This window comes from Thamnophis sirtalis, unplaced genomic scaffold (genome assembly GCF_051295495.1).
Source record: "Thamnophis sirtalis isolate CommonGarterSnake01/CBP01778 unplaced genomic scaffold, rThaSir2_p1.2 scaffold_4, whole genome shotgun sequence".
Classification (NCBI taxonomy): domain Eukaryota; kingdom Metazoa; phylum Chordata; class Lepidosauria; order Squamata; family Natricidae; genus Thamnophis; species Thamnophis sirtalis.
This window is the reverse complement of record NW_028261384.1, coordinates 3,573,014-3,644,923: the sequence shown is the minus strand read 5'-3', so window position 1 is coordinate 3,644,923 and position 71,910 is coordinate 3,573,014. Positions and strand designations below refer to the sequence as shown.

The 71,910-nt window shown below is 43.6% G+C and overlaps 1 protein-coding gene across 1 annotated transcript; it reads right to left on the bottom strand.

Annotated features, from left to right (window-relative positions):
- Positions 1 to 16,546: 16,546 nt before the first annotated feature.
- AQP1 (aquaporin 1 (Colton blood group)) lies at positions 16,547 to 53,830 on the bottom strand. Its single transcript, XM_014067036.2, has 4 exons — positions 53,242 to 53,830; positions 28,845 to 29,009; positions 18,771 to 18,851; positions 16,547 to 17,043 (listed from the first exon to the last, which is right to left on the bottom strand). The coding sequence occupies exons 1-4, from the start codon at positions 53,629 to 53,631 to the stop codon at positions 16,870 to 16,872; spliced, it is 810 nt and encodes a 269-aa protein (XP_013922511.1). The 5' UTR covers positions 53,632 to 53,830; the 3' UTR covers positions 16,547 to 16,869.
- Positions 53,831 to 71,910: the final 18,080 nt, after the last annotated feature.

The window sequence follows — 71,910 nt, the reverse complement described above, 5'->3', positions numbered from 1 at the left end:
TCCCTTCTTTCTTCCCTCCTTCCCTTCTCTCTCATGGCTTCCCCTTTTATTGCCCTCCCACCATTCTGTTCTTCTACCTCTTTCATTCATTCCCTTCTTTCCTTCTCTCCTTTCCTTCCCTCTTGTCTTTCCTTTCTTCCTCCCTCCCTTCTCTCTTTCTCCTTCCCTTCCATTTCTTTCCCTTTCTTTACTTCTCTCTTTCCTTCCATCTCTCCTTTCTTTCATCTGTCTCTTTCCTTCTTTCCCCTTGTTTCACCTCCCTTGCTCTTTTCCTTCCTTCCTTGATGGAAATGCCAATCCGAGCTGTCCACCCCTGTCACAAATGTGGAGCTCCTCTGAGTGTGACTGAACCCACAACCAATAACACAAAATCTTTCTGCCTATATTGACACATGGGCTGAAACCAGCTGTGTGTGTCTCCCGTTACACAATTGGCGAATGCTGGCAATTTAATCCTACCTAAAGAAAATCTGCTCAAAGTAAGAAAATCCTTTACCGACACAAACTCACCAAGGGAAGCTCTCAACACCCAAAATTCAACACTTGGATACACGAGGCAACTATACCCTGCAGAGTGAGAAAACTGCATTTCACACATACAGAGACTGGAACCTCTATGTTTCCTGAGGCAAACGCACATCAGACACGTCCACAAGCCTCACAAGCAAACAACAAACTTCCACCTATATGTTATCTTCAACTTGTGTCGACTTTGGATAGCTATATACTGCCTGTAACATTGTCCAATAAACCGAACTCCCTTTCAAGCCATTTGACTTGGGAGCTCATCGGAACCCAGCACAGAACAAACCAAGATGTTTCTTCTCCTTCTTCCCTCCCTCCTTCCTTCATTCCTTCTTCCCTCTCTCCGTCCCTTCCTTCTTCTCTCCCCTCCCCCTTTTTTCTTTCCTTCCTTCCTTTCATTTCCCCATCCTTTCCCTCTCCCTCTGTCTTCCTTCCTCCCTTCCTTCCATTTCCCCCGTGCCTTCCCTTCTCCTTCCCTCCCTCCCTCTTTCCTCACTCCTTTTTCCTTCCTTCCTTTCCTATTTCCATCCCTTTCTCCTTTTCCTTCTTCCCTTCCTTCCTCTCTCCCCCTCCTCTCTTCTTTTTCTTTCTTTCCATCCATTTCCCCATCCGTTCCCTATCCTTTCTCCCTCCCAGCTTCCTTCTTTCCTTCCTTCCTTCCTCCCTCTCCCCTTCCCTCCTTTCTCCCTCCTTCTCTCCTCCCTCCTTCTCTCCCTCCCTCCCTCCTCTCTTCTTCCCCATCCATTTCCTATCCTTCCTCCTCCCTCCCTCCTTCCCTTTCTCCCTCCTTCTCTCCTCCTTCCTTCCCTCCCTCTCTCCTCTCTTCTTCCCCATCCCTTTCCTACCCTTTTTCCTCCATCCTTTCCCTCCCTTCTTTTTCCTTCCTTCCTCCCTCCCTCCTCCCCCCCTTCCCTTTGTACCTTTGGACAAATTTCAGTCCAGTCCAGAAAGATGGCAGAAAAAGTCATCGTTAACATTTTGAAGAACAACTTCCATTAGAGAATGTTTTGTGAGAAGCAAAATTTGCTGTCTTAAAACATTGATAGGCAGTTTATTCCAGCATGGGAATCTTTGGGACATTGGGAAACAGTGAATATTTTAAAAAGTTCCCTTTATGAAAAATACATGACTCAACACTGCCTGACTAAAAATGCTAAATATATTGTATATGACCCTTTCCCACCACCTTAATTTATTCGTTTATTCCTCCAGATTGGGGCTTAAATCCTCCTCACTAAAATCTCCATGGTTGGAGAAGACATTGGGGCTTTCTAGCGGTTAGGATCTTAGCATTTTATTGGCCCTAGAAAGCAGCAGATGGTTAGCAGCAGTGAGTAATTGAATCTGGCTAGGAAGGTGAGATAATTTGAATTCTCACCAATTTGTAAATCAATTCCCCCCCCCTCTAGAAATTCTTACATCACTTGCAAGCTTGCTCATGCCTTGAATGTAGCATGAGGCCCCATTTCAATAATAATAATAATAATAATAATAATAATAATAATAATAATAATAATAATATTTCATTCATGTTGTTTGTGTAGAATTATCAGGGGGGAAAAAACCCCAATTTGCATCGGCCACCTTTAGATCCAAAAATCAGAGTAGATGAATTAACATTGACTTTGATTTTCAATATCACACTAAAATTTGTGGCCGGGAAGGAAATGAACACCTGGTTATACAGGGGAGATCGGTTTCATTCAACATGGCCACCAGGGGGATTCCAGGTTGGGCAAAAAAGTCAAGATGGCACCAACAAGTTCTGTTCCTTTTTTTAAAATATACCTGCCTCATTGCTGGTTTTTTTGCAAATCAATTTCCAACAAGGGAATTGAAGGATTAAAATTTTATCCTGATTTTAATGGTCTTTAGACAATTTCTCTGGGACGCAGTAGCCCAATGGCTAAGACGCTAAACTTGTTGATCAGAAGGTCGGCAGTTCGGCGGTTCGAATCCCTAGCGCCGTATAAAGGAGTGAGCTCCCGTGACTTGTCCCAGCTTCTGCCAACCTAGCAGTTCAAAATCACGTGAAAAAAGGTCATGCCGGTCACATGACCACGGAGACGTCTTCGGACAGCGCTGGCTCTTCCGCTTTGAAACAGAGGTGAGCAGCGCCCCCTAGAGTCAATGACGAATAGCACATATGTGCGTGGGGAACCTTTACCTTAAACAATTTCTGGTAGGCAAGCTAAAATACAGTTAGTTCTCGACTTGCAACCACCCATTTTGTGACCGTTCAAAGTAACGACGTCGCTGAAAAAAGTGACTTAGGAACGTTTTCCACACTTATGACCATTTTAGCATCCACATGGTCATGTGATCAAGATTCCAATGCTTGGCAACTGGTTCAATATTTATGACTGTAGCTGCATCACATGGGGCCATGTGATCCATTTTGCGACCTTCTTGCAAGCAAGCGCTGGAGGATTCACTTCACAACTGTGTTACTAGCTTAACAACTGCAAGGATTCGCTTAACGACCGTGGCAAGTAAGGCCGTGAAGAGGGGCAAAACTCACTGTCTCACTTCGCAACAGAAATTTGCCTACAATTCAAGAATGGACATTGGAAGTCACAAATTTAGCCGAGATGGCTAAAATATCTGCATATCTTAAGGACCATTCAAACGAGAGATATAAACGAGGCTGGGAAAAAATATATACAAAATAAATATGGGACTAAGAAACTCCAGATAGCTTATGATTAAGATCAGGAATGATATAAATTGTTTAAAGTTAGCCTAGCAAGGAGGAGCTAAGTTCAATATAAAGATGTTATCAATTTTCGATTCTTTTTTCAATAAATTTTAGACTGTTTTTGTTAAAGGTTTATACCGTGTATGGGTTCTGGTAACTCGGGGAAGGCTGGGGAGGGGGTTGGGGGGGATGGGGGGAGGGAGGGATGTATATTAGGCTTGACGAGGGGTGTTAGATTTTAAAGTAATATGATTGCACATGTATACTGTCTTCTCTTATTCTTTTTTTAAAAACTAACATATGTTAAGTATATTGATATGGAAGCATAAATACCATCAACATAGAATGGAGTTTGCTCAGAAGCTGAAATACACCAAGTGAAGGAGAGGAAGAGTGGGAAACAGAGGAGAGAAGAAAGTTAGGAAGAGAGGGATAGGAGAGAGGGTGAGGGGGGAAGATGAGGAGGACAAGGAGGAGTGGAATGAAAAGAGAGGAGAAGGAGAAAGGAAGGGGAAGTAGAGTAGGAAAGGATGATGGAGGGAAGAAAGGAGGTAGGAGAGAGGCAGAAGAAAGAGGTGTATGGAGAGCAGAAGAGCTAATAATGGGTCTTTATCTTTCTGGGCATTGATGACAAGAGGAACTGATGTAATTACTACTTAATACAATAGGATATTGGCTATGTAACAGTATACATGTGATTTATATGTTATGAAAATGGAGAATAAATCATAATTGACTGAGTTAAAAAAAAAAAAGAAATTTGGAGCTCAATTGTGGTCGTAAATCGAGGATTACACTGAGAGGTAGGCATTTATCCACAATTTTCTGCCAACAAGAAAGATTTATGAGAGAACAAACACATCCTTAGCCTCTAAATCCCTTATTATTTGAGGAGCTCCTTGGAAATGTAAAGCTTCGAAAAGTAACCCCCAAAAGTGCTTTTTCAAGAGGCAAGTGGGTTTTTCTTGGTTTTTTTTTCTTTGAAGAGGTTTCACTTCTCATCCAAGAAGCTTCTTCGGCTCTGACTGGATAGTGGGGGGAAAACATAGGAGAACAAACTCATCAGGAAAAAAGATTCAGCAGTCCACCTGCATTTGAAAGATAAAGGCCACTGTTTTGACAAAGTCAAAGATAAAGGCCACATTTTTGGACAAAAAGCAGAGGTGGTATTCAGCCGCTTAGCACTGGTTCACCCTGACGGATAGTGGACATCGCGGGTGGCCCCGCCCAGGAAGAGGTGGGTTCGGTCGAACCGGTAGTGGAAATGGCGACTGGGTCACTGAACAAGTAGGGATGGCATGCTGGCCACGCCCCTGAACTGGTTCCCTGTTCGCCGCGACATTTTTTTAATGTTTCAAAAGTTTTATTTCTTTTAAGGCAAACATTTCATCATTCCTCAATCAGTAAGACATCGAAGTACAATTTTTTGTATGTCAAAATAATTCTAGTTTACCACCAAATTCTTGTCTAGCCTAATATATACCCCTCCCTCCCTCCACCCTCTCCCCCAACCCCCCTCCACCTTCCCCCCCCCCGACTTCCCAGAACCCGTACACGGTAGGGATTTCTAACAAACACAGTCTAAAATCTGTTGAGAAAAAAAAAGAAATAAAAAAAATTAATAACATTCTACATTGACCTTAGCTTCTTCTTGCTGAACCAACTTCAAACAATTTAAATCATCTCTGATCTTAAGCATAGGCTAACTGGAATTTCTTGGTCCCATATTTATTTTGTATATAGTCAACCCATTTTTTCCAGTCTCGTTTATATCTCTCATTTGAGTGATCTTTAAGATATGCCGATATTTTAGCCATCTCGGCTAAGTTTGTAACTTTCAATGTCGCCGCGACATTTTTTTGACCTTTTAAAATGTTCTGCGCAAGCGCGGGCCTATTTACAAGCCAGTGCGGGTGTGCGCGGAGCACACACGCAAAATCGTGCACACAGAGAATCGGCAGTAATGCCAACAGAAACCCACCCCTGCGTCCAGAGGTGGATTCAGCATGTTCTGACCAGTTTTGGAGAACCGATAGAGGAAATTTTGAGTATTCAGAGAAACGGTAAATACCAACTCTGACTGGTCCCGCCCCCATCTATTTGCTGCCTCCCGAGTCCCAGATGATAGGGAGGGAATGGAGATTTTGCAATGTCCTTCCCCTGGAGTGGGGAGGGAATGGTGATTTTGCAGTATCCTCCCCTGGAGTGGGGAGGGAATGGAGATTTTGCAGTATTCTTTCCCCTGGAGTGGGGAGGGAAAGGAAATTTTGCAGTATTCTTTCCCCTGGAGTGGGGAGGGAAAGGAAATTTTGCAGTATCCTTCCCCTAGAGTAGGGAGGGAATGGAGATTTTGCAGTATTCTTTCCCCTGGAGTGGGGAGGGAATGGAAATTTTGCAGTATTCTTTCCCCTGGAGTGTGGAGGGAAAGGAAATTTTGCAGTATTCTTTCCCCTGGAGTGGGGAGGGAATGGAGATTTTGCAGTATTCTTTCCCCTGGAGTAGGGAGGGAATGGAGATTTTGCAGTATTCTTTCCCCTGGAGTGTGGAGGGAAAGGAAATTTTGCAGTATTCTTTCCCCTAGAGTAGGGAGGGAATGGAGATTTTGCAGTATTCTTTCCCCTGGAGTAGGGAAGGGATGGAAATTTTGCAGTATTCTTTCCCCTGGAGTGTGGAGGGAAAGGAAATTTTGCAGTATTCTTTCCCCTGGAGTGGGGAGGGAATGGAGATTTTGCAGTATTCTTTCCCCTGGAGTGTGGAGGGAAAGGAAATTTTGCAGTATCCTTCCCCTAGAGTAGGGAGGGAATGGAGATTTTGCAGTATTCTTTCCCCTGGAGTGGGGAGGGAATGGAAATTTTGCAGTATTCTTTCCCCTGGAGTGGGGAGGGAAAGGAAATTTTGCAGTATCCTTCCCCTAGAGTAGGGAGGGAATGGAGATTTTGCAGTATTCTTTCCCCTGGAGTGTGGAGGGAATGGACATTTTGCAGTATTCTTTCCCCTGGAGTGCGGTGTGAATGGCCCACTAAGCCAGTAGTAAAAAAGTTTGAATCCCACCACTGGACCCACCCATCCGCTCATCCTCCCTATGCCTTCGTATTTAGGCACATTTTTTAGGCCAGGTGCATGCGTGGAAGGTGTGAACAAAGCGATGCATGGAAGGGCCATGCGTTCCTGTGAAGCAGACATGAGCATGGAGAACCGGTGGTAACAAAAAGTGAAACCCCCCCACTGACAGAGAGGGCCACTGGTTTGAAAGAGGGGTCCAGGATTGATCAGCCCTGCTTCAACAGAGTGGGAGGGATACGACATCACCTGTCTCCCATCTACAACCCAGTCCTTTCAACAGTTCCAAGAAGGATCCACACCCCATTTGCACCACTCGGGTGACTATGAAGACACAGATAAACCTCCAAGTGGCCTCCAGGACTCTCTGAAACGATGCAAATGACCAGCTGTCTGCAAGGAGTATCAATCCTTCCGTTCCCCTCCATCCAATCAGAGCTGAAGAAGCTTCCTGGATGAGTAGTGAAATGACTTCAAGGAAAAACCAAAAAGTCCGGTTGCCTTTTGGGGAAAAAACAACAACTTTGGGACAAATGTGACCTGGATGGCTGAGAATCCCCAATTGATTTCAAAAAGTAAGGATAGCAACTTCTACCTTGAGCTGCTAACCGAAAATAAATCCATCTGAGCATCTTCACACAACGCAAACCTTTGAAGGGTTTTTTTTTTCTTTTTCTGGAGTACCCTAAGAGATTTGCAGAGGCTTGTACAATCTTCTAGGAGAGGAAAACCCCATTTCTCTCTGAGCTGCTGCAGAATATTCCCTCCTGCAAACTTCTGCAGTTACGACAAAGGCTTGGGCGGAAATTAAAACAACAACAACAACAATAACAAAACGGTGAATACGTTTTGCCTCTTCTTACTTCGAACAACAACGGAAGGCACAAAGGCAACAATGATGTTACGGTGGGGAGGTGGGGTGGCGAGTAAATAACTGACGATAAATTTCTAGGGTTAATTGCGTTGAGGGCCTCTGGGTGAGGATTGTAATTTTTCTCGTAAAGCACTCAGTTTGTGTGTCTTTGTGTGTATCTCTCTCATGGCGTCTCTTTTTCTCTCTATATATACAATACTGTACATTATCTCTATCTAGATCTATCTTGATATCTACTATCAAGCTAGCTAATGATCATTATCTTTATCCTTACTTATGTATATCTCTGTCTGTCTGTCTCTCTCTCTCTCTCTCTCTCTCTCTCTCCATTTATCTATCTGTACCAGTTATCTATGTATCTTCTATGTATCCATCATCTATGTCTGTCTGTCTGTCTGTCTGTCTGTCTGTCTGTCTGTCTGTCTGTCTGTCTGTCTGCCTGTCAATCCAGGGGTGGGTTCCAGCTGCTGCTACTGTCGATTCGCTCAAAGATGCGCCCCATGTGCAGTGCAACAAAAATTGCTCTGCAGTTGCGCAGAAGGCAAAAACAAGATGGCGCTACCGAGAGAACCAGTTCGGGTGTGTGGCAAGGCCTGGGTTGCTACCAGTTCCAATGACCCATGCTGCCATGTTACTACTGGTTCGCCTGAACCGGTCCAAACTGGTAGGAACCCACTTCTGTCTCTATCTTATCCAGTAGGGGGTTTCCAAATTTTTTACTACTGGTTCACTCACACGCTCTCTCTCTCTCTCACGCGGGAGACACTTCTGCACATGCGCAGAAGCATCTGGGCAGGTGGGCGGACCCTCCTGCCGCCACTACTTCAGCCGATCCAGGCCAAACCAAGAGCAAGCCACCTCTAATCTAATCTCTCTCTCTTGCTACCTAATCTATCGATATCTATTGATGTACAGGTAGCCCTGGGACTGTTGCAGAAAATGACAGGCGTTAGACTTCTCAGGATACAGGAGAAGTTTATTTGGCAGCCAGGTTCAGGAAGCTAGCAAAATGGCTAACATTGCAAATTCTGAACAACCTTCACCATCAAAGCACGCGTTCTTATACATTCACAGAAGCCTTGCAACACGGAAATACTTAACTCATTTCTTGTTGATTATTTTTGGGGGAAAGCCTTATAAGTAGATGAGGATCTTACTTCTCCTTTTGTTACAGGTATGGCCCACGTGTCATTAACGAACTTTATCTGAACCTTGTGGTTTGGACTTTTGACATAGGGACATTGGCTAGAACAGTGTTTCTCAACCTTGGCAACTTGAAGATGTCCGGACTTCAACTCCCAGAATTCTCCAGCCAGCGAATGCTGGCTGGGGAATTCTGGGAGTTGAAGTCCGGACATCTTCAAGTTGCCAAGGTTGAGAAACACTGGGCTAGAACATCTTTGTGTTTAGAGGCTGATGACATTTCCTTTAAGCGAACTTCTAACTGTCCCTTTTATGCCATGTCTTCATTCTTATATTTTTAATCCATATTTTATTCTACTTTAAGACCGCAGTTCCCAACATTGTGAAAGGCAGTTTTTCAGTGAGTCCAGCCCAATTTTATGCCCTTTTTTGCCACACCTGTTAAGCAAAGCACTTCAGTTGTTAAGTGAATCATGAGGTCGTTAAAGAAATCTGGCTAAGTTACCAACAGATGAAGAGATAATTAAAAAAAAATATTAGATTGTGCAGAGATGATGAACAGGTTGACTTTGAAAATAAAGGATAAAGAGGAATCGGTGTACTTCAAGACATGGGGAAGATTTTATGACTGTGTTGAAAGAAATGTCCTTCTGGGTTTGGCTCCAAGTGGGGAAGAAGACACTGGAGACATGGAGGCTGCTTGGAAAGATGGTTTTAATGGTGGACAGGGCCACATGGCTTGAGCCCTGACCAGAAAAGGTGATCGCATGTTTCAATGTTGATGGAGAAGAAGAGAGGGGCTGAGGAAGGGGCTTGCTAGGCTTTTTATACCCTGTTCAGTCCCACCTCTCTGTTTCCTGTTCCTGTGTAAGAAATGTATTCTGACTGGTTGTCAGACTCCCATGGCGCCACGCAGGGGGCTACTCTCTAGGCTGTGATGAGTTCTCAGTTGCCTTGTGGTCAGTTGAGTAATATCCCTTCCCCCTACAGCTGCAGTGAGGAGAAGTCTTTATTATGTAAAGTGGGCTAGCCTGGCCATCTTAATGGCCCATTAGCTGGGGATAGGCAGAAAGCTATAGGCAACTATTCTGTCTTTTGAAACATGTTTCTTTTCACATCCAGAGAAATATTCTGCCTTTTCAATATTTCCTAGGATATTTCATTTTTCTGGGAAAGGGCTGGATGATAACTTCCCACAACTGGCTAGAGAAAGGAATCTAGAAAAGAAAGTAAGGGGAAGTTACAGAACCCAGATGAAACACTATTAAATGGGAAAGGGGGAAATCAGAAAGAATTTACTAAATATACAAGTATACAAGAGTGAGATATAAAGTGGGGGGGGGAAATAATTAGGATAGATTAGCGAAGGGGAAGGGAATAAGAAATGATACTAAACTATATTTGGGTTTGCGGAAGTACCATCCCAAGGAAACATAAATTGAGATTTGAAAGAGACACCGATAACAACAGGAAAAGAAAGGGAGAGAGGATGAGAGGAAGAGGAGGGAAGGAAGAAAGAGGTAAAGAGAGGAGGGCGGAAGGGAGAGAAATAGAAGGAAAGAAGGTAGGAAGGGGAAGAGTAGGATTAGGGGAGCGGTAATGGAAGAAGAGGGGGAAGGGAGGGAGGGGAGAGAGAAAAGAAAGGGAAAATAAGGTGGTGTAAAAACAGGCGGATGGGATGATAAATAAAGCAACCCCAGTTGTATATTATAACCTTTTAAATGGAATAATAAATGTATACGAATGACAAATATAAACAAGAATAATAACTAGGTGAATGTATACCTATAATGGTATATAAGAGAATAAAAAATAAAAAAAAACTTATTGTGACCATCACAGGACCCAGGATGCTACAACCATAGTAAATGCATGCCAAACTTTATTAGATATGTTATGTCAAAACACACACACACACACACACACACACACACACACACACACACACCGTCTGGGTCCCCTGTGTTTGGGGGAAGGCCTGTCTGCCTCTTTTTCCCAGGCACGGTGGATTTAACCCTAGCGTAAAAATTGGGGGAGGTTTAGCATTGATAGGTTTCAAAATGTGGTCCATCCAGAATTCTGCTGGAAGCAAATTTGGGCCTCTCCTTTTTACAAGATTCTCGGCGGAACAGTGGGTAGAAGAAGTACATTTTTCTTCCTAATAATAATAGCAATAATGAGGAAGAGGGGATGGGGATTGAGTTTGAGGCCGCTAGTTAGCGGAGAGGCCATATTCTCCTCAGTCCCCCGCGAAAGAGGTTGCAGCAATTACAGCTTCTTTTCAATATTTCCTGGAAGAACTAGCCAAGTAATTGCACGGGGCTTCCAGGAAAATGGGGGGAAAAAATTGATTGCTCCTGGCTCTTTAAAAACAGACTCCGACATTTCCAAGGAAATAGGAAATAGAGGACATTTCCAGGGAATGTTGGGAGGTTCTGAAATCTAACCCTGAAGCCGGAACCTATGGTGGGGAGGAGATGCCATAGGTTTATCCTGAGTGCTCTCTGAGCTTGGTGCAGAAAGAAGGAAAATCATTGTGGCTTACACACAAAAAAAAAAAAATTGGAAAGAAGAGCCAAGGTGGTGCAGTGGTTAAATGCAGCACTGCAGGCTACTGCTAGATCAGCAGGTCAGCGGTTCAAATCTCACCGGCTCAGGGTTGACTCAGCCTTCCATCCTTCCGAGGTGGGTAAAATGAAGACCCAGATTGTTGGGGGCAATATATGCTGACTCTCTGTAAACCGCTTAGAGAGGGCTGAAAGGCCTATGAAGCGGTATATAAGTCTACTACTGCTATTTTCTTGCAAATGTCTCATGACCCAACTAGGGAACATCATCAGTGCTAGGAGGAGGGGGAGTGGGGGAGGAGGAGGAGGAGGAGGACTGTGGTGCTTTCTGAACTTGGTGTATTACAGACATTTTATGACCCAACAAGGGAACATCAGCAGGGTAGGGGAGACAGGGAGGGGAGGATTGTGGGATCCTTGGTGCTCTCTGAGCTTGGTGGTTTTCTTGCAGACATTTCAGGACCCAACTAGGGAACATCATCAGTGCTAGCAGAGAAGGAGGAGGAGAAGGACTGTGGGGTCCTTCATACCCTCTGATCTTGGTGGTTTTCTTGCAGGCCTTTCGTGACCCAACTGGGTAACATCATCAGTGCTAGGAGGGAGTGAAAGTTTTCTCTCTATTTATATACTTGCCCTGTCCGTTTTGGTGGTCGCGTTTTTTACAGTTGTGCCAAACATTACTGTTGCTAAGCGAGAAACTTAAGTGAATTTTGCCCCATTTCAAAACCTTTCTTGCCACAGTCATTATGTGAATCATGCATTTATTAAATTAGTAACACTGTTGTTAAGTGAAACTGACTTCCCCATAGACTTTGCTTGTCAGAAGTTCACAAAGGTGGGTCACATGACCCCAGGATACTGCAACCGTCATAAGTTTGAGTTGCCAAGCACTTGAATTTTGATCACCTAATCTTGGAGATGGTCATAAGTGTGGAAAATGGCCACAAGTCACTTTTTTCATTGTTGTAATTTCAAACGGTCAGTAGGTGTTGTAAGTCAAGGATCTTATCACTTATTCTTTGAGCTTGTACTTTATCACCGATTCAGAAATAAAATTCTAATATTCCCAGTTTCTAAACGAAGCACCAAGGATTGGTGCTGGGGAAAAAATGACTTATAACCAATCCTCACACTTACGACTATCACAGTATTCCCATAGTCACATGGTCTAAATTCGGACAACTGGGATGTATTTATAACCATCGCATTGTGATAAGCATTTGTGACCTTCCCAGCTGTTTCCTGAGATGCAAAGCCACGGGGGGGGGGGGGGGGCTGTGATTCACTTAACAACCATGGTGATTTGCTTATCAATCATGGCATAAAAAGTCAGAAAATCAGGTGTGGCTTGCTTAACGACAGCCTTGCTTAGCCACAGAAATTCCAGTTCCAATTGTCATAACTCAAGCGTGGCACGACAAAACCGCGCTGGTCAAAAGCGCGGCGATAAAATCGCGGCGATAAAGCTGCGACGTCATCACCGCCGCGACAACAGTGCGGCAACAGAAGGGCGCTTTAAAACGGCGCCGCGGCAGAAAGCTGACTTCAATTAAGGTAAGCGTTAGGATTAGGTTTAGGGGTTTGTTTTAGGGTTAGGTTTAGGGTTAGGTTTAGGGTTAGGTTTAGGGTTAGGGTTAGGTTTAGGGTTAAGTTTAGGGTTAGGGTTAGGGTTAGGGTTAGGGTTAGGGTTAGGGTTAGGGTTAGGGTTAGGGTTAGGGTTAGGGTTAGGGTTAGGGTTAGGGTTAGGGTTAGGTTTAGGGTTAGGTTTAGCGTTAGGGTTAGGGTTAGGTTTAGGGTTAGAGTTAGGGTTAGGGTAGTGAGTGCTTGGGAATGCATGATTTTGCCCTCCGCGATTATGTCATCGCGGTAGGGTCGCGTTTTTCCCTAGCGCTTAGAACGGCACAAATTAGTCTTCGCGCTTATGTCTCCGCGCAGAAGGGCTTCGCGGATTTGTGGTGGAACCAACTCAAGGACTGCCTATAAATTAGGAAATAAACCTCTTGTGTTGTTGTTGTTGTTGTTGTTGTTGTTGTTGTTTTTGCCTTAGCAGATACCACCAAGATATCAAGCATTTCCCAATCGTTAAAACAATAAAAAATGAAAATATTTCACCAAACAATTATGTATGAAGGGGAACAGAGCTATAAAACGAACGGATTGCATTTCAAAACTTCAACTCTTCATTTGCATTTTAAGCCGTATATTTCCTTTCGTGTACACAATGCATCGGTTACAAATGTGTGTGTGTGTGTGTGTGTGTGTGTGTGTTTTATTTGTGCTGATAAATAAATAAAGGGAGACTAGTATAGATCTATTTCAAGCTATTTAGCTCTCATCAGCTAGCCATACCCTTACTGGAATGGCTAGCTGATGAGAGGGTATGGCTAGCTGATGAGAGCTAAATAGCTTGAAATAGATCTATACTAGTCTCCCTTTATTTATTTATCAGCACAAATAAAAAACACAAATATAACAAAGGCAACAGTAAAAATATTGGGTTTCTGTCGTGATGGACTCTTGTGACGAGCCGATTGACAGATGATGGAAGCAGTTGGCTTCCTCCCATAATTGGAGCTTACCAGGGGTTGTAAAAATCTAATAGATACCTTTCACCCTGGCTTCACTGATAATGGATAAGAGCCTGTGGCCTAATGGCTAAGATGTCTGCCTAGTATGTAATATAGCCCAGGTTCAAATCCCAGTAAGGTTATGGCTAGCTGATGAGAGCTAAATAGCTTGAAATAGATCTATACTAGTCTCCCTTTATTTATTTATCAGCACAAATAAAAAAACATATATTCACGAGATAAAAACACAACTTGTTTTGGCAGGTTTTTTTTTTATATGCAACAGAAATAATGGTAGATCACAATTAGGAACATATCTGAGAAGATTTACATAAAGTTTGGCTTGTCCTAACATAGTTCAGTCTTACATAATAGAAGTAGTCCTCGACTTACAACCACAATTGAGCCCAAAGTTTCAGTTGCTAAGCGAGGCAGCTGTTAAGTGAATTTCCCCGCCATTTTTACTATCCTTGCCACCATTTTTAAGTGAATCCCTGTGGTTGGTAAGCTAATATGGTTGCTAAATGAATCTCGCTTCCCCACTGAATTTACTGGTTGCAAAAGGGGAATCTCCTGGACACTGCAACCGTCATAAATATGAGCCGGTTGCCAAGAATTTTAATCACGTGACCATGGGATGCTGCAACGGTTATAAGTGTGAAAAACGGTCGTAAGTCCCATTTTTCAGAGCTGTTGCAACTTCAAACAGTCACTAAATGAAAAGTTTTAAGGCGCGGACTACTTCTATGCAAAAATTTGCAACGATTCAGAATCTCCCTTAGGTTCAGTTAAGCTGGCTGCCCACTTGTGGGAGGACACAACCCGAATTTTAATTCAGTTTGATCTCCCAGATCGATATCATATATCCAACGTGTGCCGAGTTGTAATCAAGCGATATATTTTAAAATCAGCCACCGTTTCCTATGGAGGGGGTAGGGGGGAAACCAGCAATACATTCAGATATTCCAGATATTTTTTTTACTTGGAGTTTTATTTTGGAACGTGTCTGGAAGATACACAGCGAGCAATCAATGCACTTTAGGTTCACCAGCAAGGCAACTGTGAAATTGTCAGAGTTTCAGAAGGACAGTTGGCATCCGTAGAAAATAAAGTTAGGACATAAACATATGGATGTCACCACACTTTAGGGAAGAGAGACTTTTACTGTAAGTCAGTGGTTCCCAAACTTGACAACTTTAAGACTTGTGGACTTCAACTCCCAGAATTCTCCAGCCAGCAGAGCTCTGCTGGCTGGAGAATTCTGGGAGTTGAAGTCCACAAGTCTTAAAGTTGCCAAGTTTGGGAACCACTGCTGTAAGTTATGGCGGTAGTCTCATCATATGTGCAGCTTCGTTATCAAAGTACATTTTTTTCTTCCACGGCTTGGATAACATGCTAACTGGCCCACACATATGTACATGCTAAGCAAGGACTGGTTATTAGCCAAGGGACCCTTTTTAGGGCCATGTGGGAATATAATGTATAAGTGGTCATGAGTGAGCTAGATACAGGGATGCTAAAACATATGAAGAACGGTTGCAGGAACTGGATATGTCTAATGTAATAAAAAGAAGGGGAGACATGATAGCAGTGTTCCAATGTTTGAGGGGCTGCCCCAAAGAAGAAGGGGTCAACCTATCATCCAAGGCTCCCGAAGTCAGGACAAGAAGCAACGGATGGAAACTAATCCAGGAGAGAAGCAACCTAGAACTAAGGAGGGATTTCCCGACAGGGAGAACAATTAATCAGTGGAACAAATTGCCTCCAGAAGTTATGGATGCTCCATCGATGGAGGTTTTTAAGTAGAGATCAGACAGCCATTTGTCTGAAATGGTATAGGGTTTCCTGCCTAGGCAGGGGGTTGGACTAGAAGACCTCCAAGGTCCCTTTCTGTTCTGTATTCTGTTATTGTGTTACGATATTTGATATTCTAGGGCCCCTGTTTCCAGAAGCTGGTACCAGTGAAGCTGGACCTGCTCCTGAGTGGGGAAGGACTTCATTGCCTTAAGGAATCTGATTAGTTAGTTGGTCCCGATGACGTCAGTTGAGTTCTCTCCCATGGCAAGAGACCTTCTAAAGATAAGAGGCCATCAATAGCAATAGCAATAGCAGTTAGACTTATATACCGCTTCATAGGGCTTTCAGCCCTCTCTAAGCGGTTTACAGAGTCAGCATATCGCCCCCAACAACAATCCGGGTCCTCATTTCACCCACCTCGGAAGGATGGAAGGCTGAGTCAACCTTGAGCCGGTGAGATTTGAACAGCCGAACTGCAGATAGCAGTCAGCTGAAGTGGCCTGCCGTACTGCACCCTAACCACTGCGCCACCTCGGCTCTCAACATCAACATCAACAATCAAATAGGATGCCTTAGGTGGTGATTGGATACCTGGAGGTGCTTCGACAGGAAAAGGCATCTCTCTGGAATGCCATGTTAGCGCTTCCTGCATTGGGCAGTGGGTTGGACTAGATGATCCTAGGGGATCCTCTAACATTCAGTGATTCTAGGTGTGGTATCTGCACCATCATCCTGGGGGAGGCCTACCTATTCTATGTCCGCCTTTGTCAAATTTGGTGACTTTTAAGACGAGTGGACTTCAATGAGTGGACTTCAACTCCCAGAATTCCCTCACCCCACGTGCTTTAACTGGTATGGACTTCAACTCTCAGCTGGGGAATTCTGGGAGTGGAAGTCCACCCAGCTTATAGTCGCGGAAGCTGAGGAGCACGGCTCTATAATATCGCTATTATGAGTCAACGCTCATTTGAGGGCATAGAATCAAAACATCTGTGTGTGTGTGTGTGTGTGTGTGTGTGTGTGTGTGTGTGTGTGTGTGTGTGTGTGTGTGTATTCTACTCTCTACCAATGGGGGGGGGGAAATGTTTATTTTCCTAATATCTCCAAATGGCCCAGATTCTCTAAGTAAGTATCATCTTTATTGTCATTGTACTTAAATACAACTCTACCAAATTTATTTTCTTCCATCGAATTTCTGGGTCTTAGACTAAGATCTTTTTTCTTTCTCTCTGGATGATATATTTCCATATTTATTCCCTGCTGCAGGCAAACTCTTCCTGGGCTGAAATAATACAAAAACGATCTATTTCCCCCCCCCCAAAAGGCACCTATCCCTTTGGCTCCAGAACAAAAATACCAGCCTCCAGAAACATCTCCCTTCAATTCTCCCAAAATGATCCCCACCCCCCACCCCCAGTTTAGAAATTTGGGGAGGAAATAAAAAATAAAAAACACAGAAAGAAGGAAAATCATCGTGGCTTACACACAAAAAAAAAACATTTGGAAAAATGGCAGGTTGTTTTAGAAAGAGTCTATAATACTGATCAAACAGATGCAGGTGTAAAAAAAAAAAGAGAGAGAGAGAGAGAGAGAGAGCACGTTTTCAGAAGTGGGTGCCTTCGTTTTCCCCTCTTCCCTTTATTTCGGTTTCATCTCTACTCGCGAGTCGTCGGCGTCCAGTTCGTATTCTTCCACATTTCCGGTGGTCCAAATTTTTATGCGCTCTCTGATCTCGCTGCTCCGGGGTGCCAGGATGAAGTCGTAGATGAGAGCTGCGATGACACCCCCCAAAAAGGGGCCAACCCAGAAGACCTGAAATTCAACACAGAGAGAGCACTGAGCAATACAGCTGTGCCCACTCCCCCCCCCCCGGTTGGCAGAATGCCCAGCCACCAATCCATCACTGCCCTGCGTATTTCCCTCAATGTGTCTTGGGTAGTCTTTAAAACTGGGAAGAAAATGGTAAATGAGCACCTGTGAGCAGTGTTCCGATATCTGGGGGGCTGACCCAAAGAAGGGGGAGTCAAGCTATTCTGCAAGGCACCTGAGGGCAGGACAAGAAGCAATGGGTGGAAACTAATCAAGGAGAGAAGCAACTTAGAACTGGAGAGAAATTTCCTGACAGTGAGAACAATTAACCAGTGGAACAACTTTTCTCCAAAAGTTGTGAATGCCCCAACACTGGAAGTCTTTAAGAAGATGTTGGATAGCCATTTGTCTGAAGTGGTGTAGAGTTTCCTGCCTAAGCAGGGGGTTGGACTAGAGGATCTCCAAGGCCCCTTCCAACTCTGTTATTCTATTCTACTCTCTACCCCAAATGGTGCAAGAGAATACTTGGAGCTCGAGGTTGAACTGTGGTGCCCTTGGTGCTCTCTGAGCTTGGGGGTTTTCTTGCAGAAGTTTCGTGACCCAACTAAATAACATCATCAATGCTAGAAGGGAAGGGGTTACAAGGAAGAGGGGGGAGAAGAGGAAGAGGGGGAGAAGAGGAGAAGGAGGAGAAGGAGGACTGTAGGGTTGTTGGTTCTCTCTGAGTTTGGGGGGGGGGTTTCTTGCAGGAGTTTTGTGACCCAACTAGGTAACATCATCAATGCTAGAAGGCAGGGGGATTTCTAGAGAGGAGGAGGAAGTGGTGGTGGAGGAGGAGGAGGACTGTGGGGTCCTTACTGCTCTCTGAGCTTCTTTGATTGCCTGAAAAGTTTAATGGCCCAACTAGGTAACATCATCAGTCCTAGAAGGGAGTGGGATTGTAGCTTCTAGCACTGATAATGTTACCTAGTTGGGTCACAAAACACCTTCAAGAAAAGAAGCAAGCTCAGAGGGCACCAAGGATGTCACAATTTCCTCCTCCTCCTCCTCCTCCTCCTCCTCCTCCTCCTCCTCCTCCTCCTCCTCCTCCTCCTCCCCCCTCCAAGCACTGACGACGTTACCTAGCCAAGTCACGAAATGTCTGCAAGAAAACCATTAGGGAACTTGCAAAATGGCTACACTGAAAGTCCTCGGCTTGTAACCGTTCCTTTGGCGACCTTTTCAAAGTCACAATGGTGCTGGAATAAAGGGACTGAGGACTGGTCCTCGCACTTACGACCACTGCACCATGGTCATCCGATCGAAGTTCAGCGTTCGGCAGCCGAGATGTCCCTTGCTTTTTAGAAGCAGAGAGACAAGCAGAGCCTTTTCGGGTGATGATTGCCAGCAGTGGTTGTTGTGTGCGCATACGTGGGGGGTGTGTGTGTGTGTGTGTGTGTGTGTAAACCATTGCTGGAAACCATCACCGCAAAACATTTGAAGGGAAAGCCCCTCCGTCGATTCCTTCTGCTTTTTAAACTGCTTCTCCCTGCGTTTTCCTCTGCTCATCATCCGTTTTTGCCATTCCCCCCCCCCCACACCCCGCACCCCAGTTTTATCCTGAAGTGACAGGATAAAGCAGCTCAAACGTGATTTTCACGAAACTCTTCTATCCCACCGCGGGATTCTCGGGTTAGCCCCCTTTCCGCCAGGCCCACGTCCGGCTTGGGATTCTGATGGGAAAAACCTACCCAGTGGTCGACAAAGTTAGTGGTCACCAGAGCAGAGCCGAAAGAGCGTGCTGGGTTAATGCCGCAACCGGTGTAATCAATCTGTGAGAAGCAAAGAGAGGGGAGATTCGATTAGACAGAGCCGTGCTTGGAGGCCAGAGAAAGTCATTTCAGCAAGAATCGTTTAGGGGCTTCCATTCGTTGCATTGAGAGCTGAGTTTCCAAGTTTTAAATATCACGGGCAGTTCGGGACACAGTTGATGGTTTGTTTTTATTTTATTTATTTGGTTTGTCAACCTTGAATGAGAAAAGAAGTATGAATATGACACATAAACATATAGGCAGGTATACGTATGTACATAGGAAATGAGTACAAATAAATGGGGATAGTAGATTAGATTTAGATTTGTTTTATTTATATGCCGCCCTATTCCCTGCGGGACTCAGGGCGGCGAACAACTCAAGCGAGAAAGGGAACACACAAATACAAGACAAGCATTTAAAATAGCCAACAACCACACAAGTCGAGAGGGGAAGGGATCCAGATCAGCAGCTCCTTTTAAAGAAATAATCTAAAACAGTGTTTCTCAACCTTGGCAACTTGAAGTTGTCTGGACTTCAACTCTCAGAATTCCCCAGCCAGCGAATGCTGGCTGGGGAATTCTGGGAGTTGAAGTCCGGACATCTTCAAGTTGCCAAGGTTGAGAAACACTGATCTATTGTTTCCCCGCGTATTATTGTGGTGGAAGCTGAAGAGGTCATCGACAAATAGGGCTTTGTAGCAGACAATTTCGTGTACTATGCTTAAATCAGAACGTAAGCGGCTAAGTTATAGGTTGCCCAATCCCAAAATTTCCACCCTGGTGGCATAAGGGATTCTATTGTGAGCAAGAGGAGTGGAGTATCCTCCTCGTGAAATACCTCTGGATTCGCTCAATTGTACTAATGTCCGTTAAACAGCGAGGATTCCAGACAGACGAGCTGTATCTGAGAATTGGTCTGGCAAAGGTTTTGTAGGCCCTAGTTAGCAATAGAGTGTTACCGAAAAAGAAACTTCGCGAAATTAAGTTAACAACTCTTAATGGCAATGCTGTTACAGTAAGCTGTAGGATGCAACTAGATGGCTGCGCAATTCCAAAGGTGGTTTAACTTGATAAGACTTCGTTGGGAATATTTGCATCCAGTTTTGGTCGCCAAGATGTGAAAAAGATGGGGAGACTCCAGGAAGAGTGCAGAGAAGAGCAACAAAGAGGATTAGGGGACTGGAGGCTGAAATATATGAAGAACGGCTGCAGGAAGTGGATATGTCTTGTTTAATGAAAAGAAGGACCAGGGGAGACGTGATAGCAGTCTTCCAATATCTCAGGGGTTTCCCCAAAGAAGAGGGAGTCAAACTATTCTCCAAGGCACCTGAGGGCAGGACAAGAAGCAATGGGTGGAAACTAATCAAGGAGAGAAGCAACCTAGAAGTGAGGAGAAATTTCCGAAAGTCAGAACAATTAATCAGTGGAACAGCTTGCCTGCAGAAGTTGTGACTGTCCCAACACTGGAAGTCTTTAAGAAGAGACTGGACAGCCATTTGTCTGAAATGGTATAAGATCTCCTGCCTGAGCAGGGGGTCGGACTAGAAGTCCTCCAAGGTCCCTTCCAACTCTGTTATTCAGTTATTCTATGCACTGATTTGCTTTCCAATTTGAGGACATGTCAATATCTTCCTTCTTCTTTGGAAAACGTTGCGAAGGGCTGTGATAAGGGAGGCATTCTGAAAAACTGAATCAGGTTTGTGGGTCGACCAAATGCCTATGTTTATACTTACTGTCCTGTCTTGTAGACATGAGTGGGACCAATCACCAGGAGACGGAGAGTTCTAGTCCTACCTTAGGCATGAAAGCCAGCTGGGTGACTTTAAGCCAATCACCAGGAGACAGAGAATTCTAGTCCTACCTTAGGCAGGAAAGCCAACTTTAAGCCAATCACCAGGAGACGGAGAGTTCTAGTCCTACCTTAGGCATGAAAGCCAGCTGAGTGACTTTAAGCCAATCACCAGGAGACAGAGAATTCTAGTCCTACCTTAGGCAGGAAAGCCAACTTTAAGCCAATCACCAGGAGACGGAGAGTTCTAGTCCTATCTTAGGCATGAAAGCCAGCTGAGTGACTTTAAGCCAATCACCAGGAGACAGAGAATTCTAGTCCTACCTTAGGCAGGAAAGCCAACTTTAAGCCAATCACCAGGAGACGGAGAGTTCTAGTCCTATCTTAGGCATGAAAGCCAGCTGGGTGACTTTAAGCCAATCACCAGGAGATGGAGAGTTCTAGTCCTATCTTAGGCATGAAAGCCAGCTGGGTGACTTTAAGCCAATCACCAGGAGACGGAGAGTTCTAGTCCTACCTTAGGCATGAAAGCCAGCTGGGTGATATGAACCAGCCCTTCTCTCTCACGGTCCAACCTATCCTCAAAGGGCTGTTTTCATTGTGAGGAAAGTAGAAGGGGGAAAGGAATTAGATATATTTGCTGCGTTGAGTTTTATTTGCAAGAATGACAAAGGCAGGTTAACAATAAATAACCTTTCAAACAATAGATTTCATTTATGTTTATGTACTGTAGCCACAGAAAAAGTATCTTTCATTTCTGTTTATGTACTTAGCACTGTGTGTGTGTGTGTTTGCGTGTGTATATGTAAAACACATTTGGGGTTGGTGTGTATTTTACGGAGATGGGGGGCCACCTAATTAAATGGATTACATACAAATAGCTCAATGTATGGAAAACAAGATAGGAGAAACGATGGCAGATTGATTGATTGATTGAACATTTTAACTACTTTAATTGAGATGTAGGGTGTGAAATGCGTCAGGGAGAAAATGGACAGCGGCTGTTTTTGTTTTCTTCACAGCAAAGAAAGAAAATAGTATCTTTTTTTTTTTTTTGGCCTTGCAGAACATTTCGTGTACCGAAGAATTAAAACGGTGGGTGGACTCTCCCCAAATCAGCAAAACACACATCTTCTGTTGGTGTGTCCAAGGGGGAACTAGTCCACGGGGTCTCCAAACTATGCAGCTTTAAGACTTGGGGACTTCAATTCCCAGAATTCCCTATGCTGGCTGGGGGATTCTGGGAGTTGAAATCCACAAGCCTTAAAGTCTCCAAGTTTGGAGACCTCTGGACGAGAGCAGAGGATTGGAAGAAAAGAGAAGACATGAAGGAAGGAAAGGGAAAAGAATGAATAGACAATGGAGTTCAATGAGTTGAAGAGACAGACACAACAATTGTAGGTGTGGGTACTCAAGAAGAGGTGAGGGGAAAAGAAGATAAGGGTAGAAACTTTCTATCAGTTGGTATGCTGTGATTGAATTCCACCATGGCACGATCAATACAGGTAGTCCTCGACTTATGACCACACTTGAGGCCCACATTTCCATTGCTATGCAAGACGGTTACTAACTGAGCTTTGCCCCATTTTACGACCTTTCTGCAGTTGTGAAGCAAAACCCTCTGAGCATTAAGTGAATCCGGCTTCCCCATTAACTTTGCTTTGGAGGTCAGGTCATGGCAACCATCATAAACATCATAATCCAGGTAGTCCTTGACTTACGACCGCAACTGAGCCCAACGTAGCTCTTGCCAAATGAGACAGTTGTCAAAAGTGAATTTCATCCCATTTTCCCTGCTCTGTTGCCACGGTTATTACCTTATTTCCCCAAAACTAAAACAGGGTCTTATTTTCTTTTGATCCCCTGGAATAAGCGCTTGGTCTTATTTTCGGGGAGATCTTATTATTTTTTTAGGGTGCAGGAGGCGGTGCGCGTGGTCACCTCAGATGGCTGCTGCTGTGTTGCAGTATTTTCAGGGAGGGCTTATTATCTGGGGAGGTCTTATTTTTTTCAGGGTAAATGAATCATTGGTTAAGCCAGTAATACAGCTATTAAGTGAATCTGGCTCCCCCCCCCCGTTGATTCTGCTTGTCAGGAGGCCGCAAAAGCAGATCACACAATCCCAGACATGGCAACAGTCATAAAAAGGAGCTAGTTGCCAAAGCGACTAAATTCAGGGCTCAATTGTGATTGTAAGTCGATGACTATCTAAGGCAGAAGTGTCCAAACTTGGGGACTTTAAGACTTGTGGACTTCAACTCCCAGAATTTCCTGGGAGTTCTGGGAGTTGAAGTCCACAAGTCTTAAAAGTTCCCAGGTTTGGACACCTCTGACCTAAGTGGATGAAAAATATTCCCTTGCTCAGGAAAGGGAAAGAGAACCAGGTTGTCCTCAGCAGAGGGAAATATGCAAATGTAACAAAGGTTAGAAGGGAGGGAGGGAGGACAGTAGGAAGTCAGGATGGAGAGGAGAAAGGAGAGGAATAGGAAAGGCAGAAGAAGGGGGGAAGGATAAAGAGGAGGAAGAGAAAGAGAAGAGAAGGGAAAGAAGGTGGGAAGAAAAGAAGGAGAGAAGAAAGAGAAAAAACTGGGGAAGGAAGGAGGGAGGAAGAGAAGAGGGTAGTAAAGAGGGAAAGAGGGAGGGAAAGAAAGAAAGAAGGAGAGTTGAAAGGAAGGAAGGAAGGAGGGAGGAAAGGAGGGAGATTAAGAGAAAAGGAAGGAGGAGGGAAAGAGGCAGGGAAGGAGGAAAGGTATGTGAGAAGGAGGGGGGGACCGAGGGAGAGAAAGGAGGGGGAAGGAAAGGAGGAAAGGAGAAAGAAAGGAGGGAAGGCAGGGGAGAAGGAAGTAAGGGGGGGAGGAAGAAAAGAGGGAGGGAAAGATACCTAACCTTTGATGTTTATAATGATTTGAAAGTATGGGAATATCTCGAAATGTAGTTGTATTGTTTGTTACAAGTTATGGATGTTGTATTTTCTTTTTACCAATAAAATCTATAATAATAATAATAATAAAAAATATTTCCCTTGCTCAATCTATTCTTTGTTCTGACCAGGCCAATCCGGCTGTTGGGGGATGGTTTGGCACTTTTTGAAAAGCCAATCTTCTGGAACAGGAAGTGGTTTGGGAGAGCCAAGTTAGCATGTTCCAAGTCCCTCAATTGTGGTCTGGAGAAAGGATGGAAAGTTCTGGAATCCCCCGGAATAGTCTGCTCCAAAAATAGAATTTTTCACAGATCTACCGTAGAGGCAGAATATGATCTGCAACTGAGATGAACGGGATTAATCCAAGATATTGTCCTAAAGGTAAAGCTAAAGGTTCCCCTCGCACATATGTGCTAGTCGTTCCTGATTCTAGGGGGCAGTGCTCATCTCCGTTTCAAAGCTGAAGAGCCAGCGCTGTCGAAGACGTCTCTGTGGTCATTGTGGCCGGCATGACTCAAGCAGCCCCCGAAGGAGCATGGAACGCTGTTACCTTCCCACCAAAGGTGGCTCCTATTTTTCTACTTGCATTTTTTTTTTACGTGATTTCGAATTGCTGGGTTGACAGAAGCTGGGACAAGTCACGGGAGCTCACTCCGTTATGCGCCGCTAGGATTCGAACCGCCGAACTGCAGCTTTTCTGATCGACAAGCTCAGCATCTTAGGCACCGCGTCCCTTTAAGATATCGTCCTACTTGACTTTAAAAAGTCAACATTGGATGGTGTGTGGTCTCCCATTCCAGGAGTAAAGATGGCATAGCTGTGGAAGGTTGTGGGAATCTTCAACAATACAAGAACGTGTCTCAAAGAATGATATGTTTTTAGGGACGAGTTGGTGCCTCCTCTAGGAATGGTCCTTTATCCATACCTATACCTGCCTCCCCAGGTGCAATTGGGTGTCTTAAATGATATAAAGGTACACCTTCTCCATTATCTAGATCAGTGTTTCTCAACCTTGGCGACTTTAAGTCCTGTGGACTTCAACTCCCAGAACCCCCCAGCCAGCAGAGATGGCTGGGGAATTCTGGGAGTTGACGTCCATAGGACTTAAAGTCGCTAAGGTCGAGAAACACTGATCTAGATCATTCTCCAACCCTTCAAGTAGAACACGGGAGACATTAAAAAAAAAATCCTCGTGTTGACAGGTTCTATCATCAACAGAAGAGAATATTGGTAGGTTGAATTGTGAGTTGATAGATTCTTGCAGACATTTCATGACCCAACTAGAAAACATCATCAGGGCTTGAAGGAAATAGGATTTGGGGAAGGGAGGAGGAAGAGGAGGTGGATTGTGGGGTCCCGGGTGCTCTCTGAGCTTGGTTGTTTTCTTGCGGATATTTCATAACCCAACTAGGTAGCATCATCAGTTCTAGATGGATAAATTCTATCATGCCATTGCAACAGTTATCTTCACTTTTCTGACATTTCCCTGTCCCTTATGGGTTCCCCTTGGAGGTACACTAACTGCTTTGCATTGTCTTTTGCAGAAATCTACCAAGTTTGCATTTAATTAGATTAGAATATGGGTAGATCTTTTTAAGTTTTCCTTTCCGACCCATTCAGAATGGGGAACTTGGGGATAGAACACTTCTGGAGCACGGATCTCTTGAGGCAATGTTTCATTAACTGAATTAGGTAACATCATTAATGCTGGTGAGTGTGGGGTTTGCTGATCAGCACCGCTGTATATAAAGATGCTAGCTACTAATATACAGGCACTGATGAAGTTACCTAGTTGGGTAATGAGATGTCTGCAAGAAGAAAGCTCAAGTCAGCTTTCTCTTTCTTTTTCCTCCTCCTCCTCCGTTTCCTCCTCCTCTTCTCCACAAACCCAAATTCCTCCTTTGCACTGATGATGTTTCCTAGTTGGGTCATGAAACATCTGCAAGAAAGCCCCCAAACTTGGAGAGCGTCTAGCAGTGGTGGATTTCAAAAAAAATTCAAACCAACTCTGTGGGTGTGGCTTCCTTTGTGGGAGTGGCTTGCCAGCCATGTGACCTGTGGGAATGGCTTGCCGGCCATGTGTTTTCCTAGCACTGATGATGTTTCCTAGTTGGGTCATGAAACATCTGCAAGAAAGCCCCAAATCTGGAGAGCATCTAGGAATGGTGGGTTTCAAACATTTTTTGAACCTACTCTGTGGGTGTGGCTTCCTTTGTGGGAGTGGCTTGCTTGCCATGTGACCTGGTGGGAGTGGCTTGCCGGCCATGTGTTTTTTCTCTCTCTCTCTCTCTTTCTCTCTCTTTCCTTCCTTTTGTCTCCCTGTCCCTTTTTCCTTTTTTTCTTTCATCTCTCTCTCTCACTTTTTCTTTCTTTTTTCTTTCTTTCTTTCTTTCTTTCTTTCTTTATTCATTCTCTCTCTCTCTCTCTCTCTCTCTCTCTCTCTCTCTCTCTCTCTGCGCGTGTGTGTGTCAGTGGTGGGTTTCAAAAATTTTTGGAACCTCTTCTGTAGGTGTGGCCAGCTTTCCAGGTCCACTGGTGGAACCTCTTCTAACCGGTTCGGTAGATTTGACGAACCAGTTCGACCGAACTGGTGCGAACTGGTAGGAACCCACCTCTGGTGTGTAGGATCCCACAGTCCACCCGGACCTACAAATATTTTCTCTTTTTTGGGGGGGGGGTAACCTTTTTCAAAGACTGTCTCAGCTACCCCCACCAGAAATCAACTTCGCAGTTGAAAGGCTATAGAGCACATTGATTGAGAATGGGCACCGTAATTGACTCTTCTTGCGAGCCCTTGCTGTATCTCCTCCCTTTATACTCACGTGAATTATTGTGGTGTTCAGTCTGAGCTGCTTCCATATCCTTTTCTGCTTGTTTTGAACTTCTGTCGCTTTGGTAACAGACTTGGCCTATGGTTAGGGTTTTACTTAATATGGTACAGGACCAAAACAGTTCTTTATTTTTCCATACAACCCTTGCTACAGTGCAAAATATAATTTCCTACCTCATTCCGTTTTCCATCAATTTCTATTCCTATTTAATCTATTTCTTTTCTATTCTTATGCTCCGTTTCTATGGTCTTACTCCTTTGTGTATAAACCTTTAATCTTAACTATTTCTTAGCTCTTAGGGTTTGTTTTTTTTTCCCTTTTAATTTTCCTCTTCGCTATGTTCTTATTCTCGTGGGTATAAATGGTGTGACTTTTTAAAATTATTATCTTAGTTCTTTAAATTTTTTCCTGTTTTCAATGTTCTTGTTCTTGTATGTATAAATCTTACGTTTTTAAAATATGACATCATGGCTTTTCTTCAAAAAAAAATTCTTTTCTATGTCTATAATCCTATGTGTATGGTTTTTTCCCCCTTATTTATTAGCTCTTAGGTGTTTTTTTTTCTTAAAAAAATCCTATTTTCCGTGTTCATGTTCCTGTGTGTATATATTTCATTTTTCCCCTTTATCTTAACTATTTCTTAGATTTGCTTTTTAATTTTCCTCTTCCCTATGTTCTGATTTCTATGTGTATAAATCTTATGGTTATTTTTTTTTAACCCCCACATTTCAAATTTTCTTCTTTATGTTCTTATTCCCATATGTATAAATCTTACATTGTTTTTAATCTTAACTACTTAGCTCTTAATTTTTTTTAAATTTTCTTCTTTTCAATTCACATAATCCTATTATGTATAGATCTTACGGGTTTTTTATTTTAACTATTTCTTAGCTTTTAGCTTTTTTTAAAAAAAAATCCTCTCTTATATATTCTTATTTATCAGTGCATAAATCTTTTTTTAAAAAAAATAATAATCCTATGGCCAAATTCATACAATTTGCATAACTAGGGTGCATGAAAACCTACAGCCTACCTTAACACGATATGTGTTGACTATGATCACATTTTATGAGCTTAATGTATGAAATTAATCCAGCATAGTTGGTTAATTTATGATTCAGTATATTGCATTATAGCCCAGAAAATGGGTCAACCCAATAACAAGGCTACAGAGAGTCCTCGACTTACAACTGTCACAGAACCTGTGCATTATGATTATATGCCTTAACTGTTGTAAAACAGGTCAGTCACATGAAGCACTGCAGTTGTTAAATTAGTTAACAGCGTTGTTGAGTGAATCTGGCTTCCCCTTTGACTTGGCTGATCAGATGCTCACAAAACACGACCCCTGGACACTGCAACCGTCATAAATATGAATCAGTTGCCAAGTGGCAGAATTTTGATAACGTAACCCCCGGGGGGGTCTTGCAAACACTGTGAAAAAGCACTTTTTTTCAATGCCGTCATAACGTAGAACGGTCACTAAACAAATAGTTGTAAGTCGAGGAATACTTGTAAGAAGAGATGGGGCATCTCTTTCCTGGATCCACCTGAAAGGGCCAACACAGGAATCTGGGTTAAGCTGGAAATCTACTTTTCGGTTCATTATGTGGTGCAGTGGTTAAAGTGCAGTACTGCAGGCAATCACCGCAGATGGGGACTGCAGCCAAGAAATGAAAAGACGCTTGCTCCTGGGGAGGAAAGCCATGGCAAACCTGGCCAGCATCCTAAAAAGCAGAGACATCACCCTGCCAATCAAAAGTGTGTTTAGCCAAGGCTCTGGTTTTCCCAGTTGCAATGGATGGCTGTGAAAGTTGGACAATAAGGAAGGCTGAGCATAAGAAAGAATGGAGGCCTTTGAACTCTAATGCTGGAGAAGACTCCTATGAGTCCCTTGGACTGCAAGGCCATCCAACCGGTCAGTCCTAGAGGAGGTCAACCCTGGCTGCTCTTTAGAAGGCCAGATCCTGAAGATGAAGCACAAATACTTTGGCCACCTATTGAGAAGGAAGAAGGACTCCCTGGCGAAGAGCCTCATACTGGGAACGATGGAGGGCAAAAGAAGAAGAAGGGGACGACAGAGAATGAGGTGGATGGATGGTCACTGAAGCAGTAGGCATTAAATGGACTCCAGAGGATGGTAGAGGACAGGAAAGCTTGGAAGAACGTTGTCCATGGGCTCACGATGGATCGGACACGACTTCGAAATTAACAACAATAACTGCAGGCTACTTCTTCTGACTGCTAGCTGCAGTTCGGCAGTTCAAATCTCACCAGCTAAAGGTTGACTCGGCCTTCCATCGTTCCGAGATGGGTAAAATGGGGACCCAGATTGTTTGAGGGTGCGGGGCATAAGCTGACTCCGTAAACCGCTTGGAGAGGTCTGTAAAGCACTGTGAAGCGGTATATAAGTCTAAGTGCTATTATGGTTTAGCAAACGTGCCAACACATGGATCTTGAATCTGTACTCACCGCCAGTAGATGACCCAAGGCTACGGAAAGACCGATGGCCAGTGGTGCTGATCCAGAGACGTCCGTTCGCCTCTTGTCCGTTGTGGCGAGCACACAAAGCACCAGCTGCAGCGTTGCAATGATTTCGATGCCCAGGCCTTGACCAGCATTCACCCCCTTTGCCAACTGCAAAAGGACAAGAACACAAAGAGAAGCAATCAACACTCTGCACCAGGATGAAGCTGGGTTGGACGCTGGCTCAATGAATGGCCTCAGTGGGCACTTTATGACTGCTAAGTTCACTTAACAACCTCTGCAAAAAAAAAAAAAAAGGTCCTAAAATCGGGATGGACACATGATCAGACCGACCCGTTTTACAACCATCGTGATTTGTGGGCCGGCTCCATTACATTCCTGTGCCCCAGACTACCTGGATTGCTATGTAACCAATACGGTTGTGTGTTTTATGGCACCGCATTATGTTTTGAAGCTCCAAGCAACGTTAATAAATAAGCTGATTAGAGAGTCAGAAGCCAAAATTAAATGCCATTCCAAAGAGGAAGATTTGTTTGAACTTAGGGTAGGACCAGGGGTGAAATGCTACCAGTTCACCCGAACTTCTATTTCCGATGATCAGATGTGACACGCAATATTGTAAGTTTCCGGTAACTTCTAAATAACTGCTGAGAACTGGGCAATAGATAATAATATGGAGGAGGAGTAGAGAGGGGGAAGGAAGGAAGGAAGGAAAGGAGGGAGGGAGGGAAGAAAGAAGGGAAGGAGAGGGAGGGAGGCTAGAAGGAGAGGGAGGGGAGGGGGAGGGGAGGAAAAAAGGAAGGGGAGGGAAGGGAGGAAAGAGGGAAGGAAAGAAGGAAGGAAAGGAGGGAGGGAAGGAAGAAAGAAGGAAAGGAGAGGGAGGGAGGCTAGAAGGAGAGGGAGGGGAGGGGGAGGGGGAAAAAAGGAAGGGGAGGGAAGGGAGGAAGGGAGGAAAGAGGGAAGGAAAGAAGGAAGGAAAGGAGGGAGGGAAGGAAGGAAGGAAGAAGGAAAGGAGAGGGAGGGAGGCTAAAAGGAGAGAGAGGGGAGGGGAGGAAAAAAAGAAGGGGAGGGAAAGGAGGAAGGAAGGAAAGAGGGAAGGAAAGAAGGAAGGAAAGAGAGGGAGGGAAGGAAGGAAGGGGGGAGGGAGGGAGGGAAGGAAGAGTGGGAGGAGAAAGAGGAACTGAAGGGGGAGGGGAAGGGGAAGAGATTATAAATGCAATCAATTGGTATAATTTTACTACATTTTGATGGAAACAGACATTTTCTTCTGTTATCCGGCCAGAAGTACTCCCTAATGAACAATGGTTTTGCTCAACAACGGTGCACCATCTTGTTCACTTTAGGACCATCACAGAAAAAGATTATAAAATCGGGCATTGTCACATAGAGACCTCCAGTCATGACTTACAGCTGAAATCACCGGCTCAATTACATTCATAAGATGGGGAGTTGTTCTATGCATCATTATGCATGGTTTTTTTTAAAAAATCTGTCACAGGCTGACCTCTCTAAACGTTAAAACCATGAAACTAGGGGAGATATTAAATTATAATAGGGGAGGGTGCCATAGATCTATAACAGACACCATATCTAAGGGAGAAAAATATCACAAATTTAGAAGGCACGCCCTACAAGTAAACACTTGTAGAAATAATACAGTTTGTGCAAGGCGTTGCACGCTGAAGGGAAGGCACAGAAACTCCAAAACACTCCATGCAAAGAAGGAGTGGGTCTTCCATCTTGACTTTTTTGACCCTCTTCCTTTTCCATGCCACAGGTACTTCCACAGGCATGGAAAAAGACCTCCCTGCTTCCTCACATTGGTGCCCTTTGGAATGTCTGAACTATCATCAAAAACCAGCCTGGGCGTTTTCACAGAGGAAATCACAGCATTGAAGGTGGGGGGGGGGGGGAATGGTCCATAGGCAAGGCAAATAGATCTAGGCTGCAATATTCCAGATTGCCACCAGGAGGAGACAAAGAGCTGGTGGGAAATTATCTAAACTCTTGACCACCATCTAGTGGTACTCTGAAGTTTTGGCAGCCTACTTCTTCTTTGGGGAAAAAAGAACAATCCATGAATTTTTTATTTTATTTATTTTGATCCCACCATTATTGTAGTGAGGTGGGTGGCAAACAAAGTTACATAAATAAATAAATAAATAAATAAATAAATAAATAAATAAATAAATAAATAAATAAATAAATAAATAAATAAATAAATAAATAAATAACAACAATAAATAAATAAATAAAGGCACAAATAAATAATTGTTATAAATAATTCAAGGTGGTAAACATATCTAATACTCATCCCATCTCCTATTTTTCCCACAGCAACAACCATATGAGGTGGGATGGGCTGAGAGAGAGAGACAGCGATTGGCCCAAAGTCTCCCAGCTGGTTTTCATGGCTAATGCGGAACTAGAACTCACCGCCTCCTAGTGATTGGCTCAAAGTCACCCAGCTGGCGCTTGGGGAGGAGGGTGAAAACGGCTTCCTCCCGGGCCTCCCCGGAGGAAATACCAAGCTCAGTTTGGAGGTGGTAAGTAGTGTGGCGCACGTGGGGGGTGGGGGAGCATGTGTGTTTGTGTGTGCACGCATGCACATGTGGGGGGCACACTTTGCATTATGGGTGCTGGCATGGGCGCATGCTATTGCGCATGTCTAAGGCTGGGCTATAACTCCCCGCCTCCTAGTGATTGGCCCAAAGTCACCCAGCTGCCTTTCATGCCTAATGGGGGACTAGAACTCCCTGCCTCCTGGTTTCTAGCCCGGTGCCTTCACCAGTAAGCCACGAAGCCCTCTTGGTTCTCTGCCTTCTTACTCCTGAGTAAGTCTGTGTTGATGAATCTCCCCCCCCCCCACCCAAGCTTCTCCTTTGGGACCTGCTGGACTAAAAACCACCCTTCACGCTTATGGCCGTTTCAGCTGGGGTAATGACCATGGTGGCTCCGGAGTGCTGGAGGCCTGGAGAGAGAGAGAGCCAGCCGCTGATGAACTAAATAGGAAGAATTGTCAGAATAAATGTCAAAGTGGACTAAGTGCTGCTGTGGAAAACATGTCCCGTGACATCTAGGTTGTTTGTCAGACTCAGTGAGAACACACATTTTGCACGTTCTGCAGCCATGACCCCCAAGCGCATACGGAGCATCAGAGCATCGGCAGCAAAAGGCCAGAGTTTAATTGGCTGAATTAAAATGCTCCGTGCTCCTACTTGGATCCGCAGGCAACTAGACAGCCGCGAAAGGCCTCGTGCTCACTGCCAGCCCCACGTTTTTACTCTTGCCCAGTTCCCCCGCGGGCCCCAGACGTCCCTTCGAGGCCGATGGTTTACCTCTTGAGGTTTTTCAGACACCTTTGGAAGAATGGGGGGGTGGGAAATGTTATTCGGACACTGGAAGAGATAAGGAGAGCATGTCAGTCATGGGTTAGATAGAGATGGAAGCAAATGTGGTGGTGCAGGGGGTGGGAGGAAGGAAGGAAGGAGGAAATGGTGGAGAAGGTGAAGAGAAGGAGGAGGAGAGGAATGAAGGATAAAATGGAGGGTGAGAAGGAGAGGAAGGAAGATAAAATGGAGGACGAGGAGGAGAGGAAGGAAGGAGGAAATGGAGGTGAAGGCGAAGGACAGGAGGAGGAGGAGGAGGAGAAGGAGGAGGAGGAGAGGAAGGAAGGAGGAAATGGAGAAGAAGGCAAAGATGAAGGCGAAGAAGAAGAGGAGGAGGAGGAGTGGAAAGGGGAAATGGAGGAGAAGGTGAAGAGAAGGAGGAGGAGAGGAATAAAGGATGAAATGAAGGAGGAGAAGAATGAAGGATGAAATGAAGGAGGAGGAGGAGATGAATGAAGGATGAAATGGAGGAGGAGGAGGAGAGGAAGGAAGGAGGAAATGGAGGATGAGGAGGAGAGGAAGGAAGGAGGAAATGGAGGTGAAGGCGAAGAACAGCAGGAGGAGGAGGAGGAGAGGAAGGAAGGAGGAAATGGAGAAGGCAAAGATGAAGGCGAAGAAGAAGAAGAGGAGGAGGAGGAGGGGAGAGAGACAAGGAGGAGGAGGAGGAGAGGAAGGACAGAGGAAATGGAGAAGAAGGCGAAGATGAAGGTGAAGAAGAAGAAGAGGAGAAGGACGAGGTTGAGGGGAGAGAGACAAGGTGGAGGAAGAGGAAGATTGTGGGTTTCTTACAGCTCTCTTATTTTTCCTGTTTCTTGTGGACATTTTATAACCCAACTAAGTAACATCATCAGTGCTAGAAGAAAGTGATGTTTGGAGAGAGGAGGAGGAGAAGAGACATGACATTTCCAGGCCATCTTAAAGATTTTCTAAATGCATCATGCTTAGTTTATATTTTAAACCTTCTTTCCGTCTTTCCTACCTTCCTTCCTTCCTTCTGCCTTTCTTGAGTTCACTTAACTCAGTGTAATGCATTCTTCAAAATCAAAGTATTGTTTGAAGACAGAAATTGCTTCATTCACGACCTGCTTTACTGTCGACTGATCAATATTGGCTTCTCTATACAACACCCCAGTGGTGAAATTCAATTTTTTTTTACTACCGGTTCTGTGGGTGTGGCTTGGTGGGCGTGGCAGGGGAAGGATATTGCAAAATCTCCATTCCCTCCCCATTCCTGGGACCAGCCAGTGATGGTATTTGCAGTTTTCCGGACTGCTCAAAATTCTCTAGAACCTGTCTGAACCTGCTGAATTTCACCCTTGCAACAACCTGAAGTGACTTTCTATTCCTCCACATTTTAGCTCCCCAAACAGCCCCTGGATAATTGTTTTGCTTCAGGGTCTTCTCTCCCCCCACTTCTTTTCCTAGGAATTTCATTTCCACCATTTGAACAAAAAAAAAATGCAGATAACAGGGCACACATTTCAAAGTCAGGATCCTCATTTTTCTCTCTGAACTTTAATGCACAAAGGGATAGAAAAAAGGAAACAGGAAATGAAGGTAGGACAAAGAATTCCAGATGATGTTGTTCTCTGGTGTTGAGATTCCCCCCACCCCCCACCCCCGCTCTGCATTTTATTTATTTTTTTGCAAAGAATGGGTAGCAAGAGAAGAAGAAGAAGAAAATTCATTGCACAAACACGACACCGAGACACATGCAAATCTTGTTATATAAAATGAAGTCGTGGGCATGCAATCAAAACACACTTTGGGGAGGCAGCGAGCCTAACCAGGATTTAATTCTTTGTTATATAAGACCGGTCTAGAGAAATTCAACATCAACTTTCCCCAACGAACCGAAAATAGATGAAGATCCGAATCACATGCTCCAACAGACCTCAGCTACCGAGTGACCACAGATGTTTCTCCGCCAGTTTTGCTTAGAAACCAGTGTATGAAGGTGATGATGTCCAAGTGATGGGATTGCAGGCCTCGGTTAAGACAACAACCCTCAAAATATCCGAACGATCTAGCTGAAAATCGCTTCAATTTAGCATTCTGAAGGCGATGTCTAAGACAGAGGGGTCAAACTGGATTTCTTCAAGGGCTGAATCAGCATTGTAGTTCTCCTCTGCGGGGCCAAGGTGGCGCAGTGGTTAAATGCAGCACTGCAGGCTACTGCTAGATCAGCAGGTCAGCGGTTCAAATCTCACCGGCTCAGGGTTGACTCAGCCTTCCATCCTTCCGAGGTGGGTAAAATGAGGACCCAGATTGTTGGGGGCAATATGCTGACTCTCTGTAAACCGCTTAGAGAGGCCTGAAAGGCCTATGAAGCGGTATATAAGTCTACTGCTATTGCTATTGCGGGCCACCAGGGTAGCGGGGAGAGGATGGATGGATGCCTCCTCCAGCACCACGCCAGCCAAAATGAACTACAGGGAGGGGGTTGTTTTTAGCTTGGACCAGCCTCCTGCAGTACCCATTTTGGCCAGCAGAGTGCTGCAGGAGGATGCCCAGGCCAAAAACAGGGCTTGGGGGGGCTGCATGAAGCCCCCCTGCACCCAGTTTCGGCTGCCAGAGACCCCACAGGCCAGTCCTTTGCTATTTGTAGGCCAGCCCCATGGGCCAAATTTAAGCACTCCGCAGGCCTAGAGTTTGACACCCCTGTCCTAAGATATCTGAAGGACACCAATTGAGAAGATGATGCATATCGTGTAGTGAGTTTCAGTAGGCAGGAACCAGACCAGCATAGCTGCAACAGCATTCATTGACTCAAAAATAGAACTGAGGAACTGCGAGCAAATGCCTGTGATTTATACTCTAGGCCAGAGGCCTTCAAACTTGGCAACTTTAAGACTTGTGGACTTCAACTCCCAGAATTCTCTGGAATTCAGCATAGCTGGCTGGAGAATTCTGGGAGTTGAAGTCCACAAGTCTTAAAGTTGCCAAGTTTGGAGACCCCTGCTCCTTAACCAATCATAAAACTAGAAAAAAGCCCCCTCTGCAAATATAAATGTTCTAAATTTCCCTCCAAAACTGTTGAGGTCATCTAAAGGTTAGCTTCACTTTAGCACAGTTAACAGTTAGGGTCATCTAAAGGTTAGTTTCGCTTTAACACAGTTAACACAACTATATACATTCAATACATAATAATATAAAACAAGGACTTTCTGTTGTTTCGGGCAAAAGGTCTATATTTACTTCTTATAGGGACCAGCCAGATGTCCCTGAGATGCTTCCAAAAAGGAGGGACATCATTCTCCTGCACGGTTTTCATACAGCTGTTGTGTGGAAGCATTTCAGAGGCAACTTCGCCCAACCTGGAGTCAACATTGAGACTTCAAGACTGAAAACTCTCAATCGACTTGATTTTCACAAGGTTCAAGACTATTCTGGAGAGAGAGCTGACGTTGCGACGATACGACGTGCGATCTTGGAGCTCCAAGATCGCAGTCAATATTTCTGCCATTGGGCAGTCCTTTTGGATCTAAACCATCCTGAAGAGATGGTGATAGAGAAGAGTACATCCTGCTGATCTTAGGGACACCACAAAGTCTCTGATTGATCCAGGAGAAGCTCTTTTTCCTGATGACAGAATCTCAGCCCTGAAGCTGCTAAAATTGAGACAGCTCCGGAACAGAAAGAAAATAGAAGAGAATAGTGTGTCGGATTGATGAGGAAATTTTATTATTAGAAAAGAGACTACCCAAAGAAAATTAAAACTAAATTGAAGACAAAAGAAAACAAGGGGTGAAATTAAGTACATTAAACTTAGTGTGTTATCCTTTTTTTAAAAAAAAATCTCTTTTTACGAATGGAAGTTCTGCAAATGTTTCCAATTTTTTTAAAATTGGAAGGCTCAGTTTTTCTTCTACTTTTTATTTTTTACTTTTTCTATACATACTTGTTGATTAAACATTTCTTGCTTTTCTACAACATTTGATTGGATTGGTTTTTTTTATTAAGAATTTTTCTCCATAAGTCTGCTATTTAAAAAGGGCTGTAATAGCAGAGAGAGAAAAAAGTAACACTGCCACTTTAAGGCTGGAGGCTGAATCATTATATTTTCTTTCTGCTCTTTGATCATTGAAATTCCTTTCAGTTTGTTTATTGAGAGTGATAGTGGAAAGAGCATCGTTTGTTTGTTTCAGAGTTTTTGCAGTGAAGGCAAAGTTTTGATTTGAAAGATTATAATGAACTTGTTTGGAATACAATAAAAGCCTCGAATGCTATAGTGGCAGTGTTTATAAGTTGGAAGGATGATGCAATATGAAAAAATAAATAAATATTGTAAATGATTATGTTTAAAATTCAAAAGATATTAATAATAACAACAGAGAAAATTGAGATGAGAATGGATGACACAGAACAAAAAACAACAAAAAGAAATGGAAAAAATTGAGAATATTTATCAAAAGAAGAAAGTTGAGGACAGAGTTCCAAAAATTGAAGGAAAAAAGGAACAAAGAGATAAGAAAATTGTGGATACTGACAGCATACTGAGCGTGGTTGGAAACAGTAAGAGTGGACTATGGAAAGGGGAGATAGGTGGACTGGAACTCTACCTCAGACCTCAAAGTACAGAAGAAGAAGAAGAAGAAAGAGAAAACGTTATGGAAGTAAGGAGAAAAATCTTGACTGAAACATCGGTGATAACCAAAGATAAGTTGATGAAAGGAACAGATGGAGGGTTTCAAGTGCTCATAAGATATACAATGAACGACGAGCTGCGAAAAGAAGTCCATAAAAGACCCACTACGAAAACAACCAGAATATTAATTCCAAAATGACATGAGATATAAAACTGCACTACTACTGGAAAGATACAGGCTGATGTAGTGAAAGTCAAACTTAGTTAAATTTAGAGTATTATATATAGTCATATAAATGATAATAATACATATATTAGTACTAGTTTGGGGATATGAAATTTTATACAAACTGCAAATGAGGACTACGAGAGGAGACTTAAAAGTATTTGTTATTAAATATAATCAATTTTTATTTAGAATATGTTAGAAAGATAAAATGTTATTGAATGGAATGCTATTATATAGTTTTACCTCATATTTAAATCCCATACCTGGATGCCAATGTCAACTTATAAAGTTGCCATGGTGAGGAAAGGGGGGGAACACATTCCGTGTTCCACGCATACCTTCGGCTAGAGTTGGATCTCAGATTATCAGCAGCAAGCTTGTGAGGCATGCACCTCATTGGAGAATGTGATTTATGACACAGACTGAGGGGAGGGAAAGGAAACAGGGGCAAAGTTCAGCCATAATTCAAATGAGGTTAGGTCTGACTGCAACGGGGTATTGCTGAAATGGTGTTCCTAATAAAGGACTGGTTTTCTTTTGAAACTTGGCTCGAGGCTCATGAATCAATGAGGGCATCTTTGGGAAACCTGACAGACAGTCAGAGCTAAACCTCAGTTGAATTATGGCTGAACTTTGCCCCTGTTTCATTCCTCCCCACAGTCTGTGTCATAAATCACATTCTCCAATGAGGTGCATGCCTCACAAGCTTGCTGTAATAATCTGAGATCCAACTTTAGGCAAAGGTATGCGTGGAACACGCTCCCCCCCCCCTTTTCCTCACCATGGCAACTTTATAAGTTGACATTGGCATCCCAGTGGCATCTGGATGGCTACTGAGACAACCAGTATAAAGATCTAAGATGTGTCCTGGTCTTCTCCAGTAGATAGGTTGCTCTTGAATTTTTACTAGAAGAGTCTTTTTTTTTAAATAAAGTTGTTTTATTTTTTGTTCTCTCTATATACATTCATATAATTATTATTATTATTTTTACATTCATAATTCTAATACATTTGTCATTCCATTTATAGAATTGTAATATTCTATTCATGTTGTTTTGTTTACCATCCCTTGCCCATTTTTGATACCACCTTCTATTGCCCCAGTTCAGCTCTGCCAGGCTTCTGGGCGTAACTCTCACTGGGCAGCTGGTTGCCAGGTCTCTGCCGTGCATGTGTGTGGGAGGGGAGGCAGGGGGCATGCGGGGGGAGGGCAGGTGAGGGATGTGCATGCTTCTGCGGGGGGCATGTTGGAAGATGTGCGTGCATTGCATTTACACGCATACTCGCACGCTTTGGGCACTCAGTCCGGAAATGTTAACCATCCCTGCCTTATAGCATTGCCTTGAGGGAAGAAGCTGAGATTAAACTAAAAAACATTTTTGATAATTAGCAGACAACTACAACTAACATTATTAGGGGAAAATAGCAGCGATAAAAATGAATGTACTACCCAGACTATTATACCTATTTCAAACAATCCCCATAAAATTAGGACATTTTTTGTTTTCTGAATTGAATAAGATTATATTAAAATTCATATGGCAAGGGAAGAAAGCCAGGATAAAGTTGAAAGCTCTACAGGATGACAGAAGCAGAGGTGGTATGGGACTCCCGGACTGCGAGCTTTATTACAAAGCAGCAGCACTAACATGGATCAGGGTTTGGATAAATTTAAACAATAAAAGAATACTAACATTAGAGGGCCACGATTTGCAAATGGGACGGCATTTTTTTTCCTATGGGAAGAGGGTAAAAAGACACAAAAATACTTTCACGGACACTATATTAGAGGTGCACTGATACAGGTCTGGAATAAAATTAGAGAAAAACATTACATGAAAATACCGACATGGCTTTCCACTATGGGAGCCATGAGACATCCCAATACACGAGATCTATCGAAAATGGTTAGATATAGTGAAATTTTGGACAGCCAAGGAAATTTGAAAACAAATCCAGAATTAAAAAACATTTTTGAAACTAAAAAAAAAGAAGTCATTTACAGGTCAGATGCTACTACGTACAATTTCGTATGCAATATCTAAATCCAGCCTCGCGTGTCACAGTTGTAAACTATCCAGCCCAGGAATTCCAAGCCTTGTAGCGTAAGTGTCTTCCTTGTGCACAGAAGAGTGCAAAACCTGCCTTGTAAGAGTGCAAGGGGGCACTTAAGTCCCCTTCCCTACGATATTCTTGGGTGATTGGGTTCTGGAGGCAGCTCACCCCTGGGGTTCGCTGCTGGGGGTTCGCAGGGGTTTTGGAGGGGGGAACCTTTCGATAAGATTCTGTGCAGTTTGGAGAACCCCCGAATCTCATTCCTGGATGGCCCGGCCCACCCCTCCCCTCTCAAGAGTCCCCCACGCTGCCTATTTTGGATGCAGATAAGTGCATGGAGTGTGTGGAGGCTTCGGAAGGCCAAAAACGGGCCCATTTTCAGCCCCCAGAGGGCTTCTGGGACCTGGGAAGGCCGTTTTCACCCTCCCGGAGGCTCAAAGAAAACCGCCGTGATGCAAGAGGTTGACTAGGCCACTCCCACCTTGGCCACACCCACACAGCAACCAGGCAGAGAACCTCTTGCTAAAATTTTTGAAGCCCACCCCTGGGCCACCCCCCCTTATGAAGGAAAGTTTCCCCCCACCACCACCCAGAACTATCCTCTCATCATATCCCACAACGCTGCCTTTTCTTGTAATACTGAGGAATATTAAAAGCTTGGGAGTTGGGAATCAAATAAACCACATAGCAATTAGAGTTTGCAAGACTGTGGGTCACGTTGCTGGCACTGACCTCAAGATCTCATCGCCACTTTGGGGCATGCATGATCTGCTTGTCATGCCGACACCTGGAATAAAATTGAAGGCAATCCTCAAGAGGGCAGAGATAAGGCAAAAGGAGCCAGTTGTGTGCTGCAGCTGCCAAAAAAGCCAAAACAGTTCTAGGCTGCATCAACAGAAAAATAGAATCAAGATCATGTGAAGTGTTAATACCACTTTATAAGGCCTTGGTAAGGCCACACTTGGAATACGGCATCTAGTTGTGGTCACCATATTTTAAAAAAAGATGTGGAGACTCTAGAAGGAGTGCAGAGAAGAGCAACAACAATGATTAGGGGACTGAAGCATAAAATATACGAAGAACGGTTGCAGGAACTGGGGATGTCTAGTTTAATGAGAAGAAGGACTAGGGGAGACATGATAGCAGTCTTCCAATATCTCAGGGGTTGCCCCAAAGAAGAGGGAGTCAAACTATTCTTCAAATCACCCAAACGTAGGACAAGAAGCAAAGGGTGGAAACTAATCAAGGAGAGAAGCAATCTGGAATGAAAGAGAAACTTCATGAGAGTTGAGAACAATTAACCAGTGGGACGACTTGCCTCTAGAAGTTGCGAATGCTCCAACACTGGAAGTTTTTAAGAAGAAACTGGACAGCCCTTTGTGTGAAACGGTATAGTGTTTCCTGCCTGAGCAGAGGGTTAGACTGGAAGACCTCCAAGGTCCCTTCCAACTGTTATTCTGTAAGAGAAGCTGGCATGTGGGTTGTGACATTTCACCGCGCAATTGGAATGTGGAGATCAAAAAGCCAATTTCATATAATACTGAATCAAGCTTGCAATCCGAGCTGGGGGTGCGGGGGGGGGAGGAGGAATAAAAATAGGCAATTAAATTAAGAGTGAGTGACTTAGCCAACATCTCCTTTCCAACTTCTGTGTCAAACAAGGCATTTCATACAGAAGAGCTTTCACAACACAGCCCAAGAACAAGACATAAGTGGCTTAATTTTGCCAGAATTATTATTCTTATTAGATTTTTTTTAATCCCTCTTTCATTAATTTATAAGTGACTCGAGGAGGTAAACCCCTTCTTTGTCCTATTTTCCCACAATCACAACCCTGTGAAGAAAGGTTGGAAGAAAGTGACACAGCTGGCTATCATGTATAAGGCAGTACTAGAACTCACCGTCGCCTGGTCATTGGCCCAGAATCACCCAGCCAGCTTTTGTGCACAAAGTGAGACTAGAACTCACAAGTCTCCTAGTGTTTGGCCCAAAGTTACCCAGCTGGCTTTGTGTCTAAGACAAGACTAGAACTCACTGAGCTGATTTTCATGCCTAGGTGGTACTAGAACTCACTGTCTTTTAGTTGAACAGCCCAAATCACCCAGCCGGTTTTTGTGCCTAAAGCAGAACTAGAATTCACTGACTCCTGGCAATTGACTCAAAGTCATCCAGCTAAATTTCATGCCGAGATGGAACTAGAACTCACAGTTTCCTAGTGATTGATTCAAGTGGAACGCCCCCACATCTTGCCACATGAATGTGCAAAAATGCTACATTTACCCATCAGAATTTTTGCAAAATTCTCCCCTTTTCTGCAAGGATTTCCCCCCCATAATTGAATGAGAAACAATTAGGGGGGGGGAGAGCAATGAGGCAATTTTTCTAGACTTATTAGGGTTGACTACAGATATCAGCACCAGAGCAGTATTTCATTAATACTTAGATGGGAAACCACTAGGATTTCTCCAAATTGTGAATTGTGAAATTGCAAAATTCTCATTTGTAGTAAAGCATATTTATAGCAAATCACATTTATACACCATTCAAATGAGAAAATGAAAAAGCTAAGCAGGAAGCAAAAGGCAAAGAGTCTACACCCAGATAAGCAGGGGTTAACACCAGACAAACAAGCGGGCAGACAACAATATCCTAATCAAGAAACTACCAAGTAGAAAAGCATACCTCACCAACAGAGGCAGGACTAACTATTATACAGGTAGTACAACACTTTGTTTAATGACCATCAACGTTACTATTGCACTAAAAAAAAGGGATTTATGACCATTTTTTCTGCTTATGATTGTTGCATCATCCCCATAATCACATGATCTAAATTCAGAACCCTGGGCAACTAGCAAACATTTATGACAGTAGCAGTGTTCCGAGATCATGCGATCTTCCCCCCCCCCCTTTGTGACCTTCTGACAAGAAAAGTCAATGGAGAAGCCTGATTCATTTAACAATTGCATGGGGCAAGTAAGTTTGTAAAATGGGGCAAAACTCACTTAACAACTCTATTGCTTACCAATGGGAATTTGGGGCTCAAATTTTGGTTGTAAGCCAAAGTGTGAACCCAGGACTACCTGTATATTAGCAAGAAGCAAACTCACAAGCACTGATGATGTTACTTAGTTGTGTCATAAAAAAAGTCCAAACTCTGAGAGCACCAAGGATTCCACAGGAGTGGAGACCAACAGGTGATCTCTTAGAAATTGAAAGCCGGTGCAGAAAAAGACAAACTGCGTCCACAGTTGTTGCCAAGAACGCAACACAAATGTGTGCCCATCAATCACCAGAGGCTTCATAATCCTTAGAAATGTGTTTCTCAACCTTGGCAACTTTAAAATATGTGGATTTCACGTCCCAGAATTCTAGGGAATTGCATGCTGGCTGGGAAATTCTGGGAGCTGAAATCCTATCTGAAGAACTTTGAATTATAACGTTCTACCTTGCCAGGAAACACAGAGGACCAGAAGAAGAAAAAACAGATCTGTTTCCCCCCCCCCCCTTCCTTGGCAGTAATTCTTTAACCTTTACCTCTACGCACGCTCTCTCCCTCCCTCCCTTTAGTTGCCATAGGAAAAAGTTAACAAAAGTTTCCATGCCACAAAATTTAGCCACAAGCTTGGAAACAGTTCCCTTGAGAACACAAAGGCTTTCTACACAAATGGAACGACACCGAAACACACTAATGGGATCTTCTTGTCCCACACGTAGGAAAGTGTACTGCTATACCGCCAGCAATATAATGGAATAACAGAGTTGGAAGGGACCTTTGAGGTCTTCTAGTCCAACCCTCTGTTCAAGCAGGAGACCCTATAACATTCCGGAGAAATGGTTGCCCAGTCTCTTGTTGAAAAACCTCCAGTTACGAAGCACCCACAACAGAAGGACAAAAGGACAGAAGAACAGGAGAACAGAATTAGAAGGGACCTTGGAGGTCTTCTAGTCCAACTCCCTGCTCAGGCAGGAGACCCTACATCATTTCAGACAAATACAATACACAATACAATAGCAGAGTTGGAAGGGACCGTGGAGGTCTTCTAGTCCAACCCCCTGCCTAGGCAGGAAACCCTATACTGTTTCAGACAAATGGCTACCCAACATCTTCTTAAAGACTTCCAGTGTTGGGGCATTTACAACTTCTGGAGGCAACTTCTGTTCCACTGATTAATTGTTCTAACTGTCAGGAAATTTCTCCTCAGTTCTAAGTTGCTTCTCTCCTTCATTAGTTTCCACCCATTGCTTCTTGTTCTATCGTCAGGTGCCTTGGAGAAGAGGTTGACTCCCTCTTCTTTGTGGCAACCCCTGAGATATTGGAAGACTCCTATCATGTCTCCCCTAGTCCTTCTCTTCATTAAACTAGACCTACCCAGTTCCTGCAACCGTTCTTCATATGTTTTACTCTCCAGTCCCCTAATCATCTTTGTTGCTCTCCTCTGCACTCTTTCTAGAGTCTCCACATCTTTTCTACATCGTGGCGACCAAAATTGAATGCAGCATTCCAAGTGTGGCCTCACCAAGGCCTTATAAAGTGGCATTAACCCTTCACGTGATCTTGATTCTCTCCCTCTGTTGATGCAGCCTGGAACTGTGTTGGCTTTTTTGGCAGCTGCTGCACACGGCTGGCTCCTATTTAAATGGTTGTCCACTAGGACTCCAAGATCCCTTTCACAGTTACTACTGTTGAGCAAGGTACCACCTAATGGCTATCCAGCATCTTCTTAAAGACTTCCAGTGTTGGGGCATTCACAACTTCTGGAGACAATTCGTTCCACTGGTTAATTGTTCTCACTGTCAGGAAATTTCTTCTTAGCTCTAAGTTGCTTCTCTCCTTCATTAGTTTCCATAATTAGTTGATATCTATGATATCTATTAAAGGAGCCATAATTTACCCTGGAGAGGGATTCACTGGGCTATAAAAAGGACAGGAAATCTCAAAGAAGCAGATTTGCAAGATTCTACATGCAGGTAGTCCTCAACTTATGATCAGTCACGTAACGGCCATTTGATAAACCAGCCTTACTTAAAAACCGGTTCCAAAGTCCAGAAATCTGCTCTTGCCCCTGGGCTCATATGACTTAAAAATATACAGTTTTGTCCTCGACTTATAACCACATTTGGGGGAAGAACGGCCGCTGTTAAACAAGGCAGTAATGAAATGAAAAATGCCCGATTTTGCCTTGACTAAGCAAATCACCGCGACAATGGAAAAGAAGAACGTGGTCATTAAGTGAATCTGGATTCACTGTTTGGCTGGGTTGGTTGGAAGCCAGCTGGGAATATCGCAAATGGTGATACTCTGACCCTGTGACACTACCGTAAATGCAAGGCAGTTGCCAAGTGCCTCAATTCTGACTCCATGACCATGGGGATGTTTTAATGGTCATAAGGGCAAGGACCAGTCGTAAGTAACAGTTTTCAGCACTGTCATAACTTTCAAGAGTGACTGAGGAATGGTTGTAAGTCAAAGAGTGGCTCTATTATACTGTACACTCCCCATAGGACAGTTATTCTTCTAACACAGTGATGGCGAACCTATGACACGCGTGTCAGTGCTGACACGCGTAGCCATTTGGGGTGACACGCACAGGATTTCATCCTCGGCTCCTGCACGGCCGCCGAGGATGAAAGAATCTGTGCTGGAGGAACGGGGGGGCGGGACGTGTGATCTCCCCCGCCCACACTCACTTACTGTATCGCCGCCGCCCCTTTCTGAGCGCAGGGGCTGCTGGTAAGGCGTGCGTGCCGTGTGCACACACGTCATCAGCGCGGCGAGGGAGGACCCGCAGGAGAGGAGCGCGGGAACAGTGCGCGCCTCTCTCCAGTCAGGCCGGCACAGAGAGTCTACTCCTGGGACTGTCAGTTACGACCGCACCACAGCAGGGAACAGCGGAGTGCCAACGGGAACTGTGAGCGCCATTAGCAGCAACTATAAATTGCGCAAAATTATGTTTTTGTCGAAGTGACACACAACGCGAGTTATGCTCGATTTTTTGCCGATTTTTGACACACCACGCCAAAAAGGTTGCCCATCACTGTTCTAACAGGTAGCTTCTCAACCGCCAGTTTTGAGAGAAATCAAAAGTCCAGCTTTTGTTCTTTATTTTTGGTGTCTTCCTAATACCACTGTTAGATAAAACACCCAGGGTCTGCTCAGGAACAAGGTTTTCGTTATTATCTATGCAGCTGTCAATTGGACCTGTTTTAAGGACCTGCCAGGTCCTTAAAACAAGGAAGCTGCAGAGTAAGATAAAAGTAAAGGTTCCCCTCGCACATATGTGCTAGTCGTTCCCGACTCTAGGGGGCGCTGTGCATCTCCGTTTCAAAGTCGAAGAGCCAGCGCTGTCCGAAGACGTCTCTGTGGTCATGTGGCCGCTAAGACTCAACTTCGAAGGCGCACGGGACGCTGTTCCCTTCCCACCAAAGGTGGTTCCTATTTTTCTACTTGCATTTTTACGTGCTTTCGAACTGCTAGGTTGGCAGAAGCTGGGACAAGTCGCGGGAGCTCACTCCGTTACGTGGTGCTAGGGATTCAAACTTCCCAACTGCTGAACTTTCTGATCGACCTGCTCAGCGTCTTAGCCACTGAGCCACCACGTCCCTGCGGAGTAGACTTGTGTAAATCTCATGGGAGATCTCATGACACCTCCTGAGATGTTGGTGGTCTCATACTAGACCTTCGTAAGAAATGACTCAGGACTGGTTTATTCTGCCACTTGGCCCATCCTAAAAGATAGCAAAACTGTATCCTAAGTGGTCAACAGATTCTCCCCCTCAACACACACACAAATCCCTCTGATAATTCATCTGGATCCCAAGGCATTCTACCAACATACAAATTTTACCAAGAAGTCCATGGAAACAGAACCGACTCCAAGAGCAGCAGAGGAGGAAGAGGAGGAAGAGGAGGAGGAAGAGGAGGAGGAGGAGGAGGAGGAGGAGGAGGAGGAGGAGGAGGAGGAGGAGGAGGAGGAGGAGGAGGAGGAGGAGGAGGAGGGAGATAGGAAATCCAGGTCATCGTTGCAAACTTCAGGCTTTGAAACCTGGAGGAAAATTGTTAGTGACTTGGAAACGTAGGTTTTGTGTCCAAAACTTTTTGCAACCTTTAAAAAGTTTAGCTGACAAACTTTGTAGATGATTTTTCTCTCTCCTTCTTCCAAATATTTCTCTCTCTCTCCCTCTCTCCTCTCCTCTCTCCAAAATAAAAAAATGAGGGGGGTTCACTAGCTGAACTGAGAACGAAGTGGGCAACCTTCCATTCCAAATGTTGAAAATTAAAATCTAGTAGTGGCTCCCAGATCTTCTGCATGGCAGAAACGGGTTTTTTTCCTTCGATCCTACCCACACCGCCACTACGCCGCATCAAGAGAAATTATAATAAGAAATTGGGAAGGCAAAAAAGCCCACTCTTTTCATCCAAATGTTTGAATTATTTTTTTAAAAAAAAATAGAACAGCGCTCTACAAACTTGGCAACTTTAAGACTTATGGAGTTTAACTCCCAGAATTCCTCAGCGATTGAAGATGAACTTGGTGTGGATATAACTTTTTGGATAAGCAATATATGTCTTTGGTATTATTTTTTTCCATTTCTCAGCGCTGTTTCTTTGCATGCTCAAAATTTAGGGCTGCTGAAGAAACCTGCCGAATAAGGATCAAAGGAAATGAAAACCGGGGTTCTCTATGCATTCTTATACGGGTTAGTTTTTCCCTGAGGCAAAAACAGACGGGAAATGAAACTTTCCTGAACAAGAAAAACAGCCCATATATCTAGCTGGACCTGCAAAACCTTGTCTAGGCAGAGAGGGCGCCCATGAGTTAAAAGTCTTTCCTGCCCCCTAGTGGCTACTGCTAAGTTTGCAGTCCAAATGTGGAGCTTTCCAATATAATTTTTCCAACGTTTATCATCATGTTTACTAATTGAGCTGCTCCTTTTTAAAACATTTTGTTCCTAGGATAAGGAGGTTCCGTGCCTAATAAAGTCAGCAAATGATTGTTTATAGTATTCTCTTCTGTTTCTGTTCTCTGTTCGGGAGAAAAATGGATCCAAAAAACAGAGGCCTGAGGTTGGAAACGGTCAGTGAAACGTTTGTTCCCTTTCTTTCTGATTCACTCACTGCATCTATTCATCGGCACTTCAGTCCTGCAAGTTGCCAAGAAGCTTCTCCAAAAAAAATAAAAAATGATTTAAGTGCAAAAAACAATTGGACATTAAAAGATAGGGCCAAAGCAGCAGAAAGATAAAAGCCCAATGTGTTCTAACTAGGATTGGCAGCGGGGATTCCTCCAGGATTCAACAGCAAAAAAATCAGGGTTTTTCAGCTGAGCTAGAGTGAAACTTCCTTTCATTTATCCTCCCTTCCCCTTCCTTTCCTTTCTTTTTCCTTTCTTCCCGTTTTTCTTTCCCTTTCTTCCCTTCCTTTCTCTCCTTCCTTTTTTCATTTCCCTCTATTTATACTCCCTTTCTCTCTTTCTTCTTTCTTTTTCTCTCCCTTCCTTCCTTCTTTCTTACCTTCCTTATTTTCTCTATGTCTTTTCTCCCTCCCTCCTTCTTTTCCTCCCTCCCTCCCTCCTTTCCTTTTTTCTTTGGCTTCCCCATTGTTTTCCTTCCTGCAGCCACAGATGGCAATATCTAATAGGCCAAGAATGGAGGTGGATAAACCGTAGCATTTCGCCCCCAGAACAGAAGCCCTGATTTGCTATTGCAATTTAAAGATAATCAAATAAAAGCCAGCTATCTAGTTATTAAGGAAAAGAGGATTTGGGCTCCAATATTGCAACATGAAAAAGAGAAATGGTGATTTTCATTATTTTTCATGGAGCAATTTCCAGGGAAGGGGAAAGTTTTAAAATTATATTTTATTTTGAGAGAAGGGACAGCCCCAGACAGACCACATTAATAGTCTCTTGCCCCTAAACAAGAGAGATATCATTCCTCATCTCTATGCCAACTGCTCTTCCTCTAACAGTAGTTAGTCTAGGCAGCTTTCTAGTCCTCATTGTGCCTCTGTGTCGTTTCCTATAACCTAAGGAAGAAAGCTTCTTCCCCAAGCGGATTTCCTCTCATGATTTCCAACATTCTCTGATCCCACATTTGCAATGCTGCCGTAATCAAGAGAATGGATATCTGGAATGAAGAATCAATGTTTAAAAAGCTAAATCAACCTGGTGTTTGGTTGGTATTCTAAGTAGAGACCGGCCATTGGATCAACCCTGAAGGAATCTTCCACTATGTGAAATGCTTTTACTGTAACTCAATAACTGAGCATGGAGTGTTTTGTCTTCCTCCCTCCCTCCCATCCATTCATCCATCCACCCACCCACCCACCCTTTCCTTCCTTTCTTCCATCCACCGTCCTTTATCCATTATCCATCCATCCATCTATCCACCACCCAACTTTTCATCCTATCTATCCACCATCCCATCCCTCCCTCCCTCTCATCCATCCTTTCCTTCCTTTCTTCCATCTTTCCATCCACCCATCTATCCATCCATCTATCCACCCACCCAACTTTCCATCCTACTATCTATCCACCCATTCATCCATCCATCTTTCTTTCTTACGTCCATCATTCCATCCTTACACCAATCCCTTCCTTTCTTTCATCCACTGTTCTTCCATCCATTGTCCATCCATCCATCTATCCACCCACCCAACGTTCCATTCTATTATATATCAACCCATCCCATCCATCCATCTACCTTTTTCTTCCTTTCTTCCAACCACCATCCTTCCATCCATTATCCATCCATCTATCCACCCACCCAACTTTCCATCCTACTATCTCTCCATCCATCCCATCCATCCTTTCATCCACTCAGCCATCTCTTTCTTTCTTCCATCCATCCTTCCATCCTTCCATCAATCCCTTCTGTTCTTCCATCCACCATCCTTCCACCCATTAATCCATCCACCCACCCACTCACCCACCCATCCAACTTTCCATCCTACTCTCTATCCACTCAACCCATCCATCCTTTCATCCATCCATCTATCCCTTTCTTTCTTTCTTTCTTCCATCCATCCATCATTCCATCCTTTCATCAATCCCTTCCTTTCTTCCATCCACTGTTCTTCCATCCATTATCCATCCATCCATACATCTCTTCCTTCCTTTCTTCCATCCATCCATCCATCCACCCATCTTTTTAAAGTCATTAAAGAAGAAGCAGAAAATGAAAAAACTCTTCACAGTGTGAGATGTAAAGAAAGATTATGTGAATTTCTTCTTGCAAGAAAGTAGAAAAAGAAAAATGCTGCCCGCTACTAGTATTTGTAAATGTGGGAGAACCTTGTTAGAATATTTAATTTAGTAGCTGGAACAGTAACGTGTACAATAGACCAGAACAACAACAACAACAACAATTTGCTGTTGTTGTTCTTGTTGTTCCTCTTCTTTGTTGTTCTTGTTGTTGTTGTTGTTCTTTTATTGTTGTTGTAGGCCAGAACAGACAGTTGCAGTTGATTGATTGGAGAGTGCTGGCTCCTGCGTGAGGCAATCTACGCTATGATTGGCTGCTGCAGGTATGAAGGGGGCGTTTCCTTTTTTCCCCGCCTTTTTTGCTTCTGTGTGTTCTGTATGTCGCTAATTTTACCTCATGAAGTTCTTGTGTACTTGACTATATGTTCTTCCTTTTCTGGATGACAAAAACTGCTGAAAATTTGAACATTAAACACATTTATATTTACATAAAAGACCTCAAATTTATGTCAGTGTCTCCGACTTCATCTGGACAGCTGTGGCGCAATTCCATGGCCTTCCTTCTACTTGATGGCCCCTAAAAACTGTCACTAAATATGCATGGGGCGGAAAACTGTTGGTATAATTTTGAGGAAACCCCCTTTATTTTAGCCACTGGAGAAGATTTTTGTTCCATGTGAACATGGATTTTTTGACCATGTGAATGTGGACAGGCAAACTGGATCTCATCTTGTAGGGAGTTTTCAAAATACGGGCAAAAAGTCAAGATGCAATGCGCATAAAAAAACAGTTGAGGCTTTGACTGGACCATTTTTGCCTTCTTTTTTTATCTTATCCTGTGGATCTCTTGCCATGCTTCTGTGTGCAGCATATCGGGACCCCCCCTTCTCCCCCAATATTCGATCAGCCTGGTTTTAAAGGGATGCAGATAAATAAGAAGCGACGCATTGCTTAATTTTAAAAAAAAACGACAAAAAAGATGTCAGGGCTTTGGAAAAACTGCAAAGAAGAGCAAATAAGATGGCTAAGGGTTTGGAGACAAAAAAAAACATATGAAGAATAGTTTCAGGAATTGGGAATGGCCAGTCCAAAGAAAAGAAGGACAAGCAGGAAAATAATAGAAGTATTCCAATGGTGCAGGGGCTGCCCAAAGAAGTGGGGGGGGAAAACTTATTTTCCAAAGCAGCAGAAGCCAAGAGAAGAAGGAACAGATGGAAAGTAATCAAGGAGAGAAGCAACTTGGAATCAAAGAGAAACTTCCTAACAGAGAGGACAATTAACCAGTGGAACTGCTTGCCACCAGAAGTTGTGGGTGCTTCATCACTGGAGGTCTTTAAAAAGAGACTGGACAGTCATTTGTCCGAAGTGGTCTCCTGCTTGAGCAGGGGGTTGGACTAGAAGACCTCCAAGGCCCCTTCCAGCTCTGTTCTGATTGATTGAGTGACAGAGTATCTCCTGCTTGAATAAGGGGGTTGGACTAGAGGACCTCCAAGGCCCCTTCCAGCTCTGTTCTGATTGATTGAGTGACAGAGTATCTCCTGCTTGAATAAGGGGGTTGGACTAGAAGATCTCCAAGGCGCCTTCCAGCTCTATTCTGATTGATTGAGTGACAGAGTATCTCCTGCTTGAGCAGGGGGTTGGACTAGAAGACCTCCAAGGCCCCTTCCTGCTCTATTCTGATTGATTGAGTGACAGAGTATCTCCTGCTTGAATAGGGGGTTGGACTAGAAGACCTCCAAGGACCCTTCCAGCTCTATTCTGATTGATTGAGTGACAGAGTATCTCCTGCTTGAATAGGGGGTTGGACTAGAAGACCTCCAAGGACCCTTCCAGCTCTATTCTGATTGATTGAGTGACAGAGTATCTCCTGCTTGAATAGGGGGTTGGACTAGAAGACCTCCAAGGACCCTTCCAGCTCTATTCTGATTGATTGATTGTTTTAAACGTTTGGAAAATTTCAGATCGAAGCAAAGAGAAATTTTGAGCTGTTGTCAGATGGAGGTTCACGTGGGATCCCCAATTCCCAAGCTGCGTCCCACTACCAGGCCTTGAATCATTTGGCACTGGGCCACAGAAGTGGAGGGCAAATGCATGCATGTGCATCCCCACTTGTGCAAGCAGCAGCCGTGTGTGTGTGTGTGTGTGTGTGTGTGTGTGTGTGTGCGTGCAGCTCCACTTGTGCGATGGGCCTGCTGCTCATGCAAACGGAGCTGCATGCACACGCTTTCTCGCCATTCACGTGGAACCATCCCCTCTCCCCTTTTCCCCATTCGGCTGCACAGCTGGAAAGGTCGGGGAACTTGGTCAAAAAGAACCAAGCACCCTCTTGAATTCTGTGAAGTGGGCCAGGAAGTTGACCCATTGACTGCTACAACTCGCAGCTGCACGGAGGCGTGTGCCAAGGAACATAGATTATGTCTGGGTGTTCAAAGGATGTGCCTTCCAAGGGTGGAAGGTGACCAAATGCTCGCCCTTTTTTGGTTATTCCCCATCAAAGGAAGCTGCGATCAAAGCATGAAAACCGACTGGCTGCTGCGCCCACTGTCTCTTTTGTGCACTGCTTAAAGACACAGTTCTGGAGTGGGGCTGCCCCAGACTGGAGTCTCTGTTTGCCTTGGTAACTGTGAATATCTCCAAAGTGGTCTGCTAGAGAAGATAAGAGACCATCTATGAGCCCAGGCTGCTGATTGGATATCTTTGAATCTCTCCAATGGAGTAGTCTGCTAGAGAAGATAAAAGTGTGTCTATAGGTACAGCCTAATGGTTTGACCTGTTTCTGTATTTGATGGAGACACTTGCTTGTGTTTGAATGGGCCACTCCCAGTTTTAATTTCTCTGTTCTTTTAAGAAAAACAGGGTAACACACACACACAAGAGGAGGAGGAGGAGGAGGAGGAGGAGGAGGAGGAGGAGGAGGAGGAGGAGGAGGAGGAGGAGGAGGAGGAGGAGGAGGAGGAGGAGGAGGAGGAGGAGGAGGAGGAGGAGGAAGGAGCTGGAGGGGAGGGGAGAGGGAGGGGGAGGAAAAAGTGGAAGAGGAGGAAAAGAAAGAAAGGAGGAGGAGGAAGACAAAGGGAGAAAAAAAGAAGGAAGAACTGGGAGAGAGGAGGAAGGTAGGGATGGATGGGTGAAGGGAAGGAGGGAGAGAAGGGGAAGAGGAAAAACGATAGAGGGCAGGGGGAAAGGATTCCACTTCTTACATTCCTGCCTGTTGCCTCTCTGCTACCAGCTAAGCCACCAGACTTACCTCTCAATTTTCATGCTTTGACAGCTACCGGTTTCATGCTAGTAAATTCTGGGTTTGGGAACAGTGTACTTCCAAACACTTCAAATTCCGCCACAGTCTTCGGCAAAGCATTTGGCTTCCTGGCTGCACGAGCAATGCAGGTTGCCAACGTCCTTTCCACAGTGAAACTCCTCGGCTATCACCAGATGAACAACTCATCCCAACAAGGGGCAATTGGAAACCTGGAGCCCCAATATTTAAAATTTGCCTCGTCAAGGGATAAATGCTCATCCTTTGCAGCTTATCTCCCGCCACAAGACCAAATGTGCCTTTATGTCCCCATTAACAGCCCAATGCTCTGCCCTATTCTTATCTCTAGCTACACTAGCTGTCCTTTGCTTCACACCCAGCTGTTAAAAAGCACCAACTTTGGCTGGAGGCAAAATCTTATGAACAGCTCTTGAGGGGAAAATGTTCCTGAAAAACTCCTCAAAAGAAGAATCTGCTCTCTTGGTTTCCATGAAATTAATCTCTGGCTGGCCAAAGAACTTTACCAACATCCTCAATTCATTTGGAGCAGCGGGTGCCAATTTATGCTTCCATCACTCATGAGGACTAGAATCTTTAAAAATCAACCCATCCGCCACCCCAGGGCAGAAACTACACAGAAGAAGAGCTTCCCAGCCCACTTACCTGGTTGAGTCCCAACAAGTTGCCTTCCAGATTGGATGTGATGCCAGAAAGGATGGCAGTGCCCACCACAGCGCCCAAGCACTGCGCCACGATGTACATGACTGCCCGGAGAATGCTGATTTGGCAGCTGAGCAGGAGACCCAAGGTCACGGCCGGGTTCAAGTGGGCTCCGCTAATGTGGCCCACGCTTTGGGCCATGGTGGCGATGGAGATGCCAAAAGCCAAGGAGACTTTCACGTTGTCTTGAATGGGTGTGATGGTCTTGTTGGCCATCACGGGGAATTGGAAACCCAGAGCTGAGCCGATGCTGATGAAGATGAAGAGGCTCATGGCCAAAAATTCGGCCACGACAGCTCTCCAGAACGCTTTCTTCTTTAATTCACTAGCCATGGTGTTCTTCCTTCTTCTTCTCTTTCTCCTTCTTCTTCTTTCTCCTCTTTGCCCTTTTCTCCTTTCCTTTCTCCCCTTCTCTTCAGGTCCTCTTGTAGCCTCCTCAGCTGGCTTCCTGCTGCCTTAAAAACTGGGAAGTGAGAAAGACAGGAGAAGACGAATTATTTATAGGGTTCTGGGTGGCCAGGAGGAGGGAAGGGTGTTGTACAATGAGAGGAAAGAACCTCAAGCTTATTGCTCACTGTTAAACTGATGCAAAGCACCATCCGTTGCTCGCCAGTTTTTTTTTTTCCCTCCCTCTTCCCCTAGCTTCTCCCACCCACAAAACTTTTACTCCTTCACTTCTCCCTGTGCAGACTCAGATCTTTGCGGCGGCCGCACCGTTCTCCTTTTTTAAAAATAATTCCTGATTAACCAGCCACCATCGTGGCTCATGTTCAGGCTTTTTAACACCTTTTCCTCATCTTGCATATATGCAAAGAAAGAAACTGGCCACAATTAAAGCCCTTTTTTGACTTTCTTAACCAGAACTGCCCTAGTTGAGTTTTCTGGGAATGTTGGCAAGCACTTTAGACTCCCTTGCAAAGACCATAAAGAAAGAGGGGGGGATTTCCTGACCTTTAAATATATATATTTTAAAGAAACCAGAGGTGTAATAACCAAAGAGAGAGTGGTTACTCTTTGCAGCCGTAAGAGAGATAGCAGCCTTCTCTGATTGTGCTTTTTAGGGGTTGTGATCAATTTTCTCTCTCTCTCTCTCTCTCTCCGGATAAATGGTTGTTAGGAAGCTGATCCCACAAAGGACAGGTTTGCACAATCTGGGAAACAGGAAAACACAGCAGAAATATATATGATTTTTTTTTCCTGTTAAATGCCAGCAAAAGAAGTGGGAACTTCCACTCATTTGAAAAGCGGCTCCTATCAGCTTCAGATCCTGAGAGGCTGCCATAGAAACCCCAGCCCTGAAGTTCACCCAGGAATTTGGCTCACTCCATTTAAACTTTTTGAGTTTTATCTCAGATTCCTTCAGTAGCTTTTTTTTCTCTCTTTTCAAGGCCAACTTGGTGACAAGCAGATCTAGGCTTGGGATGTATTTTATTTGTATCTGACATTCCTTTTGGGTGAGTAGTCTCCAGGGAGCTGAAATAGCTTTAACAGTCCTGCCTAAGCCGTGATCGTATTCAGATTTAACGTAGACGTTTGGAAGCTTTATCAGAAAGAAAGTGGGTTTTTCTTCACCCGTCCCCCTATCTCTTCCCTTCAAATAGCTGTACGTTTTCATGAAACTCCACTCCTCATCAAATTAACCTTCAGAGTTATCCATTTGTTCAAACGGATCAAACTGAAACTGCTTGGATACCATGATGTGAAATTCAGCAAAAATAAAAAGACTTACAGTAAGTTTTATATCTACAGTGGGAACAATTAACCAGTGGAACAGCTTGCCTCCAGAGGTTGTGGGTGCTCCAACACTGGAGGTTTTTCAAGAAGAGACTGGTCTACAGTTTCCTACTTGAGCAGGGGGTTAGACAAGAAGAACTCCGAGGTCCCTTCCAACAACTCCATTTTCTGTTATTTTTAAGTTATTCTGCACTGTAACTGCACTTGATATAGGGCAGGAGGGGGGAACTAAGAAAACTTTTCTGCTGGAAGCAATTTCAACCCTGGAAGGAGGGGGGAAAAGACACCAAAAACTTAAAGTAGTGTGTAGAGCTGTTTTCCATCACCAGGGACTATACAATTACAGGCCAGGTTTCTACATCAAAAGGGAAGGAAATTCTATAGATGGCACAGTAAGTGTCTATTTAGAAAAAGCGAATAAGACAGCTTCTAAATGTATTTATGGTCCAGGCCTGGTGAACCAACATCAAATGTTCCAAGTAATATGTTAGAATTTGATACGTTCTTATATCTATGAAGGGGACGCAGTGGCTCAGTGGCTAAGACGCTGAGTTTGTCGATCAGGAAGGTCGGCAGTTTGGTGGTTCGAATCCCTAGCGCCGCGTAGCGGAGTGAGCTCCTGTTACTTGTCCCAGCTTCTGCCAACCGAGGTGGCGCAGTGGTTAAATGTAGCACTGCAGGCTACTTCAGCTGACTGCAGTTCTGCAGTTCGGCTGTTCAAATCTCACCGGCTCAGGGTTGACTCAGCCTTCCATCCTTCCGAGGTGGGTGAAATGAGGACCCGGATTGTTGTTGGGGGCGATATGCTGACTCTGTAAACCGCTTAGAGAGGGCTGAAAGCCCTATGAAGCGGTATATAAGTCTAACTGCTATTGCTATTGCTAACCTAGCAGTTCAAAAGCATGTAAAAAATGCAAGTAGAAAAATAGGAACCACCTTTGGTGGGAAGATAACAGTGTTCCGTGCGCCTTCAAAGTTTAGTCATGGCGGCCACATGACCACGGAGACGTCTTCCGACAGCGCTGACTCTTCGACTTTGAAATGGAGATGAGCACCACCCCCTAGAGTTGGGAACGACTAGCACATACATGCAAGAGGAACCTTTACCTTTACCTATATCTATAAACAATGCAAAATGTATTTCTCTCCCACACAACCCTGCAAGGGAAGCCGGTTTGGAAGAGAAGGGATGGGATACAGTTCAGCCTGTGAAGATTCATGGTCCAGCAGGGACTAAGTGGTCCTTGATTTATTACCAGAACTTAGAAGGAAAATTGTCATTGTTAAGCATGATAGTTGTTAATTGAGTTTTGCCTCATTTTATGACCTTTCTTACCACAGTTGTTAAGTGAATTACTGCAGTTGTTCAAGTTAGTAACATGGTTGTTAAGTTTTGGCTTCCCCAGTGATTTTGCTTGTCAAAAGGTCACCAAAGGGGATCGTGTGATTCTGGGATGCTGAAATTGTCATAAAGGCAAGTCAGTTGCCAAGTGGCTGGATTTTGATCACATGACCGTGGGGATGATGCAATGGTCATGCGTATTTTTTCCCGATGTAACTCCAGTGTAACTATGAACAGTCCCCAAATGAATGGTTGTAAGTCGAGGACTACCTCGTTACTATCCAGTAACCAAACTGGATCTGTCCTGCATTCTTTGCAGAGCTTCCCAGGCTCAATGCAATGTACATTTTTCCCACTTCCTTTGCAGTAACAACAACCTTTTGAGGTAGTCTGAGCTGAAAAAGGGAGACTGGGTTGGGACAAAGTCCAATCCAGGAAGTTTCTATGGTGGAGGATTAGAACCTAGATCTCCATTCTTTCTCCTCCTCCTCCTCCCCCACCTCCTCCTCCCATTTTTGACAATATTTTAAAACTGATTTGCCATTGCTTTCTTCCTAGGGTTGAAAGAAGTTTTAAGATGAGTGACTAGAACTCAACTAGTCATTCCAATGCACTCCAAAACTTAACCTTCATCCACCAACATGGAACTCATATCCAAAAAATGCAGAAAGTCCTTTTTGCTCTTTGTTGGACTTCCTTGTGGCACCAGGTTTTTTTCTCTTCACACACACACACACACACACACACACTCACACACACTTTAAGTCATCTCCTTGGGCAACACTTTGCTTAAGTTGTATGCATGATTCGTTCTTCGAAGCCTGAAGCGTGCCCAGCCCAGGATCTTCCTCAATTAATGGTTTAAAAAATTTTTCTGAATCTCTAGCACAAATATTGAATGCTGTTATTCTATCGCACATCTGAAAATTATTAACCATAAATACGTGTTTTTAAATGTTAAATATCATCCGAGGAGCAGTTATACGTACTTGTTTAACATCTGTAAATACACAGTGTTTGCACTATGCAGTGTATTTTTTAAAAAAATAGCATTCAAAATAACATAAGATAAGAAACTCACAGTGCACTATAATCAAGTCCATGGCTATTGATGTGTTGCAGGAAATTATTTGATAATTAATGTGCAATGGCTGAGCCAGATGGGTGTGTCTGATTCTGGCAAGACCTTGCGTTGGCTGATGCATTCTGGTGCTGTTTTTAAAAGTCTTTAAAGCTGGCAGCTTTAAAAAGAAGAGAAAATACTGAGAGCCAGTTTGCTGTAGTCGTGGCTAGAAATCAATAAGCAGTGAGTTCTAGTCCTACTTTGGGTACAAAAGCCAAAGGGTTGATTTTAGGTCAATCACCAGGAGACGGTGAGTTTTGGTCCCACTTTAGCCATGAAAGCCAGCTGGGTGACTTCAATCCAATCCCCAGGAGATGGTGAATTCTCACCTTAATCACTTTGGGCCAATCACCCCATGCCCTTCTAGTACTCTAGCCAGGTAATGACCAGAATGACCACAACAGAAACTTAGGTTCATTTCAAGTAAACATACTATTTTAGTTTTGCAAATTTGTTTTATTGCTCACACCAAGAATTCGAATGCTGAACTGAACATTCAAACAAAGCCTTCAAAGTTCCACATTGAATTTTAATATCTGGTAATATCTTGCCCCATTTTATAAACTCCCTTGACACAGTCGTTACGTGAATCATTGCAGTTGTTAAGTTAGTCACGTGCTGGTGAAGTGAATCTGGCTTCCCCTTGACTTTGCTTGCCAGAAAGTTGCAAAAGGTGATCACGTGACCCCGGGACACTGCAACCGTCATAAATGTGAGCCAGTTGGCAAGTGTCTGAATGTTGATCACATGACTATGAGGATGATGCAAGGGTGGTAAGTGTGAAAAATGGTCATCAGTGATTTTTTTTCAGTGCCACTGTCACTAAATATATGGTTGTAATTTGAGGACTACCCATATAGGAACTCTGAACTTCTGCTACACATGAACCAAAATCTTGATTCAAACTGAATTAAAAGCTTTATTTTCCACCTAATAAAGTGGAACCCACAGACTTATGAGGATTAGTGTTTAAGCACTTCTAATAAGCAGGAATTTTTTTATTATCTTATTCTTGGCCTCTTTTCTTGAAACCAGTGTATGCAGGATGAAATATTCTGGGCAATATCTTCTGAATTATTATTGTTGTTGCTGCTGCTGCTGCTGTTATTGTTGTTGTTGTTGTTATTATTATTACTTTGCCAATACAAGCTGTTGAAATAACTCAGACCAGGTCCTTACTGATTCCAATATTACGGCAGTAGAAGCATTATGGTACAAAACTGGAAGCACTTTAGAGTCATAAAATATCTGCAAATATTTACTAAAGAAAAACTAAAAGAGTGAGGACAAAAAAATGGCAAAACCATAATCATATCCACTAGGACAGGTTTAGCCAACCGTAGTCATTTTAAGGCAGTGTTTTTCAACCACTGTGCCGCGGCACACTAGTGTGCCGTGACATAGTGTAAGGTGTGCCGTGGGAGAATTACTTTATATATAGTCAATATAGGCACAGAGTTAAAATTTTTTAACATTTTCTAATGGTGGTGTGCCTCGTGATTTTTTTCATGAAAAAAGTGTGCCTTTGCACAAAAAAGGTTGAAAAACACTGTTTTAAGGTATGTGGACTTCAACTCCCAGAATACCCCAACCAGTATTTCTAGCTGGAGTATTCTGGGGGCTGAAATCCACACATTTTAAAATCTTCAGACCTGGCAGAGACTTCATAATGTATCAGGAAGAGGATTGGGGAGAAGCAACTTGGAATCATGGAAAAACTTCCTGAGAGAACAATTAACCAGTGGAACAATTTGCCTTCAGAAGTTGTGGGTGCTCAGGCACAAAATTTTGAAGAACCAATAATGCTGGATACATGGGAAAAGATATGTAAAATTCACGCAAGCCCAAAATCTGAGAGAGAACTTTTACAAGATGTTTTATAGATGGCACTTAGATCCTAAAAAAATGCCTTGCATGTATCCGAATTTACAACCTTAATGCTGGAGATGTGATTGTGTTAATGCTACATATTACCATATATGGTGGACTTGTAAAAAGGTTAAAGCATTCTGGATAAAAATATGGTGGATTATGCAAAATATTTTTAAAAAGAGGATAAAGTTTACCCCTCAGTTATTCTTGTTAGGTTATAACTATTGATTGTACTGCTATAGAGACTAATTTGATTTTGACCCTAACAACGGCAGCAAGACTGTTGGTGGCGCAATACTGGAAGAAGGAAGATTTGCCTACTATTCAAGAATGGACATTAAAAGTAACAAACTTAGCAGAGATGGCTAAAATATCAGCATATCTTAAGGCTCATTCAGACGAGAAAGATAAACTGGAGTGGAGAAGATGGATTGATTATATTCAAAATAAATATGGGACTAAGAAATTCCAGATAGCCTATGACTGAAAAAGCAAGGAATGACATAAGTTATTTAAAGTTAGCTTAATAAAAGAGGAGTTAAAGTACAAATGAAAGATGATGCTAAAGTTTCTTTTAGTTTATTTTAGAATATGATTGTTAAAGATTTATACCCTGTATTTGCTCTGGGAAGTCGGAAGGGGGAGGTTGGGGGGGGGGAGATGGGTATGGGTGGGGAGGGTGGGGGAGGGGAGGTAAATATTTGTAAAAGCTTTTTAAATTTTAAATTAAAAAAAAAACATAAGAAGTTGTGGGTGCTCCAAATCTGTAAGTTTTTAAGAAAAGATTGGACAGCCATTTATCGGAAATGGCGTAGGGTTTCCTTCCTGAGCAGAGGGTTGGACTAGAAGACCTCCAAGGTCCCTTCTGCTGTTCTGTTAGTCCTGTTATTTCTCATCCTTGACAACCTTAAGATATGTGGACTTCAACTCCCAGAATCCCTACTCAACATGCTTTAAGGTGAATGAACTTCCACTTCCAGCTGGGGAATTCTGGGAGTCGATGCATCTTAAAATTGCAGAGATTGAGAAATATTGCTGTAGATAAATGACACTTAAAAAGATGATAGAAGAAGAAATAGAGATGCAAATACCCTGGAACTTTATCTCCCTGTGCATCCATCCATCTATCCATCTATCTAACCATCCCGATCATTCACTCATCATCTCGTCTGTTCGTTCGTTCACTCACTCACTCACTTTCATTCATTCATTATTCCTCCTTTATTACTTTATGATAAGTAACAAGTTGGCAAACACACATAATACTCCTTCATTCGATTTTCCCCACAACAACAACCCTGTGAGGTGGGCTGGGCTGAGAGAGAGAGAGTGACAGGTCCAAAGTCACCCAGCTGGATTTCATGCCTAAGGAAGAACTATAACTCACCATCACCTGGTGATTGGCCCAAAGTCACCCAGCCGGCTTTCATGCTTAAGGCATGGCTAGAACTCACTATCTCTCAGATTCTAGACTTATGCCTTGACCAAACTGGCTCTCATTTTATTTTTCACTGCTTATTTTAACCTACACATTTTTTAAAAAAGTTTGGACTTGCTTTGATATCACCAGGGAGATGGGCTTATTTAAAGTATACATCAAACCCCCAAGGCCACCCTTTTTCTGTTTCCTAGGCAGTTATTGAGGAAGCATCTGGTTTAAATACTGGTTTTGTTGCCAACGATGGCAACATTATATTCCAAGACAGTGCCATGATTTCATATATTAAATCATCCTGCCTAATACTCTTTTTAAATAGTAATGTCAGTCACGTCAAGACTTGGGTGGACCAAGGCAGAGAAATCGAAGGAGAGGGGAGGGGAGGGGAGAGAAGAAGAGAAGAGAAGAGAAGAGAAGAGAAGAGAAGAATATGAGGAGAGGAGAGAAGAATATGAGGAGAGGAGAGGAGAGAATTCTGTATTGGCCAAGCATGCTTGGACACATAAGGAATTTGTTATCGGAAGCTCTCGGTATACATACAAGCCACAAACTGTTAAATCATAATATTTATAAGATAAGCAGATTTTTCAGAGACTGCAATCCCGTTGACATCTCTTTTTAAAATATCTTTTTGCATATATGGAAATTGGCCATGATTATTATCTTCATAAGGTTTGGGAGGTGTTTTTTTTTTTTTGTCCGAGATATTTTTAAAAGCCTTTTTTTTTTTGTTTAGTTTATTGTTTTCAAGCGCAGACACAAAGCCTATTCAAATTTAATTCCTTTCGTTCAGGATGTTTGAAAAATAGATGTATATCCTGTGGGTTCCCATAATATCTGCTGATTGTAGAACAAAACAAAAAAATATATACCCAAGGCCATTGGATATACCATACATTTGAAAGGTTGAAACATCTGAGTGGGGTCCAGAGGGATGAGGTCAAAAAAGTCAAAATGGCCTCCACATTCATGTTATTAAATCTCCACCCCATTTCTAGGTACCTGATGTAAAAAAAAAATGATATTTATATGCTGTCCACCTTGCTGTCTAAAGTGACTCTGTTTATGGTAGCCATTTTGACTCTTTTGACCTTCTTTAACACACTGCAGGGAACAATACTGATCATCCTTGACTTACAATAGTTCGTTTAGTAATTATTTGGAGTTACAAGAAGGCTGAAAAAAGCGACGTATGATCGTTGTTCACACTCATGACCATTGCAGCATCCCCGAGGTCATGTGATCAAAATTTGGACACAACATTTGGCTCATATTTATGACTGTTGCAGTGTCCCCTGGGTCATGTGATCGCTTTTTGCGACCTTCTGACAAACAAAGTCAAATGGGGAAACTCACTTAACAACTGTCATGCTTTGCAAAACAAATTTTGGACTTCATGGGGGGTCGTAAGTCGAGGACTACTTGTACAGTGCCACTAAAAAAAAAAATGACTTACAGCCATTGCAGCATTCCCTCCGTCACATGATCAAAATTCAGGTGCTTAGCAACCAGCATATATATTTGAAATTTGCACGGTCCTGGGGTCACATCACCTCTGCGAGGTGGCGCAGTGGTTAGGGGTGCAGTACTGCAGGCCACTTCAGCTAACTGTTATCTGCAGTTCTGCGGTTCTAATCTCACCGGCTCAAGGTTGACTCAGCCTTCCATCCTTCCGAGGTGGGTGAAATGAGGACCCGGATTGTTGTTGGGGGGCAATATGCTGACTCTGTAAACCGCTTAGAGAGGGCTGGAAGCCCTATGAAGCGCTATATAAGTCTAACTGCTATTGCTATTGCTATCTCCATTTTAACTTCTCCAACTAGCTTTTGACAAGCAAAATCTTGTTGGTTACAAAGTCCATGGCAGAATCTAAATTCATTTAACGACTGCATGATTCACTTAACAATGGATAGCCAGCAGCTTAGAATCACCTTTTGGCCAGTATAAATTTTAACAAATATATAAATAAACAACTGCAGCAGTTCACTTAATAAAGATGATGCCAAAAAGCTCTTAATATTCGAGTGGGACAGATTTAACAACTATTGTGGTTAGCATTGGAAATCCGAACCAAAATTGTTGCCACCCATCGAAGACTACCCGTGTAGTCCTCCATGGGTGAAGTCTACAATAAAACAGTAAAAGCCTCCCCCACAAATAAATACATTTATTCTGATGCTGAAAACAGAAGCTCTCTCCCACTTCAGAATTCTGAGGTTGGTTCTTGTCCTTAGGACCATCAATTTTACAGAATAACTCAATAACAAGAGTTGGAAGGGATAGAATAGGATCATGAAAATGGGGAAAATTCACTTAACAAATGTTTCACTTAGCAACATAAATATTGGGCTCAATTGTGGTTGTAACCCGAGGATTACTTGTATTAGAAGATGAAAAATGGTCTCCTGTTAAGTCCTCTAGCACATATATTTCTTTGTGGCAGCCCCTGAGATATTGGAAGATGCTATCCTGCCTCCCCTAGTCCTTCTTTCCATTAAACTAGACCTACCCAGTTCCTGCAACCGTTCCTCATATGTTTTAGTCCCCAGGCCCCTAATCCTCTTTGTTGCTCTTCTCTTCACTCTTTCTAGAGTCTCCACATGTTTTCTACATCGTGGAGACCAAAACTGGATTCAGGATTCCAAGTGTGGCTTTACCAAGGCCTTATAAAGTGGTATTTTCATGTGATCTTGATTCTCTCCCTCTGTTTATGTAGCCTAGAACTGTGTTGGCTTATTTGGCAGCTGCTGCACACGGATGGCTCCTATTTAAATGGTTGTCCACTAGGACTCCAAGATCCCTCTTGCAATTAGTGCTGTTGAGCCAGGTATGAGCTATGCCCGTGATGGGGAACCTATGGCCTGCGTGCCCCAAGCGACATGCGGAGCCACACGTGGCGTCGCCCGTTCCTCTTCCGGGTTTCTGACGCGCATGCGCACGCTACAATCACCTGGCCCTGGTGCAAGCGGGTTGTCAACTCAGAGGGCATCTGTCGGAACCCTTACAATGGTCTTCCCTTTTCCGGCAAGAGCCTGAACACCAGCCAGCTGATTGGCACGTTCACATGTGTGGTAATAACCGGAAGACTGGCTGGCTGGTGTACATGCGCGTGCAGGAAACCTCCTCTTCCTGGTCGTGGCCCAGATGAGTCCGTGCAAAGTGCTCCATTTTCGGTACTTGGCGTCATGTGTCCGTACACGCACTCCTGTCAGGGTTCCAAATAGCATCCAAAAGTAAATCAGAGTCCAAGGCAAAGTTTTGCTCAAAGTCCCAATTGATGAAGAGAGTCAAGTTGGCACATCTGGGGAAACCCGAATCTGAAAGCTTCCCGGTTTCCCCCACCCAGTTGAAAGTTCATGCTCTTGCCCCCACCCCCACCAGTCCATCCCATGGTCCCATCTCCCACTGCCACGCTGGCAGCTTCCAACCCATCCAGTTCCGGTCAGGTGCAGAGGTGCAGAGACACAGGATGACCTTGGCTTTCTAGAAAGAATGTTGTTATGGCTACCTGTCATCTAACTCCGTACAATCCCCCCCACTCCCATTTTCCCACAATAGAAAATGCACAGCAGAATAACAGAAAGTGTGGAAGGCCAGAGAACCAAAAGAAAAGGGGGCTGCAGGCCTGACAACTCCCCCCTTTTCAGCACTCAGTGCCAGAAAGATTTGCCATCAGTGACAGAAACGTTTCTCACGGTTGAATTTCATTTTGTCAGATAGGGCCCTGTGTTCAAGTCTGTCAATATTCAATTGTGGGTGGAGAACCAACACTCTGCTGTCAATCTTAAGACTGATTATTTGAACATCGACATAGAGGAGATGGTGGCCAAGGATGGAGATTTTAGAACTCATGGGCCATTAGAGGTTAAACGGCTTTTCGGTGAAGGTTACAAAACAACTTTCTTTCTTTCTTTTATTAATGCCTCTTCACAGTTAATGGAAATATTATATAAAGAAAAAAAGGGGGGGATGAGATGATCTCACTGCATTCTGAAAGGTGAAACGCATAAGAGGATTATGAGGTTTTTTTTTAATTATCTCCATCAGCTGCTTTTTAGTTTTTGCAGGGGAAAAAAGCCCTTTACAAATTAAAAGTTGCTCAATGCAGAAAAGGTGGACCACTCTTGAGCTCTTGATAGGCGCATTTTGCTTTTCCTACATCTTTATTTCTATTCACTCATCCAAAATATTTCTGAGGCTAATTGCTATTTGTGAGAAGATAAGTGTTAGTATATTCCATTTTAAAGCAAGATTTGGGGCTTGAATGCATGAAGTCTTCAAATCAAGGTGGATTTGGGGACACGTTTGCCAGTTTTCTAGTCAATAGAAGAGAGGAGGGGAGGAAAGGAGAGAAGAGAAAATAGAACAGAATAATAGAACAGAATAGAATAGAACAGGAGAAGAGAAGAGAAAAGAAGAATAGAATAGAATAGAATAGAACAGAAGAAGAGAAAAGAAGAATATAACAGAACAGGAGAAGAGAAGAGAAAAGAAGAATAGAACAGAATAGAACAGGAGAAGAGAAGAGAAAAGAAGAATAGAACAGAATAGAACAGGAGAAGAGAAGAATAGAACAGAATAGAATAGAACAGGAGAAGAGGAAAGAAGAATAGAACAGAATAGAATAGAACAGAAGAGAAGAGAAAAGAAGAATAGAATAGAACAGGAGAAGAGAAGAGGAAAGAAGAATAGAACAGAAGAGAATAGAACAGAAGAGAAGAGAAAAGAAGAATAGAATAGAACAGGAGAAGAGAAAAGAAGAATAGAACAGAATGAAATAGAACAGAAGAACAGAAGAGAACAGAATAGAATAGAGCTGGAAGGGACCTTGGAAGTCTTCTAATTCAGCCTCCTGCTCAAGCAGGAGAACCTATATCATTTCTGTCCAGTCTCTTCTTTAAAAACAAAACCCCAGTGAAGAGGCACCCACAACCTCTGGAGACAAGATGTTCCACTGCTTAATTGTCCTCACTGTTAGGAAGTTTCTCCTTAATTCCGGGCTGCTTCTCTCCTTGATGTGTTTCCATCCGTTTTTCCTTGTCCTGCCCTCAGGTGCTTTGGAGAATAATTTGGCTTTGTCTTCTTTGTGGCAGCCCTTCAAACACTGAAATATGCTATCATGTCACCCCTTAATTCTTCTTTTCTTTAGACCAGCCAAACCCAAAAACCTGAAGCAATTCTTCATATGGTTTAGTCTCCAAGCCTTTGATCATCTTAATTGCTCTTCTTTGCACTTTTTCCAAAGCCTCGACATATATATTTTTTGTAGTGTGGTGACCAAAGTTGGTTGCAGTATTTATTCCAGGTGTGGTTTTCCTAGGGTTTTGTAAAGTGGCACTAATACTTCACTGAACTTGGTTCTATGCCTCTGTTTATACAACCCGGGATTGCAGTAGCTTTTTTGGCTGCTGCTGCACATTGCTGGCTCATATACAGTAGTTTGTTTGTTTTTTCTCTCCTTTTTGGGGTGTCCTTGATGCTCCCTCAAGTTGGTTGTCTTCTTGGAGATGTTTCAGGACCCAGCTAAGTAACATAATCAGTGCTAGGAGATAGCGTGGCAAGACAAAACCGCGCTCGACTAAAGCGCGCCCGATTAAACCGCGTCGCTGACGTCATCAACAGGGCGACTACAGCGAGCGCGGAGAAAGAAGGGCGCTTTAAATAGCGCTTTGAAAGCAAGCCGATTCAAGTTAAGGTAAGGGTTAGGGTTAGGGTTAGGGTTAGCTTTAGGGTTAGGTTTAGGGTTAGGTTAAGGGTTAGGGTTAGGTTTAGGGTTAGGTTAAGGGTTAGGTTTAGGGTTAGGTTTAGGGTTAGGTTAAGGGTTAGGCTTAGGGTTAGGTTTAGGATTAGGTTTAGGGGGGTTAGGTTTAGGTTTAGGGGTTAATTTTAGGTTTAGCGTTTACAGCGTGCTTTTTTCTCCGCGCTGTTGTCCGCTGTGATGACATCAGCTACGCGGTTTCATCGAGCGCCCTTTAGTCGAACGCGGTTTTGTGGTGGAACCAGGAGATAGTGGGGCTTAGAGAAAGGAGGATGGCGGCGACAAAAACAACAATTGTGCAGTCCTTGATGTTCATTGCAGACATTTCATGACCCAATTAGGTATCAGCATCAGTGCTAGAAGTGAATGGGGTTTGCTCTTTATTTATATACAAGTGGCTAGACCTGTCAGTGTTGGTGGCAGTGTCCTTAGCGGTTCCTTGATTAGGCTGCTGTTTACTGTTAGCTTGTTTGCCATTTCCTGAATGAGGTATTGTTTGCAGATAAACAGAGATTAGCAGCAAGATTAACATTAGACCAACAATATATATATATGTGTGTGTGTGTGTGTGTGTGTGTGTGTGGGTGTGTGTTTTATTTGTGCTGATCAATAAATAAAGGGAGACTAGTATAGATCTATTTCAAGCTATTTAGCTCTCATCAGCTAGCCATACCCTTACTGGGATTTGAACCTGGGCTGTATTACATACTAGGCAGACATCTTAGCCATTAGGCTACAGGCTCTTATCCGTTATCAGCGAAGCCAGGGTGAAAGGTATCTATTAGATTTTTACAACCCCTGGTAAAAAAATATATAACAGAGGCAACAGTAAAAATATTGGGTTTCTGTCGTGATGGACTCTTGTGACGAGCCGAATGACAGATGATGGAAGCAGTTAGCTTCCTCCCATAATTGGGGCTTACCAGGGGTTGTAAAAAATCTAATAGATACCTTTCACCCTGGCTTCGCTGATAATGGATAAGAGCCTGTGGCCTAATGGCTAAGATGTCTGCCTAGTATGTAATACAGCCCAGGTTCAAATCCCAGTAAGGGTATGGCTAGCTGATGAGAGCTAAATAGCTTGAAATAGATCTATACTAGTCTTCCTTTATTTATTTATCAGCACAAATAAAAAACGCAAATATAACAAAGGCAACAGTAAAAATATTGGGTATCTGTCGTGATGGACTCTTGTGACGAGCCGATAGACAGATAATGGAAGCAGTTAGCTTCCTCCCATAATTGGGGCATACCAGGGGTACGTTTTTAATATTTCCCTCTTTGGCTAATAAACTTGGATCTCCCCGTTGTCTCCACTCCAGTGCTAAGCAGACAGATAAAAGAGTTGGAAGGCACCTTGGAGGTCTTCTAGTCTAACCCACTGCCCAAGCAGGAGACTCTCTACTGTTTCAGACAAACGGGTGTCTAATCACTTCTTAAAAACCTCCAGTGTTGGCACACCCACAACTTCTGCAGGTAACTCACACACACACACACACACACACACACACACCAAAAGGAAGGAAGTGTTGATCTGTCTTAATTTGGGGGTAGAATTTGAGGCAAGTCAGTTCTGGGTCCCTGATAGCTTCATGCACAATCAGTTTTAAATTGCATCCATTTGCATTTTGAAACAAGCTGTTTTAACGCTATAAATCTTTCCCAGAAATATCAAGATTTTTCCATTAGGAGAAAATGAACAATTTCTCCAGTGGTTTGTTAGTGGGTGGTGTGGGGTTTTTTTTTCCTTTTTTTTCTTTTTGCACACATATGTTTTTCATTTGTGTAAAGGCAAGGAAAAGCAAGTCTATAATCTGGCGTCTGTGAAATCAAACCCTATTTTATAAAATATGTTACATTGTAAACTAGGACTTCAGGCAAATTCAGAACATTTTAAACAAAAGTTGCCTTGAGCTCTTCGTTTTTACGATTCGGAGTTTTATTGAGCAAAAAATTAAATCAACGCTAATAGGCATTTTTCAAAATGCTGAAATGTGTTTTATGAGATGTTGTTTAGAAATACATACACATAGTCCTTGACTTACACCCACAACCAAAATTTAGGTTGCTAAGGGAAGTTGTTAAATGGGTTAAATATTAAATAATAAGACAGGTTAGCCTGTCCCCTCACGGTGGCATAGTAACAAAACAGAAAAGTTATTTCATTAAAAAAAAAAAACCTCCTACCCTGTTTCCCCGAAAATAAGGCCTTCCTGGATAATAAGCCCAATCGGGCTTTTGAGCCATGCACCAAAATAAGCCCTCCCCCAAAATAAGCCCTCCCCCAAAAATAAGCCCTCCCTGACAATATTGCAGCAGAGCAGCAGCCATGAGGTGACCACGCTCTCCACTTCCTGCACCTCAAAAATAATAAGACCTCCCCAAAAATAAGGCCAAGTGCTTATTTCGGGAGTCAGGGGAAACACAGTAGTATTTCATTTATTGTCGACTGGATAACCTCTTACAGACTGTCCTCAATTTATGCCCATAACTGGACCCAAAATGACCATTTGGAGTTACAACGACACTGAGAAGAGCGACAGGACCTGTTTTCACAGTTACAACAGTTGTAGCATCTCCATGGTTGTGTGATCCTAAATTCAGATGCTTGACGAGTGACTCGTATTTATGACAGTTGGGTTATACAATTCCCCTTTTGTGGCCTTCTGACAAGCAAAGACAATGGGGAAACCGGATTGACTTAACGACAGTGTTACAAATTTAACAACTGCAGTGATTCACTTAACAATGAAAAAGGTTGTAAAATGGGGCAAAACTTACCCCATAAATTACTCACTTAGCAACATAAGCTTAATTGTCGCCAAAGGGAGAGTTCTATCTGCATTGTTTTTTTTACTCCATTTACCGAAGCATGAAAATCAGTGTAATCTCCATTCTAGGCTCTCTTTTGTCACAGAACTTTGAGTGCTAAAGTTCTAACACATCTGGAAATATTCAGGTTAGAGAAAACCATGTTATTCTATCTTGTCTATCTAGCGTGGTAAGGCCACTGTTGGGATCCTACATCCAGTTTTGGTCGCCACGATGTAGAAAAGATGTGGAGACTCTAGAAAGAGTGCAGAGAAGAGCAAGAAAGAGTCTTAGGGGACTGGAGGCTAAAACATATGAAGAACGGTTGCAGGAACTGGGGATGCCTACTTTGATGTAAAGAAGGGTTAGGGGAGACAGGATAGCATGTCTTCCAATATCTCAGAGGTTGCCACAAAGAAGAGGGAGTCAAGCTATTATCCAAGGCACCTGAGGGCAGGACAAGAAGCAATGGGTGGAAACTAATCAAGGAGAGGAGCAACTTAGAATTAAGGACAAATTTCCTGACAGTTAGAGCAATTAACCAGTGGAACAACTTGCCTCCAGAAGTTGTGAATTCCCCAACGCTGGAAGTCTTTAAGAAGATGTTGGATAGCCATTTGTCTGAAGTGGTGTAGGGTTTCCTGCCTCAGCAAGGGGTTGGACTAGAAGACCTCCAAGGTCCCTCCCAACTCCGTTATTCTAATTCTAATCATTGGTTGTACGAGTGCTGTACGTTTCTCTACTCTGTTCCCCGGTGATGGGTGTTAAGATCTGGCGATCCCTCCTGGTGACATCTGTCTTTTATTAAATGGGATGTGGCTGGCGAAAGGTTTGTTCCTTCAAGTGATTCACCCTTTTGAGTGACTCAAGAGGCACTTCTTGAGTCTAAGGACCGAAAGGAAGCCCTGCTCAAAGGATCGGAAGGCTGGAGAAATTCCACGGGAGCTGTAATGTGGTTGAATTCAATGCGCATGGGCCTCATTAGCCATCAGAAAGAATGCTGCGGCCTTTGGGGAGATCCCTGACCAAGTAATGCTTCTGTCCTGGAATGAACTAACATAGAGACCGGTCTGCTCCGGTTTGTACACAAAGTACCACAGAGAACTACTACTTTGATTGAGGAGAAGGGTGGGGAAATTTTGGACAATAGTCCTCAGGCTTCTGCAAGATTGCCATGGAACTAATTAGAGTTACAGTAGAGCAGGAGTGACAGAAGCCGTCTCTATCTTGGCTTGAGGATAATAAGCTGGACTGAAAACTAGAGCCGCGCTTAACCGATGCGAGAAAATATTTGTACCTCAAGGTTGAACTGCGGTGCTCTCTGAACTTGGTGGTTTTCGTGCAGACATTTCGTGGCCCAACTAGGTAACATCATGAGTGCTAGAAAGGAGGGGAGGTTTGTGGAGAGGAGGAAGAGTTTTCTGACTGAGGTTTCCCAAGAGCATGAAACAAACTCCTTGTCCTGACAAAAAAAACACCCCTTTTATTAATTGACTGTGAATTCTGCTCCTTCGCATCCAGCAAAGTCTTTCAAGGGAGGATTTACAGTCACAGACCTTATCTGGCTTGGAGAGCTGCCAGGCCGATCTCTGCAGAACTTGGCCAGGAGTCTCGGAGAGACACAAACCAATGAAACGCATTAATGGTCTCCTGCAAACTCCACTCCCCTTTCTCTCCTCTTTTATTCCCTCTGGGAGGGGCCATTCATCGTCCACCTATAGCAGGTCAGCGGTTCAAATCTCACCGGCTCAGGGTTGACTCAGCCTTCCATCCTTCCGAGGTGGGTAAAATGAGGACCCAGATTGTTGGGGGCAATATGCTGACTCTGTAAACCGCTTAGAGAGGGCTGAAAGGCCTATGAAGCGGTATATAAGTCTACTGCTATTGCTATTGCTATAGCCTTACTCCCAAGTCGATCCCTGTTGTTTAGCTGTTCCCCTCATCTGGCAACTCTGTGTATGCGCACACTGGGAACAGGCTCCAGCTGTTCCTCTGCCTCACTGATAACTGTCAGAGGGCCCGGGCCCCCTCTCTGCCTCCGACACAGAGCCCTCATCCGAGCCTTCCCCAGACTCCAGGACTGGCCCATCTTCCTCCCCAACTTCCTCACTGTCCGAATCTGCTGCCAGCAGCTGGCCACGGGCCACAACAAGGAGGGGGAAGGGGGAGGGGAGGAGGGGGAGTGACCTGAAGTATGTGTTGCTACCACCACATATATTAAAAAGAAGCAGAGCTCCAATTATGTGGTCATCAGCATCTTTTCACTTGTTTGAAGTGGAAATGATGGGAATATACATTATCTGTCCCAGATTTCCTTTTTGTTTACTTGCAAGATAAGAAAGTACCACAAAAATAATTGTGAGGCCAGAACTTCAACCACAAATGACGATAAGGGCCCCAGCTCTTCTATAAAATTCTGTACCCTCTTCTCTTCTGTGGCACCCTTGGAATTTCATTTTAAGTGACCCGTAAAAGTCGAACCACCAGATTAAACATATGGGGATGATTATAATGCTCAGCCTTGTAGAATTACT

Excerpts from the sequence above, each read along its gene's own strand:
- AQP1 (XM_014067036.2), bottom strand. The coding sequence starts at position 53,631 with ATGGCTAGTGAATTAAAGAAGAAAGCGTTCTGGAGAGCTGTCGTGGCC. Across the intron at positions 29,010-53,241 it reads ACTTGTTGGGACTCAACCAG|TTGGCAAAGGGGGTGAATGC; the intron begins GTAAGTGGGCTG and ends GTCCTTTTGCAG. Across the intron at positions 18,852-28,844 it reads CCTTGGGTCATCTACTGGCG|ATTGATTACACCGGTTGCGG; the intron begins GTGAGTACAGAT and ends TGCTTCTCACAG.